At 38.7% G+C, this 63,449-nt stretch overlaps 3 protein-coding genes and 1 long non-coding RNA gene across 4 annotated transcripts; all 4 read right to left on the bottom strand.

Moving 5' to 3' along the window:
* Positions 1 to 11,498: 11,498 nt before the first annotated feature.
* stk40 (serine/threonine kinase 40) lies at positions 11,499 to 30,375 on the bottom strand. Its single transcript, XM_036586748.1, has 11 exons — positions 30,135 to 30,375; positions 26,992 to 27,118; positions 26,581 to 26,666; positions 25,878 to 26,021; positions 24,933 to 25,157; positions 24,679 to 24,731; positions 19,043 to 19,158; positions 17,027 to 17,171; positions 16,699 to 16,818; positions 16,377 to 16,461; positions 11,499 to 15,207 (listed from the first exon to the last, which is right to left on the bottom strand). The coding sequence occupies exons 2-11, from the start codon at positions 27,107 to 27,109 to the stop codon at positions 14,989 to 14,991; spliced, it is 1,311 nt and encodes a 436-aa protein (XP_036442641.1). The 5' UTR covers positions 27,110 to 27,118; positions 30,135 to 30,375; the 3' UTR covers positions 11,499 to 14,988.
* A 6,643-nt stretch (positions 30,376 to 37,018) lies between these two features.
* oscp1b (organic solute carrier partner 1b) lies at positions 37,019 to 47,542 on the bottom strand. The gene is made up of 10 exons (XM_036586735.1): positions 47,303 to 47,542; positions 45,588 to 45,742; positions 41,880 to 42,047; positions 40,883 to 40,963; positions 40,610 to 40,713; positions 39,912 to 40,040; positions 39,647 to 39,716; positions 39,004 to 39,143; positions 38,776 to 38,839; positions 37,019 to 38,529 (listed from the first exon to the last, which is right to left on the bottom strand). Exons 1-10 carry the CDS (start codon positions 47,412 to 47,414, stop codon positions 38,410 to 38,412), a joined length of 1,143 nt encoding a protein of 380 aa, XP_036442628.1. The 5' UTR covers positions 47,415 to 47,542; the 3' UTR covers positions 37,019 to 38,409.
* A 3,890-nt stretch (positions 47,543 to 51,432) lies between these two features.
* Positions 51,433 to 52,317, bottom strand: LOC118819089. Its single transcript, XR_005008131.1, has 2 exons — positions 52,191 to 52,317; positions 51,433 to 51,466 (listed from the first exon to the last, which is right to left on the bottom strand). It is a non-coding gene; the product is annotated as an uncharacterized LOC118819089 (long non-coding RNA).
* Positions 52,318 to 52,656: 339 nt separating this feature from the next.
* Positions 52,657 to 59,268, bottom strand: mrps15 (mitochondrial ribosomal protein S15). Its single transcript, XM_036586715.1, has 8 exons — positions 58,995 to 59,268; positions 57,231 to 57,293; positions 57,033 to 57,108; positions 55,658 to 55,706; positions 55,346 to 55,430; positions 55,178 to 55,236; positions 54,610 to 54,801; positions 52,657 to 52,980 (listed from the first exon to the last, which is right to left on the bottom strand). The coding sequence occupies exons 1-8, from the start codon at positions 59,128 to 59,130 to the stop codon at positions 52,858 to 52,860; spliced, it is 783 nt and encodes a 260-aa protein (XP_036442608.1). The 5' UTR covers positions 59,131 to 59,268; the 3' UTR covers positions 52,657 to 52,857.
* Between the last annotated feature and the right edge of the window lie 4,181 nt (positions 59,269 to 63,449).

Below are 63,449 nucleotides of genomic sequence, written 5' to 3'. Positions count from 1 at the left end.
TCAGCAAACCAGGATTGTACTACTTGAGGTGAGGTGGGAGTTTACCCCTCAATTACAACTGATATACACTTGGATGTGAGGTTAACATTTATAGTTTGTCTGAGCATTCCTGTGCTCAAATGTGTGCGTGTATATATTAGTAACAGGCCCAAGATGCTACCGGCTCAAAATTCTCCTAACCGATTACCAACTGCAGCCACTGATGTCTGCAGTAAGTAACATAAAGGTTTTTTTAGCCTTTCTAGATTAATCACAGGCATTTAAAGCTTGCAAAGCACATTTCATTTTTTTATTTGAAGCTAATAAATGACATATTAACATACATTTTACCTTGCAACAGTTTACAGTGTCTCTTTCAGTAAAGAGTTCTTGTATAGAGCTACTGCCGCTGTTTTCCATTTCTAACATCTGACTGAGAAGCATTAGTCAGCCTACCACTTGTAATCACACTCAGTGGTGTCTCTAGGACTTCCAGAAGACCTAGAGTGATGTTTTTTTGTCATAAAACTGGTCCCACTCATTGTAAATTAAAGCATGATTTGTTGATTCCTCTGTCAGTTTCTAGTTATGTTAGTAGTTGATCTGACATATTAGGTCTTTAGTTTATCTCTTGAAATCCTAAGCAATGGGAAAGCTCACTAAGCTGACTGTACAGTTTTCTGTTTGCCATTTCAAACTTGAATGCTTTTGTTTCCAAACAAATTTCAACTATAAATTAAGAGAATTACTACAATACTATGTTCAGAGTTTAAATAGAAAACGTTGATTATTATATAAAATAAAAAGAAATTAAAATGACCGACATGGATTTTGTTTTATTTCAGGAAGCATCAGGCCTACTCTGAAGAAATAGAAGCCACTGAGGATTCCTGCTATGATGACTTTGTGTTTGTTCAAAAAAATGAAAAGGCATTCACAGAAATCAATGGAAAATATTGTTGCTATAAGAACAAAAAAGGTAATTTTTCTCAGAGATAGTAACTTCTCAGGAGAAGAAAAACTTTTCTTATTTTACTTAATGTTAATGTTAAAATATTTTTTTCCAAGATTTTTTTTTACTTTTTATATTGGTTAATTTGTCATGAAATGGTCACACAAGGTCATCTGTGTTCTCAAATTATGTTCAAAAAAGTGATAATAAAGTAAATACTGATATAAATTAAGTTACAAGGTTTTCATCTGATAGCAACAACATAAAAATCAGAGTCTAAAAAAGCTTAAGGTTAAGGTCTCAGAATTGGACCTTTGCCGGACATTCAAAAACTACCGATGACTGCTGAGGACAACTGCATATAGACGATGTAGGTGTGGGTGAATGGTTACAACATTATTGCATTCCGTTTGAAAGTCACTGTCCATGCTCCATTTGGAAAGAATGCCATTTTCTCACTTTGCCAAAGTGTTACTTTGTTTAGACTCCCACTAGTGAGAGGACTGATCTGAGTGGAGACGCAGTTCTGAGCATTTCCTGCCGTTTTCCCCCACAGAGCTTTCTGTGGAAGCCGAGTGCTGTGTTTCCTCTGGCTCTCTCTTCACACTGCTGCCTGCATAAAGAAGCACAGCTGTTACAGTCGTAATCACTACACACACACACACGCGCGCATTCTGATCCCAGTACTGCTGAGGTTCTCTGATTTTGGCTGCCATGTAACCTTCAGGATTATAGTGAGTTTCTGTGTGAGAGAATGAGTGAAGGAGAGAGTCTATATGTATAAGCATAATAAAAGTTCTGAATAAAAGTCAAATGAATTGTTGTGGTTTTAATAACTTCATTGCTTTATGCTTGTCAGACTTAATCAATCTGAATCTAGTTTCATTCTTTTGTGAATTAATGGAGCTAGCTAAAAAGACAGCTAAAATAGTTTTTAGCATGAAGCTGTCGTGAGTTTTGTTCAATAACTAGTTAATTGTACAATAAGCATATGAAGTTGGACTATAACAGTGACAGAGTGAATGGTACATGTTTTTAATGTCATTTGTTGGTATTCACAGTAACAGATGAAAGCAGTGGCGCAGCCAAAAATGTTAAAAAGAAAGCAGAAGATGAAGGAAAACAGAAATAGCTAGTGTCACATGCAGACCAATTATGACCCATACCATGATTTTAAGTCCTGATCTGTCTAGGCCTCCTACTACTAAATTTGAAGCCAACATCGGATACAAAATTCTAACACATACTAACATAAAAAAACATTTTTTTTTAGCTTTTTTCCCTTTTCCTTCATGGTAAACAGTTAGCAGAACTGTTAGAGAGTCATTGTTCTACACATAGACCAGAGAGAGACAGACAGCACAGAGGAGAAAAAATGTAAGAGTGTGTGAAATTTATGTAATCATATTTTTTTTAAATAAAAGCAACCTACTATTAAAAATTACTATTAGAAAATTATAAAAAATTGGCCCACACCCAGTCTGAATCACAATATTTTATTGGGCCCTGGGCTCAGATAGCTGTGTTAAGCAGCTGAGATCATGCTACCTGGCACTGCTACGTTTCATTAATTACTAGCTTTTTGTGGCCAATCTATGAGAAATACTAAATGGGAGATACAGCTGCTTTTCAGTGTTTTCATGTGGTGTACGTTGTAAATTTTCTGATTGTAAAGCTCCGTTTTTCCATTTCAAATTCAAATGAATACAATTTTAAGGACATGAGAAAGCTCATTGAGTAACAGTAATCATTATTCAATTACAAATATGGACTTCAGATTTAAATGCAATTGCAATTGTGTCTGATTTCTAAAGATGTTTGTTTGAAAATGAACACACGTGCAGACATACTTGCTTTCCAATCTCACACACATGCTGACCCCTCACAGCTCTGCCACCCCTTAGTGCTGACAGTGGAGACCACGGTTCTTATTGAAAGGGTCACTCTGTTCCCCCACACCAGATGTTCACATTTAGCAGCCAGTTTTAGGAAGGCTCCTCTCCTGCTCCGTATTAGCTTTCGCAAATACACAGAGACACTGCATGAGCCAAAGAAAATCTAAAGCCCAGAGGATGTAGGCTTTTATACCTGCAGTGCAGAGCTCCACATGTCTGAAGGAAAATATTCAGGAGATAGACAGCCAGTGCTTTTGGTTAACTGTCTAAATACAATTGGTTAAATACAAACTGCAGATGATCCAGCTCTCAGTAACTGCTCTGCAGCAGTGACAGGGCAGAGTGTTGGCACAGTAAGAGTGGGGTCAGGTGGAAAGTGTTGATAGTGCACAGGCACGCTAAAGTGCTTCAGGCGGAGACTGTAGAAGCTCATTCTAATGCAGGAACACTGGCAATATCTTATCATTAAATTACCCCAGTGAGGACTACTGTGAGTTTGGATTTAAGTATGCATGATATTCAAAATCAGCCAAATACCTCGGAGGTCTGGGGAGAAAATGTTCTTTAACTGAATGTTTTTTTCTTTTATTTATTTATTTATTTATTTATTTATTTTTATCATGATCAACTTGTGTGGGGGTATGCACCTGGAAGTTGCAAACGGAGGTTAAACATCGCGACGACTGTCCGGCGCCAACCTCATCGCTCGGACACAGGGAGATCCAGCTTGTTTAAAGTTCCATATATTGAGGAGCACATTGCATGTTGTTTTGTTCAGATTGCTTCATCCTAGCGAGAGTTATTACAGAATATTCTGAGCCTCTTTCGAGTGAACCTCCCTGTATTACAAAGACAAAATATGTAATATTTTAAATTATAACTTTATTGTGTTTTGAAAATATACACTCATTCCCAAAAAGTTGTGACAGAGGCAAAATAAGACTAGGAACGCAGTGAAATGTTAAAAAAACGTTAACCAAGTGATCCATGCTTGGATATAAAAGGAGCACCCAGGAAAGGCTTACCAAAAATTGCATCAGCAATTGCAAGGACTTTAGGTATTTCACCCTCTATGGTGCACAATATGATCAAAAGATTCAGGAAATCCAGAGAAATCTCTGTGCATGAAGGGCAAAGACAAAAACCACAAATAAAGGCGCATGACTTTTGATCCCTCAAACAGCACTGAATTAAAAAGTGGCATGCTACTGTGATGAATATCACCACATGGGCTTAGAGCACCATTCATCGCTGCATCAACACATGCCAGTTAAGACTGTACTATGCACAGGGGAAGTGATATGTCAGCAATGTCCAGAAAAGCCTCTGACGTCTCTGTACGCAAGCCCATCTGAGGTGGACTGACACAGTGGAAACGTGTATTGTGGTCTGATGAGTCAACCTTTCAGATTATTTATGGAAACAATGGACATTATAAACCACATAAATGGGATGAGTAACTTACACATCACCTTTAAGGCTGAAAGATATTGTAGTGTTGGCAGAAGAAGAAACACAGAGGTAGTCATGATCTTAATGACTGCTTCATGATCAGTTTTACTCTGACAGTGACCCCCCCCTTACACACAAAACTCATACATTAGCCCACTCTCCAACACCAAATAATGCAAAAAACATGTACACATAACTTAAATTAACAGACAGCAACACAGACAACATCAACAGTCCCTTCAGCAGGGCGCGCCATACCATGAGCCTTTGTGTGTGGTCATCTGCATAGCCACACCTCCAGAGTCTCTTGGTGCCAGCGCCAGCCAATAGCAGAAGACTACAATATAAATATATTTTGGAGCAACACATGCTGCCTTCTAGATGATGTCTTTCTCAGGGAAGTCCTGCTTATTTCAACATGACAATACCAAGAAACATTCTGCATGTGTTACAACAGCATGGTAGCATAATCATAGAGTTAGGGGATTAGACTGGACTGCCTGCAGTCCAGAACTGTTTCTCATTGAAAACATATGCCACATCATGTTATAAGTTTATAAGGTAAAACTCAAATGTTGTGCTAACAGTGCTTTCTGTTTTTATTAGTATTTCATATACTGTATCTACATTTTTGGAATTAAGCTTTGTCCATAGGTATACCCACTTAAACACACACAGACACACACACACACACACACACACACACACATGGTATGGTGTAACTCTAGGTCTGATGGTTCGGCTCCAGCTGCCCAGCAGAAGGAGAGATAAATCAGCACATAGAGCTCTGCGGAGAGCAGAGCACAGTCATATTTTACACATAGAAGGTCAATAAAAGAAAAGCCTCACAGGCAGAGACACAGAGGACAACTCAGCATGGACTCCATCAAAGCACGAGGCTTTAATTGACCAAGTCTTGATCTGGGCCTCTGGATAATAGAATCAGTGAGGTCTCAGGGTTGAATGGAGGATAATGCACAGAATGGGATGCTGGAAATAAAAAGGACAACAAAGAGAATCTTTTCTGGAGGAGCACATGAGAGAAATAGTCTTCAGTTAAAGCCTTGACGAGTGTGTCAGTTCAACCAGACATCATTCACAATTACTCGGAGGCAAGTGTCCACGTTTAAACTGGAAAATATTTCTCGGGCTGGAGGCAGTCTGCATGAGTGGCTGAAACTGGAGTGAGACCAAAAATAACAATCTGTTTTTGAAAAAAGGTGACTGGTTGATAAAATAAACCATAAAACACATGGATGACATGAATTATGTAATTGAACTTGGTGTACTGTACATAAACACCCCAGTTAACATAACAGTCATGTAAATAAAAGAATGCAAACACTGCCTGACAGGATAGGCGAGGGAGTGAGCAGTATTTAGAGATCAGACACTCTGGCATCCCTGCATCCTGCCAAAAATTAGATATTTGCTTCAGTTAAAAAATAGAGTGCACAGCACGTCCAAATAGGCTAACATCTCTGTTTCATTACTTAGTGTAGCAGAGGTGGAGGTTAATCTTTGTAACTGTTTCAAGATTGGTTTTACGGTTCCTAATGTGATGGTTAAAGGTAAATGCAGAACAGAAGATGATCCTGGATCAGTTCTCCTGTGGAACATGCAGGAATGTTTGATACTCTGGCATCCAGGAGGCGGAGTCACAGCAGCTGAAACCTATCAGTGCTAAATGTGTTTCAGATAATCAGAGGGGAAAGGTGATTCATAATAATACTAGAGGCCATTCTGTCAAGGCTGGCTTTTCATCCCCTCACATTCTTTCTCACCTTAGTAATTGCTCTGGATAACTTTTTCCAACTTGACAAATCAGAAGCTTAATGCCGCATGACAAGGACTGGGCCAAAGGACAATGATTTGCCTTGATGGTTTGTATGTGGCTGATAGTTGATGTTTTAAAGGACCCATATCTGTCTTTAGTGCATGTGTACAGTCTAATCAGTAATGTTCCTTGAATGATCCAATTATGTCATGAACAGCAACAAATGGAAGAACTAGCAGCACCAGGCTTCATTGCAAAGATTACATTCAACTCTCAACTGTTCATGATTAGAGAGAGACTGAAAGGTTGAGAGTTGAAAACTGATCAGATGTACTGCTTCTGCAGCTATTAGTGGCACTAACACTGGATGAAGATGGTGTAAGATGTGCATGTGAGGTGAAAAAAAAATTGATTTGATCTGATCATTCTTATTACAGATTTAAAAAAAAATGTCTTAGATCTGATTTGAGAAAATTAGATGTTTGAGTTCACACAGCTCTGAAAAGATGAGGAAAATATCAGATGTGTGCTGCTTCAACTTGCTACTGATTCTAGAGTTCTAGAGAAACTTACCGAGTCAGAATTATTCACAATGTTGGTGATAGGAACCAGACGTCTCTAAAGGTTACATCACAGAAAGCTACTACACAAAATGGTTACGAATCTGCTGCATGAAGCCTGATACATTGCTTTACAATAGTTTTGAAGTAAAGTTTTTGCCCTAGAACATGCTTTTAAAACACATTCATGATAGAATGGGTACACTTATGGTGTTCTAATGCAAAATATTTCCAAAGAAACATTTTTTCAGATTCACCATCATTTTACCATCATAAACATTATAAATAAATAAACTTGGAAGATGTAGGTTAACTTCTGGTTTTCAATGATAAAAATAAAATGGCAAAAAGTTGCATTGTAGACATTGTGATCCCTGTTTCCTGTCACCACCATTGAAAAAGAAAAATCCAAGTTGGTAAGTTTCTCTTTCTCTTGAATTATGCAGAAATTTTGAAAAATCGGTGGGATTTCCCTTTAAGACTACTGAAGTTTTCAGAGACCATATGTAAATAATACTGACAGATAACAGTTACAGATACACAGACCTGATATATACATACAGTTCTCATACAGTACTGTGCTTAGTGTTTAGTGTTTTTTAAACAAATAATTGCTACCCACCAGGTAAATGGCTTTACACCATTTTTGCTCAGAAGCCTTAGACTTTTGCACAGTATTGTATATCTTTTCATAAAACTCTTAACTCTCCTGCCCATCTTTAGTAGACTCCATCAACCACAATCCAACCAAGCTTTGTGCCAGGGGACTGGAAAGTCCCATCTGGGCAGCTAACAACAGATCACCCACCCACAACAAAGCACTTCATTACAAATGTCTCCGATTTAACAACAGTGTATCAGATCACTAACAGATTACTGGTCTGTGTCTTTAATGTGGAGGCAACAGTGAGGGGTAGTGGTTTGGGCAATGGGCTTGTATAATTCTGAAGCATGAAATTAGTTTGGGACCTCCAGGAATGGAGCAACATCAACCTCCAGGAGTGGAGCAACATCAGAACATTAACTCTAAACAGGCTGTGGTGGAAACTAACACATTATACATGCTTTAGATACAGTGCAGTTTTCTTAAGAGCTTATAGAGAGCTCATTTGAATGTAATATTCTTTGATCTCCATCTCATCTTCTGACTGTTTCCATTTACAGCTGTATGTCACTGGAAAAATACAGTGTTTTCATCTTCTGACTGTTTATGTCTTCGGACTGTTTCAATTTACAGCTGTATGTCACTGGAAATCTACAGTGTATAAAGCCATCTTGCACAGGCTGAGCATTTCATTCTGGTCTTTCACACGCTGCCATGAGCCTCATACATTCATCCCGAAACTACTGAGTCTTTATTTTGTTTCTCTCAGATCCGGTCTCACATCTCAAGCACAGGAAATGGAAAACAAAGAAGACAATAACAACCACAGCAGCCTTTCAAAATGCTTAATATCTACTTCCAACGTCAGTATGACCAAATGGCCTAAAGCAGGTGAGGGCTGAACTGAAACTCAGGAATAAAATGAAAGTATGATCCATTTTGTACAGTTACTAGTTCAGTTTGAAGAAAATTTCAGCAGATTGCTTTTAGTGGCAATAATCAAATGAAAAACCACATCACTGCTGTCAGAACAAAACCTCATATCTCCAAAATGAGAACTTTACAGGAGAAGGAAAAGCATACTTTACATTTAATGCAAGTTTATGTAACCAGACCTTTGGGCCATTTCTTTTTGGTCCACTCATCATGAAATCTACAAATCTGTTAAGGGCTGTAGGCATTTTCAAATTATGTCAAAAACTACAATACAAGGTTTTGTTATGATAGCAGCAATTTATTAACCATTTCACACTTTTTTGTACAACCTTTTACATTAAAAAGTCAAATTATTATATGTATTAATTTAAATACAGGGCATTAAACAGTGCCATACCATACTCATTTAATTTTTTTTAACAAATAATGTCACCTATGCTGTTTTTCATTGCAAGGGCTGTATTATAGTTTCATTTGGTATGTTTTTACATACTGGATCCCTTATCTAGCATTCTTTACGACAATATGCACACCAACATTATACACCACAGGTAATGTTAGCAAAGTGATTTGTTAACAAAGTAATTGATTTGTTTAAATATTAGCCAAATCATTGAATGTCTGCATTAGTTAACATGAACTGTTCCTCAAATTAATTCTGGGTTCTAAAATTTACATACAATGGCATGTCTTCAGTGGATTATCAACATATTGTTATCACACCTTGTTATGAAGCAGTATTTCAGAATTAATGTATTGGTGTTGATTACTGTAAAGTGAATCTTCACATCCAGCAAGTGTTTAATCACTGCCATTTGTATATTATTGCTGTCCAAAAAAAGAAGAAGAAAAAAGAAAGAAAACTCCCTTACAGGATAGCTTTACAGGAGACGGCAAATGTTTTTAAATTGTAATGTAAGTTGATGTAAAGAGGTTTCATTCGAGGAGATTTTGAAACATTTCTATTGGTCCATTCATCCTTAAATTTTCACACAGGACAGCTGCTGTGTTGAATTATGTTAAATGGTGTAGTAATATTGATGATATGTAATATAGATTGAGCACTGATGTTACCCTTTGTAAAACAGATCATATACTTAACTTTACAATTACTTACCAACTACTACCAAATTCATAAATGTTATCACATAAAAAAGACTATAGAAATTTGGAAATGAGCAATTTAGCCACATTTATGACTTCTTTGAATTAACCGCAAAGTACATATCAATTGTGGTATTACACGTTGATCATTGTGGATTTAATTAATGGAAGAAACATTAGTTACAGGTGCTCATTATTAAGTTAACATTCAACAAACATCAATCAATAAACCAATTAATCACTTAACATAAGTAACAGTACTTATGGTGTCTTACTGCTGAAATTCACGAATCGCAAATGTTAATCAAAGCAGTAAGCAGTTTTAGTTAAGGGAAGCTTAGTGTAAAGCATTACCCTTTATTTCCTTCAGTGAACAGAAATTAGCCAGAAAGAATGTAACACAAAGTGCTTTTAATATTTCAAGCAGCCTACTGAAGTACTTTATTCAAGCATAAGCCCACATTTTACTGTGTAGGCGCTCCTTATATAAAAAAAATGCACTTCAGCATTTTGTGGTTCTTATTTGTTACATTGAACTTGATTTGGTCACCAGCATTGAGCAAAATTGATTTATTTTTTTAGAAATGTGTTTTAGTGTTTGAAAATGCCATAAACTCTCTGAACATGCTGGGGATAAGAACAAAGGACCAAATATTTCAGTCACAAACAATGTGGAGGAATTTGTTTGCGGACCTCAGTTTTGCCATTACAGCACATATGGGTGCCTTGTGTGCATGTAATGTATGTGATCTTAATCAGCTGTTGCTTAGATGTGTTTAATCCCTCAACAATCCAGGTTTATTTCATAGTAAGGCTTATTATTCAGTAAGTACAGGGACTTCAGTGCAAACTAATGGAGCTATTCTTAGGTTATAGAAGTGTGTAATAAAACATTGGGAATTTTAAGGGGTTAAGGCAGTCGTTCCCAATCCCAGTTTTGATAAGGCAAGAAACCAAGTCTTGCCTGGATCTGTCTGAATGTTGTGCGTTTCTGTACTTCATCATTTTCAGCTTTCCTCCTCTCAGAAACACAGGTGAATCTATTGCAGTCAGAATACCAGCTAACAAGTTTGATCTCCACTCATCCGTGTCCGGAAGTCCATGAGAGTATAGTTGGCCTCACGCTGTCTCAGTGGGTACGGAATTCCTCGTCCCCACAAACACAAATTATACATTTATTTTTACATTTTGAAAACTTTGTTTTTTTAGAAAATTATAGGTTTGAGGAAAAACATAAGACTTTTCCTTTGACTCATAAGCATTAACTCTTCTCATTAGCTCTTTTTTCTTTTTTTCTTATTTTTAATAAGTACATCATTATTTTTCACTTTTATTCATATCTTATAACTGTAAATACCATTGCATGTAAAATATAATGCATGCAGTATAATACTGGGAGTTCCCAAAGTCCTAAATACAATAAATGGCCAAAAGAATGTGGACACCCCTCTGAAATATTGAGTTTGGGAGTTTCAGCCACATCCATTGCTAACAGGTGGATAAAATTAAGCATATAGCCTTGCAATCTCCACAGACAACTTCCACTGCCAGTGGAATTTAGTAAATTTTCTGCCCCAGTCAACTATAAGTGCTACTACTGCATTGTATTGTGTTTTCGTATTATTTATTGATTGATTGTTTAAACCAATGTAATAACATTGTCATTATTGTGCCTATACTGATGAAGGCACTGTCATTATTACTCCACTAGAGGGCAGTATTCACTTTAAAATCCACTGCACACAAGCGTGTGATACTTCCCCTTCCCTCACTACTGACCCAAGCAATATACTGCTTACATAGAGAATAAATTAGCAACACAAAGTGAGAAATTCCTTGTTAGATGAAGACCAGTAAAATAAGCTCTGCCATCATTATGTTATGAACACTTCAGCTCTCAATTAGTTTAGCACTGCATGGTTTTAATGTTCATTGGTCATTCAACAGCATGGACACTGACCAGCGCTGAAAAATTCTCAGCCAGGTAACCTAGTTTGAACCTAGTATAGCTCTCTCTCAAATACTTATGTAGAAATCAGAAACATTTGAGCGAGAGAGAGAAAGAGAGAGAGAGAGAAAAATAACAGATAGTTTTACTCCTTTGAATGTTGTCATGGCTACTGTTGTCTTTTAAGAAAAGCTCCTCTCCAGCTCTTTGGAGAATGAAAGCAATGGGAATTACTGAGTAAATGTGCATGAATACCAATGTGCAAACCCAAGTAAATAAAGACATAAACCAGGATTTTCCATATCAAAGTTTATTGCTGACATGCATGTAGAGATTTTATGAAGTACAAAAATATGTCTTTTATACAAATTTGTTTTTATCTCTGTACATTTTCCCAGTTTCTTCTTTAATATCTATCCATCCAAGCAGCTTACAACACCAAACTTTTAGGCTTTGAACTAATTTTACCATCATCTCATTCTACACCAATTTAAGTTTCCAGTTAGTAAAATATGCAAATGCTTATACGACAGGACGAGAAAAATCAAATCTTCCAAACAAAAACTGCTCTGAAACCTCAAAACGAATCCTCCCAATTTATCACTGCTGAGATGAGTCTTCTCTTTTTTAGTGTATTTGCAATTGGAATATGAATTTCACTTTTGAAAACACCCACTACCATCCAAACGATCTGGTATGCTAATTGCAGAGATCTTGTGGCACATCTCGCAAGTCTGAGTCATGCATTAGTTTCTTTTAAATGTATAAACAACATAGCTCAACAACAAACACTTCTCATGCTGCAAGTACAGCTTGGCCATCTGATGCCAAGGGCGCTACAGAAAACTGTCTAGGCGGGGAGCGATTCTGTTCAGACACTTAAATAGGGCGGGCATTCATTTAACAGCAATAATGACCTAAACGTAGCTCCTCTAGATTAGGGTACCAACTATACAAGCACACCATCGACAGTTACATTGTAAACCTACAGATTTACGATGAGAAGATGGCGCTGAGGGATCACTACTTTGCCCTGCTGCTAATGGATGATGGGGCGCTCATGTTTTTTTAATTTGAGAGAAGAGGGATCTGGTGCTTACATTTGCCCCGCAGATAATTCTCGCACACAAACTCCCTCTCTCTCTCTTTCTCTCTCTCTCTCTCTCTCTCTGGCATGCATGCCATCTACAATACTGCTTTATACCCTAAAATATTCACATTGAGGTGGGAGTAGACTAATGCTTTCAATGGTGGCAGGCAAACTCACTTTGACAAGTACTCATCTCGTGTTAAAGCATTGGTGTAACTCTGCAGAATGGCAGCCTACTGTTTTTTTTTTTTTTTTTGGTACTACGGACACAACTCGCCATCAAGATGGTATTTACACACTGGCCAGAGTGCGGTGTTGTATCAAACTTGCAGGATAAACTCTACATCGTTTCTAAATGTCATTCTAATGTGTGCTATAATTTAGTTTGCGTAAAAATAGAGCTATGCAAAGTCAGTCTCGTTATTAGCTTAATAAACCATCAGGATTGTGGCAACAATTACTCAAGATTTTAAAAGAAAAGAAAGAAAAGGGAAATAAAAACCTTTACTGGGGATTACTGGGGAAAAAAGAAAGATCACAGCAACGCTTTAGAGTCAGATTATGCGATGATCTCATGATACTTCACACCTTAAGAGGACAGGGGGAGTTCAAAATAACAGATGAAAGCAAGTTCATTTATACATAGCGAATAAATAAAAATGAACACCCATGGAAAGGAATAAAACAAGAAAAGCCAAGCAGATTCATTCATGCTGCCTGTAGAACTGCTTCAGCCTTGAAAAGCTAAGAACAGAAATAACATAATTAGAACTGTGGTGAGAAGCTCAGAGACCAGTACAGTACTGGATTTGTTTTTCCTTAAAACATATTAGTGGAACCAGCCAGGACCTCACAAACTAAGTCACGTTCACCACCTGTTTACTAAGATATACTGGAGCATCAAGGATACATTTTCACTGCTCACTGCTGAAATGACAATCTCTCAATCTAAGGCAAGATATTCAGTGGCTATGATTTGTAAAAGTAGCTTAATGGGATTGGAAAACAGTCCAAACAAGATTGTAAATACTTATATCCTGCAACATTCTCATCAACAGTGATGGAGAAAATACACACTGAGGAGACCACTGTATTAAGAGGATTATGCTCATTTTTTTATGCATGATACATAAAGAAAATGGCATTAAAAGAATGGAAGGCGAGGATTAGGGTTGGTTATACATTCCTAGCCAATGCTGACTACTTCGGGTTTGCATCCTACGTTTAGTTCTTAGTAGTCGTTCCCCAGTACCCTGGCCTGAAGGGCAGCCATGATCTCTCTGCTTAATAAACACAATAGAACCGTGAACTTGTTGCAGGAGATGCACTTCAAAGAGGTGACGGCTCTTCAAAGCCACAGCAGCCTGTGAGGCTGGCCTTGGTCACTACGGGAGCGGCAGAGAGCTTAAGGGAGGCGCTTACAGGGCTTAATGAAGCTTACACTTCTGCGTGACTGCAGCCTAAGCCTTCCTGCTTCCTGATGGCCTCAGCTCACCTTCAGCTCCCCGATCTCCTCACAGCGCTGACCCAAATGACCCAAACCCTCAGCATGCTGCACTACCAGCACCATAACCTGTTATACTAAGAACAGCACCAGAAGGCATGTATTATTTGATGGTTGGGGGAAAATGTGTATAAAAGAAATGTCCATGTGGGATTAGATGCAAATTACCAAAAAAAATAAAATAAAATTCATGGAGAGCATATCGTACCTCACTGGGCTGCAGGATGTAAAGAGGTGACTTAAGTGACTCTTTCCATCCCATTCTTGGCATCTAGACTTTGAGCTGTACAACACTAGCTGCCTGTGAATGCCCAATCAAGGGAGGAAGGAATACAGAGACCTTGCGTTATAGCACGATTTCATAACTGAGGTTACAGCTGGCAAGACTGAGCAAATTAATCTTCAATGAAAAAAAAACAGAACATTATGTAAAATGCTACTTTTTCTAAGTGGAGAAAAAAAAAGCTTATTCAGATTGTGAGGCAAAACTAATCGCTGGTTTTGACACGCCAAAAGAGTTCCACACCAAAATAATAATGCTCTTAAGCCTGTGCTTGTGGCACTACCCCCATATTTGGATACTTGTTTTCAAAAAAAAAAAAATAATAATAATAATAAAAAAAATAAATCCGAGAGCATAGTTCTGAACGGACTGACAGACAGAAACAGAGAGACCGTAAGAGGTAGATTGGCAGTCGTGGATGCAGATGGGACCAACGCGGATGGGTCTGATTTAAGGGGAAAAGGGAGAGACGGGCAGAAGGAGAGATGGAGGTCCGGTGATCTGAGATGTTCCCATGGAAAGTGCTGAGAGAGTAGAAAAGGAGAATGAGAGATGTATGTATGTGTGTGTCTGTGTGTGCCCATTTGCTACATGATTCAGTTCCGGTATTGCTGATAATGTCCGTCAGAGTGAGAGGGAGCGGGCATATGTTAGGGGTCTAAGCCCCACAGTTTCTGTGTGCTGCTCAAGCCAGAGTCCGGTTCCTCGGCCAGTCAAAGGAACCAAAGGGATTTTAAAAAAAAATAATAATAAAATAATTAAAAAAAATTATATGCTTGACGCACTGTCTTCCCACCCAAACACTCTCAAAAACACACAAACACACACAGCCACACACGAAGCCGGTTCCATGGGGCATCCCGCTCACAGTGACCTGCTCCTGGCCGCAGGCGTTGCCATGGTGCTACTTCCTGAGGAAGCGCTGGGCCAGTATGGCTGCGTCCAGCGGGCTGACGGGCTGAGCGTCGTGGCCCAGGCGCCTCACTGGCGGTACATTGCCAAAGGGCCTCTTGCTCAGGAAGCTCTTGGCCTCGTGGATAGTGTTCTTCTCCTCGGCCAGCAGCAGCTGCTGGCGCATGTAGTTTTCAAACTCGTACTGCGACGACTCCTCCGTCACCTTCACCTGAAAAGCGCAGTGAGAGAGAGAGCTGAATTCACTCATACAGCTACACACACAAAGAAAACATTACTACATTTTCACAGGTAAATCTACTGTTCACCATGGCATTAGGAAGCAGTTGTAATATGCTTTAAATAGTGTTTGAAGTGTTGTACACTAAACAATAAAAGTTTTTTTTTTTTGGTTGCTTTAGTAAATATCTCAAGTCATGAAATGATTAAATATTCGATAATAGTGTAACTATCAATTATCAACAAATTCTTTGCAGGTTATCTGCTTTAAGATTGTATCACTGCTTTTCAATTATGAGGCATTTTGGATATTTATTTTCTGTTAACAACATTTGATAATCTACTGGTTCCTCAATTATTACGGAATCATCTACACCTATGTTTTTCATTCCAGACAGTTTCAGTTTCCTACAGCATTCGGCAATCTTTTCTAATTTTCTATTAAAAAAAAATGTATATATCATTACGCATAATATTATTAACAAAAGTTGAATCTTGAGCTGGCATGCTTTGCTCGGATGAGTATGTCAAATACATAAATAAAATCAATAAACTTTTATTCAAAGGCCTTGATATGATCAGTGTCACAAATGTGCTTAATTTGAATAGCGACCAGAAAACAGTGTAGAATCCTAAATAGTTATTCTTTCTTTTACTTGTCAAAACTCTTTTTTTTTGTCTTATTTATTTGTTTATTTTTAATCTTCAAACTTCTAAAACAGGGGTGCCCAATCCTGGTCCTGGAGATCTACCACCCAGGAGAGTACCTATTAGGCAAATGCTCCTAAAGGCCTATATGATCTGGATCAGGTGTGTTAGATTAGGGTTGGAACTAAACCATCAGGGCAGCAGATCTCCAGGACCAAGACTGAGCACCCCTGTTTTAATACTTTCTGCTGATTATTAAGAAGAAGAAAAACAAGAAGAACAAGAACAAGAACAGGAAGAACAAGAACCACCATATCTGCAACAAGATTGGTCTCATATTATGGATGACTTTGAACTGTGATTTCAAAGAGTGTACAACTATGCTTCACAATCAGCTGATCAGTAAAATATCCACATTTACAAGAATCCGATACAAAAGCAACAGTGATTCATGCTCTGAGCAGAACTTTAATTTTGTAATATTCTAATGTTTAAGAAAAAACAAGTACTGACCTCCTGCAGATGCTCTGGCTGGTTGAGCTGGTCGTCTATGTCTGGCACCACCTGCAGGGGGCCGCTCACTGATGAGACAGATTGCCTATGAAACAGAGGTCAGAGACTGATGACCATATATCTATGAATCACTGTTCATGAGGTCATACAGACAAACTTTCAACAGGTTACTGAATACTGAACTTCCTGAGTTGTATTCTGGGAGGGGGAACTGCTATTGCTCTAAATCCCACTGAAGTTATGCAACCCAGTGAGGTAATACTGAAGGAACAAAACTTCAGTTCAGCAAAGTGCAGGTAGGAAGCACTGAGCTGGGACTCACCAGGAGGCGATGATTCCACTGAGAGACTCCAGAACCTCTGCTGCAGTCAGCCTTTGCTGGGGATCCAGCACTAACAGCTTACGGATCAAACACACTGTGTTCTCAGACACCCGCCCATCCCTGCACGTGAGTGTACACACAGAACATCAGAACACCAGAATAAACATGATCATGCCCACCAAAATGCTTAATTAAAATGACAGAAAACACTGCATGAACACAGTATGCCTTTGCTGCTTCCAACACAAATACAGACATTTTTTTTTTATCTCTTAAAGTTGATTTATGAGAGAAAGGTAACACAAGCAGAAACGTGTGCATCACTCACTCTGGGATAGAGTACTCTGCAGCTTTGATCTTGCGGAAAAGCTCTTGAGGTATGCTGTCGTAGAAGGGGAACTGGCCATAGAGCATGGTGAACAGTACCACACCAAGAGCCCACATATCACTGGGCTTTCCACGGTATGGCCGACCTGCAACAAAGCAATAAACTCTGTAAGCCAGTGAACCTACAAACCCAGTGCCTTCAAATATTATCCCCAGTGGGTAATATTCTCACTGACCAAAACCTTACAATGAGGATAAGAAATGAAGATAAATCTTAGCATAGGGCTGAGCGTCGTATCGAATATTTACATTTTTTTGCAAATTTTTTTGGCGAGACAACATTAGACAACATAATAAATATCACAGAGGGATCTTAATACTCCTCATTATGCACATTCAGTGTACACAATACACACACTGTCTGATGCTCTTCTGCAATAAAAAGTAGAACCGTGTCTTGGAGAAACTATATTACACTGCTCACTCAACACGTCTGTGGTGAGAAGGAATGACAATGACAGTTCCTTAGCACCCTGGCATTCATGTGATCCCTCCCTGTCTCACAAGTATGAGTCTCATCCACATAATTGAAACATCAAACGATAATGCAACAATTAAAGCTGTTGTATAGTACAGTGGATAACACTTCGGGGGGGAGGAATCACTCTTAAGCTATTTCAGAAAGAATGCATAAATATTAAGATATAATTATATACAGAAGTTTAAACACCCTCAGTAGACAGACATGTTTTGGAGATTTTCTAAGTAATGTATCATATCTTCATATCTCTTCATTTATTATCAAAAACTGAAAATACTGAGAGCTATATTTTTAACTACTGCAGTGCAGTCCAACCTTTCACCAAAACTTCCAACTCTCATATTAGTGTCCAATATATCAAACACTGCTCAACATCACAGTCATTCAAATGAAGAAGTAAGGCAATAATGTTCTGTTTGTGGAAACTCAGGTTATAAAATATCTTCCCAGCAGACAAATAACCTTAACGCTCTGTGAATTTCTGCTCATGGCCATAAATAGCTAATTAAAACAAGCTCACAGAAAAGCTCATGAGTCACTGATAATGACAGCTCCAGAACTGACACCTTCTACATGTCCTGTACAGCAGATATGTGACTGTGCTGAAGCTTCACTGTGTCTGCCTGAATTGCATATGCACAAGGCATCTGCACTTCTCTGCTCCATGAATATTAAAAGCAGAAACCAAAATAGAAAGAAAAGAAGAATGGGAAGACAAGAAACATAGAAGAAAGAAAGAAGAATAAAAAGACACAGACAGAAAAGAGAAGAAAAGAAGGAGTGAAAGACAGAGAGAGAAAGAGAGGGAAGGAAGGAGGAGTAGTTTCCCTTGGTGTGACTCATGCTGATGACTCATTCAGGCAGTGCTTCATTGTTCTATTGTCACGTTTCGCTGATCTACGTCCGAGTTCCCTTTGTTTTTATGAGAACGGAGGAGAACAAACAAATACTCAACCAGTCCTCACCAACCACATATACCAAAAAAAATAACTGGCCTCTAAATCTACCTGGAAAAGCAGAACCATGACTGCCATCATGATTAACAGAGATCTAAGGAGGTGGTGTTTGTGCAAAATTCCATGTAAAACACAAGCTAAAACCACGTTAATTCAAAAGCAGGCCTGATTCTATTTAGTCACAGAATGGAAGCACAGGGGCAGAAATGTTACTGTCAGCAAGACGTCTTATTACCAATCACAGTACATTCAGAATTTATTCAATTAGACATACAGAAGACCTGTGGCACACTACACAGGTAATAATCTACCTTAGTAGACCTAACCCTCAGTCATTCCTGCCGTTTGACTGTCTGCTGTCGTGATCAGTGCAGCGTGGGTGGTTGAGTTTATGAGTTTTGATTACAGTGGTGACATGGAAGGTGAGTCATAGCCTCTCTCTCTCGCTCGTTCATGTGCTCTCTCTCTCTCTCTCTCTCTCTTTCACACACAAACACACAATGCATCCATAACATCTCACCGCTCAGGACGTCGGGGCTGATATAGGCTGGGCTGCCTCTCTGGTCCTTCAGTAGATCTTCTTCACTCACCAAATGTTTACCCAGGCAGAAGTTGGTGATCGTGATCCGATGAGTCCTGCAACATAGAAATGCACAGCTTTGCGAACACGCTCAACAACCAGATGAAAAATATGCTAGCACCAAAAGTTTTCTATTTTGGATGGAGTAGACTAAAGCCTAGCTGGGTTGTCATGTTATACTTCATTGTTCCTATACTTTGTCATTTTGCTGATGAAGTATGCCCAGTTTTGGAGCAGCACAGCGTTGCTAAAAAAACAGCGCTGCCTGGGGCTATCGGGAACAGCCAGTCAGTCTTGGGATTTGACCCGCAAACCTCTGGTTGCTGGCTCACTCTCCTACCTCCTGCCATCTCCAACTCCAATATTTTAGTAACTTCCATTCAAAATCTTTGTGTTTGGCTGGATGCTGTGAGTCTAAAGCATTTTCTAAAACTCTATTTACAAGTTAAAAAGCAGAGGACAGAGTGTGAGGGGGGGGGCTGCATGCACCCAACGACTTCCTGAAACTTCCCCACTGTTGTTAGATGAGCTCTGTTGGTATGTGCATGAACATGTCTGATATTTTCATCTGTGTCATCACAACTGTTGTGGGTGGCAGAGAGCCATGGAGTGCAGTAGAAATTGCAATGCCCTGCCTTTACTGAGAACAGAACTAAACATGACAGTACACACAGAGGCTGTACTTTGACAAACAAGTGAGTCAACCTGTGGCTTAGCGCAAGCACACGGATGACTAACCTTTCACAGTAAAGAGGAGTGATCAGAGCTATTTTACATTGCGAGGCACAATAACCGTTGCTCATAAAAGCCAATGTGCATGGAGCAAACTCCTCAGCAGACAGTGTTGCTATGGAAGAGACATCCAATGGGCACAGCTTTGCCAAAAACACAGCTGTAGTGGCTCATCACCGAAGCTTTACTCATGAAACCATTCTCTCAGTCACATCCTCTTTTCCACTGCTTCTCCAAATCTCTCTCACTTTCACACTCTGACAGTGACTCACAAGCATGCAAGGTTACAATTAGGGCTGTTCCACAAGTCCTCTGCTTTCCTGGGAGAGTTTCCTATCAATTTAAATGCAAACTGGCTGTTTATAGAGTGTAAACGGAAGTGTGCGTGTGTGGTGCCAGTCTGTTCTCTTTGGATTTCAATACAACAGAGCCACATGTGTTTAGACCCCACTGCTAAGAGCTGTTTCCCAAAGCAGGATCTCAGTTAGCCAGATAACTTAAGCGCAAAGGGAGGAACATCCATTACAAATGTCTCCTCTTGGAAAGGCTTAACGTCTGGCTTAAGTTACCCAGCTTTAGCTGCAGCTCCCAAGCTGATAAAACTTGCTCTCCTCACAAGTGTCCCTCAGGATGCTAACTCACAGCACTTCATCTCCACTTCCCGTACACACGAGGGAAACCGGAAGAATTCTTGCCTCTCCCTGCAGCTAAAAATATCCCCACTACTGGGAAAAGCTAAAAAATTTAAATGTAAGGGGGAAGTCTTAGGGCTGAAATCCTGACACAGCTGCCTTCATTTGACAGCAACACAGGACTTTCATGCAACATTTCAATAAATGGAGTTCCTCCGTTTAAGCAACACTCACCAAAACAGGAACTAGGTTTAAAGCAATAGAGAACAGAAGCACTTCACTGTCACTCTGGGAAGATGAGGAATGTGTGCATTTATTACAAGACGACTTCTCTCTCTTTGTCACTCACACACCCACAGGTTTTTTTTTTTACACAACGTCAGGATGTGGGTCATACATGGCACACTCACACATACTCATCTATTCAATTCCCAGTTAAAACAGCCATTAAGTACAAGTTAATCTTGTTTTCAGGAGAGATTTCTAAGGAGGTCCACTTGTTAACTAAGGTCATTGTCAAAGGAAAAAGAGGTGGGGAAAACTAAAGTTTTCAAAACTGGAGTTCAAAGAATTATTAAAAGATATGGAGTCCTAATAACTGTGCAACGCCTGGTAGACCACCAAACCTGTCAACATCAACAAACAGTACTTAAAGCTTCATCTTTGCAAGAAAGAAGAAAATCAAGCTCCACTCTTGTATTTGGCATTACTTCATGGATCATGAGAAGCAGAAAATGCAACCAACTTCTAAAACTGGACTTTGACTTCTGATTTTGTATTTGCAGATTTTTTTTTTTTTTTGAAAAAGTGAAAGGCGAGAATGGAAGCTGTGATAAAAGGGTGGAACTACTGAAAAAAACTGATGAAATATTTAGTTGTACAGGCTTCTATGTAATTTTCTGTTAAATATCTGACTTTTGACGATTTAGATTTTTGAAAAATCATCATTTGTACTTAATGGTGGTTCTGACTGGAAATAAAATAAATGAAGGGCAACTTTTACACAGTATTGTATACGGACAAAGTATTTTCTAAGACTAACCCCAAACCTAACCTGAACCTCAGTAACCAAAAAGAATGAAGTTTCAGTTTTAAAAAGTGAAACAGCTTCTGTAGAAAGGACCATTTTGCTGGTCCTGGCATTGTAGGATAGCTCTGTTTTCCTACAAAATCAGGCCATTTTGTCTTGAGAAGTATCAAAACACACAGGCACTTGCATAAGAAGACCTCTCTTGCTCTTTGCTTTGCTACCTGAAGTTCCAGTGAGCGATGAATGCACAGATGCAGACACACTTTGGACTACTGTGGTGCTTTTGTTGTAGTGGCACTAAGGAACCCCAGTGACAGGGAAAGTGTGTGTACTCGGCAGGACGTGAAAGGTGCGAATGGGCGGAGGCAGCTGTTTGAAAGGTGTGAGTGAATCTTCAGTACATCAGGGAGCTGTGCTTCTCACAATACTGACCCCACTCAGCACTTGTTAACCTTTTGTTTAGGTGTTGAACTGACCAGTCCAAGCAAACTCTGGAGCTACAGCTGTATTTATCATTTTTTTTTATTTGACAAAGCATATATTTGATTAGAGTGCTCCTCAAACACAGCATCAGCTGTGCAACACCATCATAGAAACGTGAGATTTTGGGCGAGTGTGAAAACAATAAGGTCAGCTCTATGACAAACACAAAAAGCAAGAAGCTGATGATCTACACCAGTGACCTGCCTCACAAAGCAGGATTTTAGCCAACTTTAAGCTTTATTCAATGTAGTTCTGGATTTATTCAATGTAGCTCTGGATTCACCACAGTGAATCACATTTTACCAGGCTACATCACCATGGCAACTTGCTGCACAGCTTAACTTTGTGATTTCTAACCCCTCCAGTCACTTTTTTTTTCTTCTTGCCATTTAATTGTATAAATCATATGAAGAATATCAGGTATTTAGCAGAGGAAGCAAATCATCCTACACATGTAATAAGAATATAAAGCAGTTATTACTCCACTAAGTATTAATACAGGAGCAGTTGTGACAGCACTGCTGTCTTACCGCTGTAAATGCTTTATTTTCTTCATGTCGATTGGTTGCTGGTCATAAATATCATGCTGTCTTGTGCATGTGCAAAGAGATTAACCATAGCCTGAATATCCAAATTTGCTTTAACAGAGAAACCATTTGTTAGGTTTGGGAAGCTGAAACTTCCTCAGGAACCCCATCTAATTTGAACTTGCTTCATCAGTCTTACCCATTAAGGGCTGTTTAAGTACATTTGACTCCCCATGTTTAATCAGTTGGTCTCAGTCTTCAAACAACTGATGGCTTACACAAGTTGTGCTCCTCCTGGCAGGATGCAAACCTGCAGCCTCACAGACCCTTTGCAGATAAGACTCAAGACCCCTGGTTTACACTATACAGGACTCTCAAACATCAGTTCAGCTGGATATTTATGCTCAAATAACCACTTAACTATTGAACCACCAATCTAATTTCGTCTGATTTTTCGAAAAGTCTCAGGACTAATTTTATGTCATGATTTATTAGCAAAACTAATTTGCTACAAAGTAGCATAACAACTTAGCACCAACGGATCCTTTTGTTAAGCACACCAACCTCTACTCGACTCAGACCAGCTTACCCTATCCAAAATATTCAAACACAGCCATTTCTTTTAGTTCGTTCACACACCGCATTACCAAGATCTCAATCACTCCTCGGTGAAATGTTCTTTAATCTGAATATTGTAGACAATCAGGGAATTACATCATCTGAAAGAATCTGTTATAAAGCTGCCTGCATGTACAGTCATCATCAAGAGCCAGAGATTTATCCAAATGAACCCAAAGTTGTTACATCCTTAGCTCCTTTCCTAGCGCTCAGTAAGCACACTTTCTGGAATCAGCAGAAGGAACAGGTTGAAAAGACGAAAGGGCAAGAGAGGTATGTGGAAAAACTGCAGAGGGAGAGCCCTGCCAGGGTGACGTGTGTGCGTGTGTGACTCAGCTCTGAGCTATGGATCCTTTGGCAGCGCGCTGTATTGTCTCCAGCTGGGACAGAGTGTTCTACTCTCCTGCTCCAATGAGCCAGTCAGACCAGAGCCCTCCTTCTCATCACTATAGGAGACTACATGTAAGCTTCTGTGTGTATGTATTAGAATTAAACATTACCCATATATTTACTAATTTTCATGTGCTGCTTCTAAGTGATTATTTCAGCCTTTGCTGAAAAGCCACCAATCGCAAATGTGTTATTGCATACATGGGCCAAAACTAGCCAAGAATTCTGCAAGAACCGTGCTGCATTTTACATCTATACATTACACAGTTTACTCCACACAAAGACACACCACATCAACAGCAAAGCCTCTAAAACGTGCCCTATGTGTATGGATAGTCCAAATGCTCAAGCCATGAAAGGCTTGCAGTCAACTCTAATTGTTCAGCAAGCTGAGGTAAGTTGGGGTTGCTGGGAGACAGTCGAAACTCATTCAGCTCCACCATGTGAGCATGCTGTCAAGCTCACATGGTGCGGCAGGGTGAGTTCCAAGATTAGACTGATTGAGTATTAGTGTGAGCCTCATGTGGTTCCAACCCAGACACAAGCAACACATGCTTGCAAATGTGAGCAGCTACAACTCAGGATTTTTCATTATTCAGTGTACAGCACATTAATTTAAGCCTTTCCCAGCAACCAGTGTTGCATAAAAATCAAACGGTTCACTGAACTTTCAACTCAAACTGCCATATATAATTAATCTAGTAAAGAGGAATTTAGTAAATAAAACTGCAAGTGAAAAAATAAAACTGTCAGAGTTAAAAAAAAAAAGGGTTGTCTTACATACACAACACACACAGAGTTTGGAATTCTGCAGTAACTATCCAAATCACTGCACTCACTGACCTGAAATACCCCTGCCTCCATGTGCAATCACCCCCCCCCAACTCTCTCCCCCTTCCAGAGAACAAAGCAAGGGCACGTTCCGCACTGACTTATTTTCACTGGAAGAGGCTCCCTCTCCTGCTTCCCAAACTCCAACCACAGGGCTGAATCATATGCTTATTCTCCAGCGCTTGGGGCGGGTCAACAAGGCCAGGCTTTTCTTGGTGAATAAGCACCTGCCTTGGTGCTGCCTGAAGGCCAAATGAATGTCAGACAGCAGCCTTCAGCTCCTCTAGCACAGCAGGTAAAAGAGGAAAAGAAATCAGTGGGGTGAGGTCCTACCTTTTGTTAAGCACCATGTTTCCAAGCTTCAAGTCTCGGTGCACAATGTTCTTCTGTAGAGAGAGAAGCAACATTTTAAAAAGTGTCTGGAGATGTGCACTTTATCTTTAAATTTTTTGTGATTTAACAGATAACACATATGACCAATTCTACCCAAAACTGTTCATTCATTCATTCATTCATTCACTCATTCATTCAAGGTCCATTTAAGGTCATCCATACTTTGTTATGGGCATCTATAAACCACTGCTCACCTTATGTAGTGCCTCCACCACTCGCACTACGTCGTAGAAGATGACAATGGCCTCGCGCTCACTCAGCCTCTTCTCCTTGATGACGTAGTGTTGCAAGTTGATGAGGTCAACTGTTTTGTCACTAAAGTCATGAGCGCATAGGCAATCCAGCACCAGACAGATCCGTTTCTTCATCTTCCTCACCTTATTGGCTTCCATGTCCTCCACAATCTCATAGGAGCGATCCTGAGAACCAGAGAGGGGTTATTAGGGAAAGCACTGGTACAGAGGCACAGATAGGTACAAACCATCTAAATAATGAGACACTACTAATTCTTCCTGGGACTATGGAATATTCATAACAGCATGAAAGATACAGTCTCTCTAGGGTTCAAATATGGCTAGACTCTGGCTGCTAGCATGGTTAGCATGTGGATGGGCTGAGAGACGATTGTGCCTCTGCAGGCTTACAGAAGTGATCCATAGTTTACAGCCCCCTCTGGAGAGGAGCTATAATAACCCAATCAATAGTGCATGCTTGAATGAATGGTGCCCGCAGTTCAGCCATGCAATTGTGAATCCCTGCTCTGCTCTGCTGAGAGAGGAGGAGGAGCGGCAATGGCAGTGAGGCAGATGAGAGAGTGGGAGAAGAATGCCTGGCTCAAACATAAACTAAACTAACTGATGAGTCACTTTGAGCTGTGCAGCAAAATGTTCTTGTAGAAATGTTTACACTAAAAAAAAAAAATTACACAGGAGTTGTCAAAGAAGACTTTGCAGAATGTGCTAAATCTAATCCCAACAGTTGCAAAAAGGAAACTGTAGGGAAAAAATACAAAAAGACAGCTCATGATGAGGCAGGTAAATCCAAGAGATTATCACCTCAGAATGTGGAGCAAGTCCAAGTATATTTTCCTAGTAAGCCCTTTAAAATGTATGTTTTTGTTACATTTGCTTTGCTTCTACCTGAAAGAGGCCATGATGGTGCACCACTCCATCCTGGTTATGGAGCAGAGACAGCAACGAGTACTCGGTGTGCAGCAGCATCTTGCCTTGCCTCTCCTCTTGCGTCTCCCCGGCTGCGTCCACTCGCTCCTCTAGGGTCAGAATCTAAGGAAGAGACTACAGCTCAGAGGGCATGACCCCAACAGATTATGCGTTAAAACATCTTGAGCATCTCAGCTTCCTTATCTTTCCAGGGGTGACAAAGTAGGCCAATTCTTGATCTTGAGACAACACAGATGACCTGATAAAAGCTTCTAGTGAGAAGAAGGCAGATACGCCCACCCTTCATTCAGCACAGACAGATACAGCTGGGACAAAGAACTGACACACATTGAGCTCTCTACAGCAGAAAGGGGGTACAATTTTCAAATCCTTGGTTGGCATCTCTAAATTAAATTCTTGCTCAAACAAAAGTTTCTTAGACTCATTATCCAATAGCCCCTCATAAAGTAAGTGAATTGCTCGCAGTGGTCAGATGTCTCCAGATTAGGCAAATCTCTTGTATAAGGTCGTAAATGAACAATATGGAAGAGGCCTGTTAAGGAAGGTCAAAGGTTCGCAATGAGTAAGAGACACTGGGGCTTTTGTTTTATCTCTGTGCCCTGGAAAGATCACATGCCAATTTAGATTTTTTTTAAGATAGAAAAAAGGTAGGCTAACTTACTTTTAGCTGGTAGAAATCATCTGTTCCATCTCTCCTGGCCAAACACTGCACTATGCTCTGCACGGGAGAGTTCCCCAGTCGGGGCCCTGGTGAACAGAGGAAGATGGAGGAAGTGAACAGCTGTTGTTGGACCAAAAGGTACAGTTTGCGCCCTAGGATGCAATTTCCCTCCAAATGTAAACACACTTATTACAGTGCTCTCCATTAACACAGAGCTATTTCTAACAGCTCTGAGTACAAGGTAAAGTCAATTCAAGTGCAAAGTATCACCTTGCTAAAGTCAGCATTGAGTAACTTAAGTTGTAAAGATCATGAAACATTCTTAGCTGAGTAATAGAATATAATTTTTGTGCACCATTAAACACAGATCAGACAATCAGATTTTGCACCCAATATTCTCAGGTTTCCTACCTAAAACAAAGGGGCCAGCTCTCTTAGCATTGTTGCCAGATATCCCAGGACAAAGGAGCTTGCTGGCCCTGCCGGATGACTCCCCTGCCCCTCTCTCAGAAGCACAGCGCTTAGACATTCTGTAGATCTGTAAAGGAACACCAAAAGCAGATACAATCAAATGCCAAAAGGGGATAGATTTTGCAAGTGTCTGAAGAGTAGCAACTTTACATCAAAAAATAAATAAATAAAATACATGCATTGGGTGGATAAATAATGAAATGAACTTCTAAACACACTCTATAAGCACCTTCACAACACTGCAGCAACTAGATCTCTGACAAACTGGCTCATCACATTCCAAATCTTGAAAGAAAACATCCAGTCCACCACTACTGATGGCTTCCAGTAGACTGGCAGCAAAGAGTGAGTCACAGGGAGGGAGGAAAGACATTTATGTGGGGGATGGGGGTTGGTGTCAGTAAGAGATAACCCCTCCCCACCTCTTTACAGCAATCAGAAGATTTGCCAACAGCACTAGCCCTGAATGAATGGCAGGGCATCACAGGTCCATTTGCATCAATAGGGGACGGTTGCTGGTGTGAATTCTCCTGATGTGATCTCACCAACACAAATGGGAACACATGCATAAGCTATGCATGGACACAGTGGGCATCAGTCCATTCAAAATCAGCAAATGTGCAGACTGCACAGAGTCTGCATGCACAACAGATGGGCCTCCATACACACACACGCACATGCACACCAAAGGAAGATCAAGTCTACAAAAATAGACCATGGCTCCATGGTGAACTCTGCTGTTTTAATTCATCCTTTTCTCCCTCATTTTTAATCCTTCTGCTCTTAATCTTGTAAGTTTATCTGCAAATCTGCATGGCACAAGACAGATGTTTTGTAATATTCACAAACAAAAACCCAGAAAACCCTCAAGCATTTAACATTACAGTAATGCTTAAAATAAATAAATAGAAAATAAAACCAGCATTCAAACTGGTATCTTAGGACTTGCTTAACTGCAGTGTAAACACCTAGAGCCAGTTTTAGCAGGGGAACGTTGCTTGTTTATTTTGCCAGGAAATTGGTTCCTCTAATTTGATGAAACACTCTGGTTCCTGTAAGAAGGAAGTACATGCCCAACACTAACACAGTGTGATTCACAGAGAAGCTCCCAGGTTCTCACTTGCCTTATGATTTGTCAGAAACAAGAAATATCTTGATACCAGAACAAGCATAACAGTCAGCAAGAAATAGTCCTATAATGTGGGAAGTGAGAGTCCATTTGCAGAGCTTTGGCCAGTAAAAATAAAAAAAATCTCCAGTCATTTCTAGATTGGTCTAAACAAGCAAAATCACAATAAGAGCAGTTATCCTATGAAATATGCCCACCTTCTGAGGTATTCTAAAAATAAACACCAGAGAGGCAGGCAAAAAATAGCAATGTAACACCATCCCACATTTCAAATTTAGACCAGTTAACATTCAGATATAGCATAACAAGGTAACTGGGGCATTCAAGGCATTGGGTATTGTCAGGATTCATGTTTTGTACCTCTGAAATCACAAGAATAAGCATAAAAAAAATCATTTGATGCTATTCTGCAGCTGAACACAGCTTGTCTGGAGGGAGTAGGAGTTCATTTGGCTGCGATTGTACATAAATTCTCACTTTCGACAGGGATTCTTTTTCTCCTCAAGCTCCAGACTGTTGACAATGCGACAGACATCAGTGACAGACATGATCACATGGTCATCACCCTTTGAGATGTATTAACAGATTTTTTTTTCTTGATAGCTTTGCACAACGACACCATGCCCATGCATTTATCTAGCAAGGTAGGTCACTCCTAAATGTGACCAGGAATTTACATGAAGTACAAAGAAAAATGAAAGGCTCTCGTTGAAAGCAGGACACAGGCTGCATCATTTCTTGCAGTCCATACCTTATATTCAAAGCTAGGATTCAATATTTCTTTCAATCCACTTTGATGTGACTTTGTGCAGAGTTTAGCATTTGCTCCTGGGTCGGATATTTTCCTTACATATGTCTGGGAAGCGCTAAATTGCTGTTATCAACGTTCATTCATAAGACCTAAAATTCAGGTACAATGTGTTCCGCCTCCCAAGGCTTCCAGCTGTGCGCTCAGTGGGCCAAAACGGGACAAGGGAACGGTTGTACGGACGGACAATGAAATACATGAAATAATTTTAGATTGTTCTTTCTTTTCTTAGGTTTGCTTTTATCATGACGTAAGTTTGCTGCTGTGGTGAAATGATGTAATTTATCTGAGCCCAATGGCTTTGGAACATAATACCCGTCTCAGTACCGAGGGAGCTAAATTCAGATGCACACGTTGTAGCAATGTGGGCAATCGCGGCAAGGCACGTTAACGTACTAATACACGAACGCTAATAATTTGTAAAAGCTTTAAAGATTTCCTGACTAAGCATTGACAGACATGGTCGCTAAATCACCACTAGGTGTACAGTGACAAGTGTATCTAACGTTAAAACCCACCGTCCCCCTGCACAAAGCATCGCTAACGCTATTGGGGTGACAGCTTCTGCTGACTAAGTTAACCTATCTAGGTTAGCTATCTCCTCCAGCTAACTCACTCAGGCACTTAGCTAATGTTACTCATTGTTACTTAATGTTAGCGGTAAGGAAAGCGTTAACGTTGGGTTATCAGTCACAGTCACAGGAAGACTGGGCCACCGCTTAGGCTAGTCCTAAGTTTGATCACAGGAAAAAGCCTCGCTCGGCTAACGTTATACGATTAAGCGCCCTAAATGTTTGCTTATTGTTGGGTGTAAAATGTGACAGGTCAGTGAAATAAACGAAGCTGGGACTCCAAAACAAACTGCGCTGGTGTGTTTTGAGCACTAGGCTAGTTAGTTAGCTAACTAGCCACAGCGTTTTCAGCTGACAGTTTTTTGAGCTAAACTTGTGTTGGTCGATAGAGCTGATAACAGTGTTCACCACGACTAACATTATCAAGGCACGAAGTTCCCCATGCAAAGTGAAGCTTATGGAGGCGGTAGCTGTATGTGTATCTAGTTACGGCTGGGTTTGTCGTTATCGTTAGCTCGTTCAGCTGGCCGCCTCTCTCTCGGTGGACTGACGGGCCATTTAATAACTCACTCACCTCGAGCTAAAACCGCCGGGGGGGAATCCTCCTCTGCCGTCTACAAAACCGCCGACATCTCTGCCCAGCTTTCTTCTCAGGAGTGGCGCATAAACGGCTATTCCCCCGCCACGAAGCGGTGTGTGGGTGAAAAGGCGAGTTTGTTTGGGTGTTGGAAAAGCAAAGCGTCGCCGCGCAGAAGAGCCTCGTCCCGTCGGACTGATCACATCTTTCCATAGCAGCACCACCTGACAACGGAAATGACGCACGAACGGTGAATGGCAGTCCGACGCAGCCAATCAGACACGAATACCCGCCCCCCACGAACGGGAAAGCCAGTGAAAGCGAAGGTCCGTCTTTCTGTGGCGGCTCAGCCAATAAAACACCAAGGCCCGCCTCTGTCTAACTCGTGTTCAGGCCTTTTGTCTTTCATTGGAAATGAGAGAACTCTCCAACTTTTCCCAAAAACAGAAACAATTTGTTCATTTATGTACAAAATCTCAAAAACATGTTGGTAAACAAATGCATTTATTAAGCATAATAGTAATATGTTTGATTTTTCAAAATGAAAAAGGGTTTACGTGAGTTAGAATAGGTTAGAATAAGTTCCAAAATAATATAACTGGACTAAAGGCCAGAACTGATGGCATGTAATGGAAAGTGGTGCCTTATAAGCAGTAGTCCAGGATACACAGTGAGTAATTTAATCTGAATAGATATTATAAATTTCCTACCCACAAGGCCCATATTAGCAAAGAAGTAATGCCCACCTTCTATCATATATACATTTAATTAGTTCAGCGGCATCTTTATATTATAGACTATTTATAACACATTTATTAACTGAACACATATTGTAGTACCAGCAAAGAAGAAGTTGTGTTGCACTTTAATTGAGAATGCTCTTTTATTGAACAGGCAGCAAAAGAGAACCACTGCTCAGCACTAGCTTACATGCCGGGCAGACAGGTCACCTCTAACCATACAGCTGTCCTTCATGGTGGACCCTTAATCCACCTAACTACCTCATAGCCCAGCACAAAATAGCACAACCAACATGTAAACACATGCTAAAGAAGATCCAGCAACCTATACAACGAACATTAAAGTCTCTCCTATCGTGAGTGCAGCGCCTCCCGAGAGCCTTTTCACATGCCCATTTGGCATACAATATATTTATTAATAATACAGTTATAAAAAATGTTATTTGTGCTGTTTTTCTTCTGACAAGGCCTATATCACGAAGAATGGTTTAAAATAATTTCATTAATAACAAAAAATAAAAAGACATAGAAATCTAGAAAGAATATTTTCATTAATGCATAAATGGACTAAAGACACAAACTGATAACAGATAATGATAAGTGGTTCCATATCAGTAAGCATTAGTGCAGGATACACAAGGAATGATTTCATCTTAATTGCAGCACAATTATCGGTGCTGTATAATATTGTGTTTCACTACAATTACACTTCTATAATTAAACAGGCCTACTCCACTGAGTCAAGCATTACTGCAACACTTCTTTAATGCACAACACCCTTGAGACCTCCTATTTTAGTGTCCCACCTCTGAAACCCACCCACGCAAGTCCCAGTTCAGAGCAGTGGGCTAGTGAGGAGAAGCTTGTCAAATACAAGGTATTCTTTTTAAAGGGTCATAACTCTTTCTGCTTTCCTGTCTTGACTCAGCACAGCTTTTGCCTTCAGCCACATGAAACATTTTTATCAGCCTGTGGCTTATGTTTGGCCAACCCACAGTTTTCAGGGTGGAAACTGACTGAATCATACTTTGAGAGTGGGCGACCCATGGGTGATGTAAGGGGAGAGAAAATGTATAAGAAGAATGCATAAGAGGAACACTTTATATTGTTGCATACATTCTGACTATGCATGGATTTCATTATTTGCAAACTTCAAGCAAAGCAAATACACTTTTTTTTTCTTGTTAAAGATGGTAAACGTCACATTAAAAGAATGATAAATGGAATCACAGTTTGAAGACCAGTGTTTCTAATGATACTGAACAGAAAACATTACAACACTGCAAAGAGAAGCACTCAGGGCTGATGGTAAGTATGTCTAGCTCTACCGCCTATTGCCTCAGCATGTTTTGACAGCTTTTTTTTCCCATGGCTATTATGAGAGTGCGTGACTGGAAGCCGTGGTGTGGGGGTCTGAAACGTGCCCGGACTGTTCTCATTTCTCTTTGACGCCATTGCAGGCTGCCCCCATGTCACCTAGTTACAGTCACCATGGTGATTTGAATTGTTGGTCTGTACTCAATTGAAAGTGGACGCAGAGGAGCTGAATGGGAATACTGCATAACTGAGGGTAACAAAAACACAGAACTGCAGAAGCAGCATCATCACTTCATCACTCATGTCATGGTGAGGACTCATAAACACTGAAGTTACATATGGTCCTTTTAACAACAAAAACATTGTCTCTGTGCATTTTAACAGGTCTATTTGCCATATAGGTGCACTTTGTATTTCTACAATTACAGGCTGTAGTCCATCTAGGTGTTTTGTGGGTGATGGGTCATTCTCAGCACTGCAGTGACATTGACATGGTAGTGGTATGTTAATGTGTGTGTGTCCTACACAGAGAAGATCAGACACAGAAACTGACCACTGATGGAGGACTAGAGGATGATCAACACAAACTGTGCAGCAACAGATGCACAGTTTCATCTCTGCTCATCTCTGACTTTACATCAACAAGGTGGACCAACAATGAGGAGTGTCTAATAGAGTGGACAGTGAGTGGACACAGTGTTCAAAAACTCCAGCAGCACTGCTGTGTCTGATCCACTTGTACCAAGTAAACACACACATTAACACGCCACCACCACATCAGTGTCTCTGCAGTTCTGAGAATGATCACCCAACTAACACCTGCTCTGTGGTGGTCCTGACCTTTGAAGAACAGGGTAAAAGGGGGCTAACAAGTATGCAGAGAAGCAGATGGACTACAGTCTGCAATTATAGAACTACAAAGTGCACCTATATGATAAGTAGAGCTGTAAATGTAGATGCAAGGTAGGGGACAGTGGAGCACAAAGTAACGTGGGGATAAAATGCAACATGGATATTTGATGTAGTTAAACAGGTTCAAGTAGAACAGGCTTTTGGCCTTCTCATATTCCTATAGCAACTCATCCATGAAGTTTGGACAGATGTTGCTCCAGATTCAGTTTTTCTACCATAAAAGTAACTTTTCTTTAAGTGTTTTTCAATCACTGAGGTGTATAAATTTGTCACAAAATTCATACCTAATCTCCCTCTTGGTGGCCGATATATAGCACCATTTTGAAGTATAAACAAACTGGAGACTGGAGAAGCTGGAGAAGCTCTCAAGCTAATCAGGCTAAAGTTCAGCTTCTACACAGCGGGGTTAGCTGTGTAAACAATGAAAACTCCATATCTCCCCCTATACACATTTAACACAGTTACTCTTTTAAAGTTCGATAGATTGCACAATAGATGTCAGGTAAAAAAGGTTGTTCTGATACTTGCTGTTCTACACCGAGGACTAAAATAAATTTGCCACATATGACACATATGACGCGCTTTTAGTGGCATTAACAACAAATCATTAAACAAACAGATAAAGTTACTTAGAATGGGATAGATTTTCTATTTGATTTCTTAAACTTGTTTAGGTAAACTTGCTGACAGCCTTTTACAGAAAGAAGAGTCAGCATTGGTGGCTTCAAACAGTTGAAAAACATTGCCAAGCTAGTTTGTATTTAATGTGAGACCAAATATTTTCTGTAGGTTTTAAATCTGGACTCTGACCAGCCAAAACCATCATGACACAGGTTCTGTACAAACAGTCAGTGATGAGTTAGAGCACTTTCCCACTGGGGAATGAATGCAAGACAGATTCATTCATTGATGTGTAGGAGCAGGATACCTCTCCCACAGCTATATAAATGAATAGATGGGTTTTCAGAATTGCTTATTAGAAAAAGTCATCAAAAGCCCAACTGTCTGAGGAGCGTGGGTGAATGAGAGACGGTGGGCAGTAGGGCATGATGACTAGCCTGAGTGGTTAGCCAATGATTTTTGTGCACTGCAACAACAGCAGATTGTGTTGTCTGTTACTCAAACCATGAAATGACAAGATTATGAAGAAGAAATGAAAGATCGCCATAATCCATAATCCTTGCCATAATCCAATCATCAACCCAAACCACTAAGCACTTTAAGTGGAGTTTGCTGCTCAGAATGCTATAATTACAAATACTGTCCTCTGTGGAATCACCTCACTTAAAATACAAACTGAATAAAATAATTTTAAAATGTGTGCAAGCACTAAAAGAGACCTCTCCAAACAAGTCTGTTCCAATTCCTTTATTTACTTAATTTATTTAAAAGCAATAAATTATTAATGTATTTGTGTGTGAGAAATAGATGAACTAAACTTTTTTAAAAAGCTGTGGTTTTGCAATGTATTTCATCTTGTAGGTTAACAGAGTGTTTGTCTGAACCATTTGAGAATTGTTCTATTAGCTGACCATCTTAAAGGTATATTCCACCAACTTTTCAAAATTCCACATAATTAAATCTTTAGGATGTAAAGTCATTTAGAGTGGTTTGATGTGAAGTGAACTATTACATGAAATGGTTACGGATATGCTGCCTGATGTCTGGGACATTGTTTTATGATAATTTTGAGATAAAGTTTTGCCTAAAATGTACTTTTTTTTAATATCCTTTCACGGTGGAGGAGTACATGCAGTTCAGTGTTAAGCAAAATAGCACCCAAAGAAAACCTTTATTATTATTTTTTAAGACTGTCTTACCATTATCAACATTATGTATAAAACTCACATAAACTTACGTGTGTATTTTTAAAACTCACATAAAAATACACATGTAGGTTCACTGGTCATTTTGGATAATAAATAAAACAGCTAAAATGGCATCATCATTGTATAGAAATACAAGCCAGCAAGTTTCTCTACAATTAACCATTTCATATTAAAACACTGTGCATGTCTTCTTTTAGGTCTCAGTTTAAGAATTACACAGAAATTTTGAAAAATTGGTGGACATCTCCTTTGTATGAAGTGCAATTACAAATAGCTTATTTTAAAGTTCACTGGCTTTGGTTTTGGTACCAGTTTTGGACAATATAAAGAAGTACTGCAACATCTCTAATTCATGCTTGAGCAGAGTCTCTTTTATTAAGAGACAGATGTGAAGTTCAATCAGCATAGCTGAGGCACTTGCGCATATGAACACAGTCATCACTTGTTGTCCCAAATAATTATACTGACAAGTCGTTAAGGTTAGTCCTGTTATGCAAGTCCTGAATCAGCTGTGATCTATTCCAGTGATATAATGCAGATCAGCAGGTTCTCTAAAGCAGAATGATTCAATTGTTTCCTTAGATGCTTCAAAGATGTCTCTGAGCTCAGACGCTATCAGAACAGAGAGTCTTTTCAGCATCAGTGTTCAGGCCCAAATCATCCACCACTAAAAGGCAGTCTCAGTGCTTTGTCTGAATGTGGAACTGAATATAATCAAGAAATACTGAGCTGTTGTAAGAGCTTTTTAAAAACAAGGATTTTAATTTTGCTCTATATGTGAAATTGCATACATACTACCATTAACATACTGTAATTCCTCAGTCCCACTGTTCATACATGAACAAACATAAAAAAATGTGTATGCTGTCGCAACTGTAATAAGTGAATTTGGTGGAATTACCATTCCATTGTAAGGCTGCCTTTAAAGCGTTTTAATGCAGTAGCTCCATCTAGTGTTAAGCACAACCTAAACAGCATCTTTGTTTGGTACAAAGTACACACATCATTTTGGTTCCATCTTTTTATTTGCAGTGAAACTATTTAATTTCATATTTCAATGTATTGTGATATAGCAACAAAAGACAACAGAAAAATACAACCAAATCCTTATTATGCAATACTACAGTCTTCAATAAATTAACTTATATGTCTGAAAAAATGTACACATTGTGTTCCACCGAGTATACTGCATTGCCATTTGTAAGGTATGTTTGTAAGAGTTTCTTAATCACTCCCTGCACATCTCACCAACTGTACAGTCTAAGACCCCAACAACTCTTCTGGACGGTAGGAATTTCTTAAAGAGGGTAAACCCTTCATACAAACGGCAGACAAAACAAAACGTGAAATGATCTGTTTTAAACAATCAGGACAAGTGCACTTAGGTTTCTGCCAGGCTCTTAAGCAGCTTTCAGTTTCCCTTTTCTAAATATGTGTTGTCACAATAGCATTCTCACATACCCTGCTCTGTTCACATGCTCTGCTGCACTTCTGTGAATTCTGTGTTCATGGGTTGTCTTCTGATGTATATGGAAGCCCATTCCAACTAGGTAGAGTACAAAAAAAAGCCTACTTTCCTCTGTTTCTGTAAGTAGCATGTCAACATTTTTGACTTATTTCAATATTTTGAAATACCATGTCAAAACAATAATGATTACCGTGTTTCAAAATAATGACAAAATAAAGTCAAAATAATAACATTCAATTAAAAAAATTAATTCAGAAATTTAGAGAAAATAAGTCATTATTTTGCTATACTAAATCAAACATTTGCGAAAATCTGTTATTATATTGACATATTATGTCATTATTCTTTGATACTATGTCAAAGTTCTGACTTACTGCTGCCAGAAACAGAGAAGAAGGAGAAAAAAAAAAATGAGGATTTTTCTCTTCTACACAGCAGGAATGGACTTTCATAGATACATCTGAGACACTGCAGGGGGAAAAAATTAAAGAAATAGAAACCCAATCTGTGATCCAGTCTAAATTGGACAGGTGTGTGCAAAGCATTAACGCCGTAAAAAAACACAGGGATTGTGGAATCTTAGCTGGAATCATAAACATACAAATCCAACCAACTATTACCAAAAAGAAAGCACGATACACATTTATGAATGAGCAACCATGTGCAAAAATGTACACTTTTACTCCATACGTTCTCTGGTTTTGTGAGAACATGAATCTTATGAAACCATATAGACCTGCACTACAGCTAACCTCATTAACTGTGCCTCATTGATCTTCTGGAGCTTTGCTAGCATTTGTAAGTCAACTCCAACCATTTTGCTGTGATGCACACTGATATACTGTGGCAATGGATTACTAAGCTTGACCATTACACCCCCTATTCCACTAGCTTAAGCTAATAAAAGCAAAGACAACCTGCAGGGTACAATCTATCACCATATTGCAGTGACAGTATAATTTGATCAAGGTGAACCCTCAATGTTCAGTGAGACCTGATGTTAAAAGTGCCCAACTACCTAATAAATGTAGTGTACAAATGTATTAATACTCCCAACAAGGAGTGTGTAGAAATACAAATTAGACATAGCTACAGAAAGACAGAATGAAGTGAAAGTGATGCCAATATTTCCGTTACTTTGGGCAGGTAAAATAGCAAACAAGCTACTTACTTTACATCCCAAGACAGTGTTTTTCCCTAGTCATTTTATAATTTTTAGTTAAAGAAGTGTGTGTTTTCCAACCTATTGTTTTCTGCAGCATGCAGTCACTTACCACAGATAATAATTTTACATTTCCCTGTGCTTAGTAAAAGAAAATAATCTGTTGACTCCAAATACACTTCGATGACAGAAGCAACAGGGCAGTTACACCTGATGCTGGGTGTGTGCTTCAATTCAACTGTTTTCTTTACTAATTTCAGGGAAACACATCAAAATAATTGTCCACGGTAACCGATCGTATGATACTGATGTGGCGATAGAGATTCGGTTGAAAAACACTGGCGTATTCCTTTAATAGGCTAACCACAGCAAGTGATGGTCAATGTTACATATGATGAAGCAATTGTTACTTGCTGTATCATGTCTAGTGTTGAAAGTGTCCATTTTAACTTTGTTCTTACATTTCCTTCTTACATTACTGCTTGAGCAACCCTTACCAGTTTCATGTAGGCAGTGTCGAACCTGACATTTAATGGCATTTGTTGCTGAACAATGGAAAGTTTTGTAAAGTGGCTTGAGTACAGACAGTTAGATCTGACATAAAACTATAGAACAGGATTGCACTGTAACTGCTCAGAATGAAAGAATCCAAGACAGTGGGAGGCTCAAAACAAGATGGACAGTGTCTGACTATGATTGACTCTACCGGCACAAACACACATTAGCTTCTGGTTGTTGCTGTTGTGTCACGTGGTAGGTCTCTCAGCTCACTAAGTGAGACACTGCAGAACATCAAGCCAGACCAAGCCTGCTTAACAGCACTCAAATGAATATTTACTCCAAGTCACAGGCCGTCCATCATCGCCAACAGGTCATCACCTTTGCTACTGGAGCTTGGGGAAGGCTCTCCAGCTTCTGTGAACTCTCCCATGATCTTTGCCAACTCTGCATTGGCTTGTTTGTCCTGAAAGGCAGGGCAGAAGGCCAATGACGTAGTGAGAAAATGCAATAGTCATCTTGTTATCTTAAGTGACCTACTGTAAATCCTTCAGAGGGAGTCAAAGACCTATTAGGTGGATCTGTCTGAACATTTGTAATCAGGGATTACTCAGTTCTCTTAGGCTTTTTTTTAAAGTCATGCAATTAGTGGAAACAGAACTGTATATACGAATGTGACAATATGGTGTGGGTAGACAGGCTCTGACCTTACCTTGGTTGCTTGGATATTAATAACTTCATAAGAGAGCTCCTCAGGTCTCGAAATCAAAGCTTCCCTGTGGGTGAAAATGACCTTTCCAGTGAACCAAAGAATCACTGCTATTTCAGTGAGATAAAACCTACAGTGTTGAATCAGTTTGAGTACATGTTTTTACCAGGTTGCACAAATTGTGCTGGTGTAAAGACTTGAAGAAGTTATTAAAATAAAAAAAAAACTTACTCTTCCTCCTCATCGGTAGCAAAGAGGTTGACACGGAAACCAGAGTCAGTATTGCTTGGTTTTTGCACCTCCAAACCACCCATCAGTTTAGCAAGCAGATTCAGCTCTTCCTTTGCCAAGGGGTTTGGTATAGTGTTCACCTTCATAAACACAGGTTTAAGGTACAATAAATGCATACATATGAGTTAAAAAAATAAGCAAACAAAAGTAGCTTAAATAGTCTCAGCCTTAGCATACATGGAACCCCCCAATTCCCAACCCCCCAATACAATGTACTTGTCACAACTGTTAGGTTTTTGTTTTTATCAGCCTCATTCTGATTGGCTGTATAGCTGCACATTGTCAGCAGATGCACCACCTCTTTCCCCGTTGGTCTGCTTTTCTTGTACCATCCTATCAAAACCTTAAAAAGAAAGGTCTGTGATTGTTCTCTAGGCACATCAGCCAAACAGCCCCTTCCTGCCAAAGCAGTCAGTTCTTGGCTATGCTAAGTGACAAAAGGTGCCTGACCTTCTGCCAGACATCTGTCTTGTGAGACAAGTACTCAGATATTTAGATGATTTACAATGAAGTCTCATTATAAATATACAGTTTAAAACATTAGGCCTATTTTTCATCCAAAACATTTACTCTCTTACCTTACCTTGGTATGCTGTGAAGAATTTTTGGAGGTTCCAGACATGTGAGTCTCCACTGGCCGGCTCACGCTATACCTGTTGGGACAAATTTAGAGCTTTTACTCCACTGCAAGACTGCAGGATCAATCTTGCATAGAAACTATTATTTACAGATCAATTACAGATACCTTATTCCTGCAAAAAAAAAAAACTTTGGATGGCATGCAACTACAGTGTTATTATGGGTTAACATGTCAGAACATGCAATCATATAAATAGAGTAACACTCACATATTTGTGCCCAGTTTAATGACTCTGTCACCAAATAACTCAAAAGAACCCTCGCGAAGGGCAGCGGTGTAGTTTCCACCATCGCGGAACTGTGTCCTTTTCATCTCCTCACCATTACAGCTAAACATTCTACAGGGCACAGATAAGAAACAATATTAAATGCTTAACAGCTACAGAAGGAGGCACAGTGACATGAGCAAAATATAGGTATCAGCAGTTACCACGTTACAGTCATATCAGAATCACCTACCATATTGCTATTGGTTTGAAATTTAAGTTTGACTGAAATTTAGCATGAGATTAGATCTTTGTGGCTGTTTCAGCAATGTCATTTTACCACCACTCAATCGTGAACAACTGAAGAGAAAATAAAATGTTTATTTTCAAAGAAAGGTGGTTAAATCTGTTAAGTCTGACTGCTGGCAGTGTTAGTAATACTCAATCCTTTTACAAACCAGGACAGTCTACAAGTGCACCTGGTTAAATTTACAAATTACTAGGCAGTATGTCCAGCAGTTCTTGGCTAACGGAATCATTTCTAAAAATCTTCCTGTCCAATGTAACTGTAGCTCAGATTAATAGAGCAATCAGAGTAAATGCATGTTTGTCATGATTTCGCCAGTGACTGTTTGAGCAGCAGCCTACCTGCTGTCCTACTTACAAAAAAACTTGAATACACAACAGAATCCGTAAAATACCGGATAAGTCCTGGAGTGTGTGTCCCATATGGAACAGGTCCTGATGTAGGGAGTACAAAGCGTCCATTTGAGTTTTGCACTTTGTCTTTCAGAAATATGGACACCTATGAGAAATTGTAATGTTCAAATTGTGTGTAATTATAAGACATTCCTTTAAGCACAAACGCTTGCACATGTTAGAACCGATAACTAATAACGTTCATTATTTGAGCATAATTGAAAAGGCATTTGAATTCTGCATGTATGTTTAATGGGGATGTTAGATGGACTTACTCGTATGTGCATATCTTGAAAGAAGATTAGCAATGTTTGTCTAATTAGTTGAAATTCTCCACCAGACAAAGGAGTATATATCTGAAAGGAACATATAAAAGGACATGATATACACTGACCATGTCTGGCCTGGTGTAATGTTTCAGGTACGTATGGCATTTAAAGATACATTTTTGTGGCCCAAAACTCAGTTCAGCAGAGCCATAATAGTAAAGATTCAGTTTTCACTGTTGTAAACAAAACCTTTATTGTCAAAAATAAACTTTAAAGGAGAAGGAAAATTTTTCCCACATTGTACATTTTGTACAATATATACCAAAGGCTGTCCTGTATTGTGCCTCATTCAAAAAGCACTCAGAGCGAAAACACACCCTAGAGCAGGGGTGTCCAATCTTATCCGCAGAGGGCCAGTGTGGCTGCAGGTTTTCACTTCAACAAAGCAGAAGGTCACCTGATGAAATGTTTGAAGACTAAAACCAACTGATTAAACAGGTAGAATCAGGGGTACTTCAGCTTGTTTGGAGTGAAAGCCTGCAGCCACACCAGCCCTTTGCTTCTACGATTGGACACTCCTGCCTGAGAGCCTCAGCGTGAATTGGCAGAGCTAAACTGTTGAAGGCTGAATAGGTAGATATATATATATAAATGAGTTGGTACTTATGACATCACAAAAACAATGAATTCAAAATGTGCTGTAATTTCCATATATGGGTTATATGGACTGGATAATGGAGGTACAATTTGAAATTCTAACAATGTTTACATATTACTTCAAATTTTGTTCTTTCAAAAAAGTGAGGGAAATTCAAGTTTTTCATGATATGTGCCCTTTAATGTATGTTGGTGTGAAAACACTGTTTTGTAAGTAATTTTGGACCATTTGTATTGGTCCATTCATCATGAAAGTGAAAAAATAATATGTAAAATGTGAAAAAATAAAACCTGAAAAAAGGTTTTGATACCACAGCAACACAATGATAACTGAAAGCTGCTCTACCTCTATGAGTTGTCTGTATGTCTCATCCACTTGGCTGAGAATACTGGGGGTATCCCTTACAAAGTCCTTGATTGCATCCATATGGTTGAAAGTCACAAGGAGAATATCTTTAGGTCGAGGGCATAAAAGAACCTGATACTTGAACGCCATGGTCATCAAGTCATAAAGCTGGGCAGGGGAAAACACAAAGCAAATACGTTAACAACAGAGCTACCTTTAAAAGAGCTTCACAGATATGACCATACACCAGAGGGAGCCACTGAGCAAATAATTATTGAGTACTTTCAATAAACAGGTATGCCATATCACATAAAACCAGAGAGAAACAAGTATGAGTCAGTTCAGAATATTTAAGCATATCACAGTAAGGCTTAATGCTGACATGAGTAGTTCACTCTGAGACCAACAAGATTTATTATACTGACGAGATACTTATTCAGTTTGAACTGATTCCTTTTTCCCCCAAAGTGAATATTTCAAGCCTTCTATAAATCAAATGCACGCAAGCAGTGATGTTCCTCTTCTACAAAACAAAGTTCTGTTCTTGCCCCCTGCACCAATCAGAACAGTCAAGAAAAAGAGAAGCAATTTCTCAATGGGCCAAGTGTAGACGCAAAAGTAATGACTGTCGCTATGACAAATCATGCTCTAATGATGTTGTTTGTCAGTTATTCTTGCTCAATATAGTTGAACACTATTTATTCTGATTGCTTGTTAGTCTGTAACACATTAATTATCCTAAAACAGAGGGGTTCCATTAAGTTCACAGAGCTGAATATTAATTCAAGACAAATTTCCAACTATAAAGTTCATTAAATTTAAAATACATGATTAGTATAAAGTCTCAGAAATTATTTTAGTTAATTATATTTGTTCTTTAAAGTAAGAACCTTCAAGCTATTCATTAGCAATCTGCACCTGTCCTGTTCTCCAGTACTAGAGTGGACATGCCTTGTATTACCAACAGTCTGACAGCAGGTATCAGGTGTGGTGTTGCTGACTGTAATGAGTTTAGGAAACAGGGCTGCCGGCAGGGAAAAAAATAACCTTTTTCATCTCAAGAATTGTCTGATACAAGATGAAAAAATAATTGCAAAGTGCAAATTATCAGTACTGTTTGTTTTAGATTAGATTGCACTAATGTAATACAATGAATAGTAGGTTTGTACAGCCATCAAAATGCATAATAAAAACACATTCTTTTTTCAATTCATTATAACTACGCCCACAATGCATAGGCAGTAATAGTAGCACAGTGATGTAATTTTGCTGTAAGAAAATTAAATGATAGTAGCTGGCTCAGCCAAACGTGCATATAGCCACAAAAAATTTATTTTCAAACATTTATGCCAAGCGAAGTGAGTCATATAAACTGCAAATTTCCCTTGGCCTTGCATTAGAGTTAATTTCACCAACTGTTCCCCACCAAAAGTTGTACATAAATGGTAAGATGTGTTTAGGAATAAATCACTATAATCTATTGCTTTTTTGAAGGAAAACATTGAAGAAGCATGTAACACTATTGATCAAACAGAGAACACCGCAGATGGCAATGTACATAATTACACAATGTGTTCAAACGTTTGTAGATACCTGCTCATCTAATGTTTCTTCTGAAATCAGCAGTATTAGTAGTGAATTTGTCCCCCCTTTTACTGCAGTCTCTACTCTTCTGAGAAAGCTTTACACTAGATGTTGGAACATTGCTGTGAGGATTTGACTGTATTCAGCCAGAAGAGCATTAGTGATGTCAAGTACTGATGTTGGATGATACATTCTTGGTCATAAACATCATACTTATCCCACCTCATGCTGGGTGGCTTTATACTCCTCTAGCCCATGTATACGGCATGGTGAGCTTAGGCTTCAAAAGCATCCCATTCTTTATGAAGATACAAGCTGTGTGTGCACTTAAAGTAGCAGAATTCAGTCATTAAAAAGGGTATCTGTATACTTTCACATATATACTGTATTTCCTTTTGTAGAGAGGAACAGAAGAGACAGTTAATTAAATATTACAAAGAAAATCAGAATTGTACTGTTGTATATTTTCTTTTCTTTCTTTAGCTCTAGTTATTTAGCTATCTGTTCATTCTAGTTCATTCTTATTTTAAATTGCAGAAGTGCCTCAATGACTGATCACATGGCTAGCAGATGTCCACCTCAGTGGGTGTTTCCTGGCTTACAGTAGCTCCCATCATTGGCAAAGAAACAGATGCACAACAATACTGTGTGGTTTCTTATGATCAAGACAGTTTAGAGGAATTTAGCCAGCATTTAGGCCCATCATTCAACTCTGTGTCGCTAGAAAATGAACCAGAACATAATTAGGAACATAAACCCAGTTGTGGTTATTCCATTGTACACACCGGCCAATGTGCAGGCCACAGTAAGTGGCTCTGCTTTAAAATTGGGGAAGTGTACAGAAGTGTAAAAGTACTTACTTTCATAACACAATACCCCATTTTAAGCATAAGACAATGATGACAACTCTGAGATTTTGTTTCCCTTTGCGCTTTTCTGAACATCACCACTGTCTCACTACTGCGTTACACCTTGCATAGATGTTCACATAGTTCAGACTCACTTCCTGCCCTTCATCTGCATTAATTTCTCTCTCCCAGCTAAGTAACACCACTGACAGAAATGTTACTGCCGCAGGAACTGGCATATGCCCTTCTAGCTACTGATGTACATTCTCCACAATCTGTAATTTGACAAGTTCATGAAAATGTTACAAATATATAATAAATATACAGACAGATTACAATGTAAATAACTTATATGTAGGAAACTAGCTCTGAATTAGCAATGAGAATTACACTGAAGCTCAGCTGTGGTCTTTACACTTAAGAAAACACACTGTGACACATTACACCACAATGCAATGTGTGACAATACGCATCATACAAATGTGAGATTTTAAATGTCAGACTGACAGTTAGCTAAGAAATGAAGCCCTATTGAGTTCTTTAAGCGTAAATGATTTGTTTTGTTAATTGAGTACTGAATGATAAGCTAAGCCAACTGCAGTCATCTAAAAGGCCAAAAGCTAGACAGTGTATGTAGTGTAGCAAGCTTTGCAACACTGTCTGTACTAGACATGGCAGATCAGTATCGATGGATATCAGTATGGGGCCGATATCAGCAGAAAACGTTGGATCGCATATAATTCTAGCCTGAAAGAGCACAAGCTGAAATTGTGTGAAGTTAAGTTGTTAGCTGTGTATTTCTTCCTGTGGAGTAGCAGAGTGTTTGAGCATTATAGCCAACATTTAATGTTCATCTTAAGCGAAGTACTAAAATGGAAAATAGCATATTTTACACATAACAGTTTTTTGATTGGTACTGGCCAATACTCAAGGTTTTAATATCAGTATCAGAAAAGAGGAAGTGGTGTCATGCCATCTCTAGTCTGTACAGATACAGTCTTAATATGATGAAAAGAATCAACAGATTCTAAGAACAAGAAATAACAGTAATGAAGCAGCGACTTCAAAGGGCAGCCAAATACCAATGTGAGTAGTAGTCAATAATTTATGATGAAGATGTCTAATAATGTAGCCATATTTCTCTCAAATAGCCAAGAAAAGTCTTTCAATTGGGGCAGGAACACACTCTGAATTCGTCTGCTCTGAGCAAACTGCTGAAATTCACTGAAAGAAAAAGTTGCTGTTATGGAAGATGAAAATGTTGCACTTTTATTACCTTGTCCATACTCGCTTGATTAAGCCTCATAATTGAGGCATGTGCAAGTCGATCAAAGACCGTCCGCAAAGCCTTCTTGGAGTACAGTTCTTGAGGCTTGAACAGCTCCTCCAGGAATTTCTTGTTGAACATAGTGGTAATGATGTCATTCATGACTGTCCCAACACAGAACACAGAAACACAATCTATAACCAGTTTCTGGGTATAACACTGGCACCCAAGCAAGCAAAATGCAATCTAGAAACTACATGGCCAAAAAAGTACATTTTAAGCTGCACTGTCTCAGAGATAATTATACAGTAGTGCTCTAAATGTAGCAAAGGCAGGTTGCACAAGTACATAGTATCAAACAGAGAGAGATTTTGCCTCTCTGAATTAATTCACTAGGTCAGTAAAAAAAAGGCTATTGCTCATCTGATCTCATAAATGTTTTCAATCATGACACAAAATAGTATTTTGCCACAACAAAAGAACCCCGAATCTACCCAGCAAGTGACTGCTCGCTCAGCTTTGCCTCTGGCAGACGCACGCATGCTACCTTGCACTATAGGCAATAGCAAAGCAGGCAGAGTAACAATACCTCTTTTTCTGTCCTCCTCTATCCATCCTGCTACAGTGGCTACAAAGATTGCAAAAGGACATATTGAAGACAGACAAACTAACAGCTATGATAAAGGTGAAAAAGGGGGCCAGCTGGCTTCCAACCTACTTCATATCTGTCACTGCAATTTCACGTTTGTGTCTTCAAACAGGTGAGTTCATATTTCTAGAGTTTGTCATTTAATTGCAGCCTTGTTTATGTAGAAAAATCATGTTTAAAAATTACAGCACATGAAAGAGGAATTCCAATTTTTCAAAATTTTTCACCAATTCATTTCTTGAGATGAACAGAGTCATTCAGAGCGGATGGCGTGAAATGGTTTAACTTAGAGGCTCTGATTTCTTTACAGTGGTGGTGATAGGAACCAAGGGTCACAATGTCTACAACGCAAATGTAGCCATTTTGTTTACTATCCAAAACCACCTCTGAACCTACCCGTGTCTTCTGAGCTTTTATATGTAATGGTGTCAATAGTAAAATAGTAATAAATCTAAAAATAATAATAATTCTTTGGGGACTACTTTGCCTTACAAGGCCCTGCATGTACTCCTCCGCCATGAACGGATTTAAATAGCTGGATTAAAATACATTTTAGTATATTGCATTGCATTTTATTATATCATAAGCAATGTCCCGGACATCAGGCAGCGTATTCATAACCATTTCATGTAGCTAATAACTTTCTGTGAGGGAGATTTTAGAGGTGGACGTGTGGTTCATATCACCATCACCGTGAACAATTCTGACTTGGCCAGTTTCTCTAGAAGGGAGCCTTTCACACCAAATCACTCTAACTGACTTTGTTCCCAGCTAAACCATTTAATTATGCAGAATTGTCTGCAAAAATCGGTGGAGTTCCCCTTTAACGTTAACTACAGGTTATCGTTAGCTGCTGCTGCGTAAGTTACCGTTGGACGTCTATATATAAACAAAATAAATGGAAAGAAACAACGCTTTAAAACTACTCATAGAACACCCGCCAAGTCAACAAGAAATGTATGTTGTACTCAATTTGTCTAGCTATATGTTACGCATTGATAACTAAGTTAAGGTTACACATAGCTGGCCGTGTCTGGCCGCTCGTGTTATGGTGTTATGATGTTACTTAGCTCACCTTTCTTCGCTTTATCGCTCGGGATATTCTGGGCTCGCAGGCGCTGATCCAGGATGTAGAGCATTTCTCCGCCGAGATTGATGAACAGAAGAGGTAGTGTTCTCGTCGACATCTTCCCTGTAGTTTAATGAAAGCAACAAGCACTTCCAGATATTGCAGTTTGACTCCGCAGTTTGAGGATTTATCGCTAATAGAATAAGCCGAGGGAGAACAGACAAGCGTCGGTAAGCTCTCACTCGGTTGCCAGGTCACGACGAACAACGACCAATCAGAACGAGCCATACTGAGGAACGCTGCGCTCATGCGCAGAAGGAGCTCGGGCAGAGATAGAAGCTAAAGCAAAGATTATGTATCTGGCTAAAGATCAAGCGATGTTATGAAATGAACTGTTCCTGATGAAGAAGGAAACAAACAGCACAGACCAGCATGATCTTGCTGGTGACCAGCATTCTTGTGTTTTTAACATTTTTTGGCTGGTGACTGTCACATTGTGGTGGCAGCACATGATGCTATAGATATGTAGAAAACATCAGCCTCTCCATTTGAGGATCACTTCTCAAGATCTAAGGTCTCAATACTTCAGTATCGATGCCATCCTTACATTTTGTTTTATAGCTGCTTTCGTGATTGTGGATTGTGGACTGGACTGTGGTGATATATACGAGTAGGCTATCAGTTTCATTATGAAATGTATCTTAGTCTGGATATGTGTAAAACTTAAAATCCTGACAGTTTTGCTGCTCAAAATGCAAGATACAGAATGAAATGATCCAAACCCAATTCCAAAAAAGTTGGTACAGTAGATAAAATGCAAAAATTGAAACCAGTGATTTGTAAATCCACTCAAACCAGTATTTAAATAGGACAGCAGGTTTAGAATACATTTTAAGAGGTGATGTAATCACACTTGGGTCTAAAAGGAACATTCAGGAATGCAGAGTCCTTTATGAGTAAGGATATGTCAAGGCTTGCCACATCACAAAAAATTACCAGCAAGTAGCAACAGTTTAAAAACATTTCTCAATAAGAATTTGAAAGGGTTTTAGGTATTTCACTCTCTACTATGTATATTTTCAAAACATTAAGGGAGCCCATAGAAATCTTTGTGTGTAAAAAGCATGGCCAGAAACCACAACTGAATGCCCATGACTTTCAATCCCACAGACAGCACTGCATTAACAACCAGCATGCTTCTGTGATGGATATCACCATATGGGCTCAGGAATACTTTGACAAACTGCTGACAATAAACACTGTTTGTCAGTGCATCCACAAGTGCAAGCTATGACTGTACCATGCACAGTGGAAGCCAACAATATCCTGAAACACCACCAATTTCTCTGGGCTTGAGCTCGTCTGAAATGGACTGATGCAAAGTGGAAACGTGTTGTCGTCTAGCGAGTCAGCCTTTTTAAAACATTTGAAATTTTGTTGAATTAATGGACATTATTTTCTTTTTGCCAAAGAAGTACCACCCAGATTGTTACCAGTGTAAAGTTCAAAGTGCAAGGTCTGTTGTAGTATGGAAGTGTATTAATGTATAACCTGCAGTTCAAGCACCACTAATGCTGAAAGATATATACACATTTTGGAGCAACATATGCTGCCTTTTAGATGCCCTCTAATTCAGGGAAGTCCATGACATGGCAACACCAAGAAACATTCTGCATGTATTACAGCAGCGTGGCTGTGTAACCGGAGAGTTCCAGCTTTTTTAGGAAGTGGGTTTGTACAACATGAAATGATTTCTGTCTGGCTGCTGAGACTGGTGATTCAGTCCACTCCAAGTGTCAAATCCCTGCAGTTTACAAAGCAATATGCTTTAAGATTACACCAAAATGGCCTCAGGAACCTTCCATGAAATCGACTGGTCTACTAGAATCTGGCAAAACACTGTAATTAGGTCATTACTTTGCTGTATAAGATGTATTAATACATAGGGTACAAATGCCAAAATGGGTAAAATAAATAATTTACTTCATGTGAAGGTGATCCAGAATTTGCTCAGTGGAGTCAAGAAAAACAAAGTATAGATCATTGTCATTGGCACGGTTAACTTTGAAATAAGATTCTGATCTTCTCTTCTCATACTTGAAATTTATGCCTGGCCTAACTCAAGATAATGAAAATTACACAAATGTAATCTAGGCCTATTGTACAAGCATCATAGTCCAATGTTATTAATGAATTATAAATAAAACATTTATGTAATAACTCATCCTTGATGACAGCGGTCACCACCTTCCTGGTGCACTATTTTCATGTTCAATTCAAGTTCAGCTGAAATCTAATGCAATAGTGTAAGCTTTCAGGAAGAGAGTTAGTCACCATTTCACTTAAGACTGCGATTGCAGGAAGATCTTTCCAAACAGTCTAACTTACTTCGACTAGTTTAAACCTGTTTTAAATCTCAATTTCCCAACCTAATTTTCTTTTTTCCCCCCATGATATACATTGTTGGGAGAGAGCTTTGCGCAAATAAACACCTCTATTAGAGAAAAAATGTTTTCTGATAAAGTGCATTATATGTGAGCTGTTGTTCTTTTCAAACCTCTTTATGTCCAAAATTGTTACAAATGAATATACATTTTGGAATGAAACTCTTCAAACATTTCAATGTGTAATTATTATTTATTATGTTTTACTGCTTGTGTTTTATATAAAGTTAATTATTAATTTCAGCAATTTTATTCTCTGCATTTTTATTTAATCTTATAAATGCACACAAGTTGACTGTTTATAAAAATGAGAAAGTGACTGTGATACTTTGCTACAAAGTAAGGTTACAGTAGTAACACATGATTATGTCTCTCCATTCCTAATACGAATTTCTCTGGCCATTCGACAAGTCTCAAATATTCCACAGCAACAGGTCATCAGGGCATCGTTGCATATTGTACCCTGTAAGAAAGATGAATGATTCAGTCAAACCTACCAACTTGAGAATAAGCTGGTACCACAATAGTGACAAGTTAAAAACAAATTTAATTTATTACTCATTTATGATCCTTCATAATCTCCAGATAGAACATCATGTCATGTTATAGGGTAACTCACTTGAATGCCATAGGTCAGTCTCATGTGCGTCCTCATAGCAGCCATGCCTCCAGGAACACACGCCAGACATGCATTTTCTCCGTACTTGCTAGCTGTGTAGCATCCCAGCGCAATTGGACAGAGAAAACCAAGACCACCTGTATGGTACAGAAGGTGCAAATAGAGTGTGTATAAGCTCACCGATGACACTGCCATGAATAGACAGTCATAATAATGTTAGGAGATGTTGTGAATTTGCCTTTTGGCAATGCATGTTAGACAGCTTAAACAAGGACGAGCTGATCTTTAACTCTCATTTTAACTACCAAATCAAAACATAGGCTAAAAAAAAGTTTGCAACACAAAGGAGAATTTTATCTAAAGCTCTGCATAATTTTATTGTTAACATCTAAACAAAGTCATTCAGAGTGGTGCTCCATTGTAAAGAAACTTATAAAGTCAGAATTGTTCATAGTGATGGTGATAGGAACCAGATGTCCAAAGTCTTTAATGCCCCTTAAAGCTACCAATACTCTGCCTGATGCCAGAGAACCTTTGGTTTAAAAGTTTTAATTTTTTTAAAAAATATATGAATAGTGGAGTGACACATACAGGGCATTGTAAGGCAAAGTAGTACGCAAAGTAAACTTTGTTTTTCCCCAAGATGTAGCACTATTTTACCATTGTAAACATTACACATAAACACTCACGTAAATTCACTGGTCATTTTAAACAATCAATAAAATGGCTACATTGCGACCCCTGCTTCCGATATATAACATTGTAAAGAAATTCAAGTCAGTAAGCTTTTCTATAATGGACCATTTTACATCAAAGCACTCTGAATAACTGTTCACATCTCAGCGATTGAATTATGCAGATAAATGTTGAAATTCTCTTTTAATATCTACTCAGTGAGGAAAATGATAGGCTGAAGATTTGGGCACGTAGACTGTTTTACTGGTTTAGGGAGTCTTTTCATTACTCACAGACGAGCAGATCACTGCAGCAGGAGCAGAGGCCTGTGCTCCACTCTCCCGTCTGCACGTTGGTTCCATATGAGCCTGCTGCTGGCTGATGAGTCACTGGGTTTGACATGACAATCAACTTGGGGTTGTCTACAAGGGCCTAAAATATTCAAATATCAAAAAAATAAAATAAAAGATAGAATAACCATCATTTCCACAGTTTATCATGTGATGGAAGAAGATTTCACAAATCCTTCAATTACAGTAGAAATAACTAGAATGTAATTGAAAAGCAGGTAAAAAGACATAACTATTTTATATCTTCTCACATTTGAGATGCTTAAATAGACTTTAATAGGTCATATTATTTTTTTTGCCTAAAATTACATATTTCTCAAAGGTAAAAGAGCAGCTGAGTTTTCTGTTTTACATGTCGCACGCAGTTTTTAAACTACAGTGTAACAAGGTGTTAAACTACTGCAGTGAGCTCAAGAGTTCAAAGACCCAAAAAAAGTACATTATCAACTACACACCTAAAAAAATGGCATACAAGATCCTTCAAATATAATATGTGGATACAATAATAATAATAACAATAATAATAATAATAATCCACCATCTTCATAAACATAATAAATACACAATATGTCATTTTCTAGAACCATGTGAATGCGTCATTCTCACTGGTTTGGGTCTGGTTTACATGAAACAATGAACACAATGAATTTCTGATTAAGCTGACTTGCAACCTTCTCCTACAAAATATGGCAACTGCCGATTGAGAAGGATGCTCTGACCAAAGTTAAATGTGAACTAAAGATGATACACGACAATGTTTTAAATAAAGAAATGACATCAAATGTAAGCCAACTGAAATCGCTTACCTTGTCTGCTCTTCTGATCCTCTTGATCTGGATGCTTCGCACAAAAGGAAGTTGTGACACACTACCGCACAGTGCAACACGCCTGCAATGTTTCCGACGCACCCCACAACCCCAAGACACATTTGATCACAAGTATTGCTCAATGCAATAAGGCCAGAATTGCTCCATGCAGTAGGACATGTGACTGTGTGAATAATTAAAATACTAAGTACACTGACTTTAGTTAATGTTTTAGCACTTTGGCCTCATATTTGTATGACCATCACGCACAAGTAATAAAACAGACTTGACGGAACTGAGCACAGACAAGCTATATCTTCTAACCACAACCACAAAATGCATCAGGCTACATTTGCCTCTTATCTTTGCCTCAAATCTTCATTCGCTGTCAGTTCAATGTGTAAAAGCGATTGCATTAGAAAAAGAAAAAAGTCTGTGATGTAATAAAGTTCTCTTTGAGAAAAGGTTGAACAGAGCACAAACCATTTATTTAGTAATGTTGACAGATGGACAACATGGACTCATTTTGATGGATAGATGAAAATGTTTTGACACAGGATCTTCAAATAATGAACAAACATCAGGTTTTGTAGAGTGATAAAGGTAACCAATTCTACCTCTATGTATTTAGCTGCAGTTACTTTATATGATTAGCCTGTATGTGTTATTATACTGCAGTCCCTTGGTCATCTGGAGGGCTAGTGCTTGAGGTCTCAGTCTTCTCCTGAGACAGCGACTGTTTGATTTTATTTCTCTGCTCTGCTTTCTGCTTCTGGACCTCTTTGAAGACCTAAGATAGACAGACACAAAGGCATTGATGAAGACAACTAAAATACCAACATACACAACTAATATAAAGCACTAAAGTACGCTGCTGTGAGTTATTGTTTTCAATGTCTGATGAAATACAAAAAGTAGAGAAGTATGAATAATTGAAAAAAAAACATGAATTACATAAATGGCAAACGTGACGAGTAATAGCTCACTAGAGTGTCCTATAAATATTTTTGCTAAGTGCTAACTATGAGCCTTCCAAAAATGCTGGGCCAGTCAATGAAATGCTAATAAAATCAGAAAGTGGTGATTCGTAAAATCTCCTTGACTTGTACTAAACTGAAAACAGTCAAAAACATCTTTGATGTTTTACCTCATGAACTTTCAAAACTTATGAAATTTTTGGAAAACACTCATTGCAACTTTGATGCATGCAACACATTCCGAAAAAAGTTGGGACAGGAGTATGTTTACCACTGTGCTACATCATCTTTCCTTAAATCATTTGGGACTGAAGACACAAACTGATCCAGTTTTAAAAGCAGAATTTTTTTGCAACCATTGGGAGCTTCGTTGTCATATTTTGCACTCAGGCACTACACATCTTCAGGGCTACACTGCAAGCAGGCCAGTCCAGCACCCACACTAGACCGCAACCACTACGCTGTTGTAACAAATGCAGCATGCGGCTTGCTGTTGAAACACTGAAACAAGCATGGACACCCATGAAGAATACATTGTCTGAAAGGCAGCATATGTTGCTCCAAAAAGTGTTTATATCTTTCAGGATTAATGGTGCCTTCACAAATGTGCTTGGGTAAAAAGTTACCCATGCCAAAGGCACGTGTACACCCCCATAGCATGACAGATGATGGCTTTTAAACTTTACGCTGGTAACAATGTGGATGGTCCTTTCCTCTTTTCCATAAACTAAGGTAGACTTGTCAGACCACAGTACACATTTCCACCGTGCAGCAGTCCATTTCAGATTAACAGAGCAGTCAGTGGCACTTCTAGGTGTTGTTGATGTATGGCTCCCAGTATGCACACTACAGTCTTAACTAGCATTTGTGAATGCAGTGATCAACAGTGTTTACTGACAACCCACTGAGTCCATGTGGTGATATCAAACACAGAAGCATGCCGGTTTTTAGGGCACTGTTGTCTGGAGGGTCAAAGGTTATGAGCATTCAGCTGTGGTTTTTAGCCTTGCCCTTTACACACAAAGACTACTCTGGATTCCCTCATCTTTTAATGAGATTATGAAGGACTATGCTTTTGCTAGATGCTCCTTGCATGATTTCATCATCTTTTGAACCTTCATAATTCACAGTCTTAAACTGCCCTTTTAACAACTTTTTTGACATATGTTGCAGGCATGAATTTCAGAATGAACTTATATTTACAAAAAACAACAAAGCTGATAATGCAAAAACCTTCCATATCTGGTCGTTATACTGTTTTAATTTAAAAAAGATCAAACTGAATTTACAAATCACTACTTTCTATTCTTTATTTACAATCCAAATACTGTCCAAACTTTTTTGGAATTGAAGTATAAATATATCAAACCTTCACAGCATTTGTAACTCTTAAAAGCCCCCACTCATGACTTAAAGGAAAAAAGGCCAGTTTTATGTGCTACCTTGATGCATAGGGCCTTCTTAGCCAACCAGCGTCGGGTAGCCCGTCTGTAGTACTCCGGAGGGAACGTATATGAGATGCCAAGTTCTTGACAGACCTTCTCAAATGCATCATAGTGGGTTCTTCTCAGGACTTTTAGCATTTTATTCCTTTGGTCAATGCTCATCAGCATCCACCTTTTGTTAGCTTTGTCCTAAGGCAATATGCAAAATTATACAAGTGAGCCAAGGCATGATAATTATTCATATTAATGTAGCATTTAATGTAGTATGTAGTATTATTAACAATATGGTTGCAGAATCATCTACCATTCATGTTCAGCCTTCTTTATATAATCTACTGTATGAATTCATTTTTTCTTTATATATATATTTGTCTTAATATGACTTGGCATATACCTTCATATCTATGTGGTGAAATATATTTACTCTCTGATCAGAGCACACAGGAAATCCTGTGCCTCTTTGAGGGTGAGAGGGGGATGGACTGTGAAGACTGCTATAACACCTTTAATGACTGCAAAACACACAAATACACAAGAAAGATCACGCTTATCCTCTGACGCATACCTTGGGGTGCTTATGCAAGTGCTCCTGAAAGTTGCGAATTTGTGCTGTCAAAATGGCAACTATAAAGCAAGTTAGAAAAGATCCATTAAACAAAAGCAAGAAAGAGTCACATTCTGTGATTGTGGTTAACGCAATTCTTATCTCAAAGGGCAAAAAACAGGAACCTACTCTTAACCTCTGGTGAGCTGTGGTCATTTTCATCCCTCTGGACCTTTGCAACCAGCTGTTTCCTCTTCAGGTGGAGTTTTTCACTCTGGGCATAGATATTGGTATTGTTCAATTATATGCGACAATAAATGTGAAGACTTTTTTATTCAAAGGACTTTGCGATTAGAACCAGTTGCTCAAAAACCAATGCTAAAGGAGCACATAGTCTAAGCCACAGTCAGCCCAGAGCTATCCTTCATTTAACAGAGTAACAGATGTAAATGCATTCTGAGAAAGACAAAAGAACATGCTGTTCAAATGAAAGAGTCATACATGGCTTGCGAGTTCCAGTGAGAGAAGCTTCTTGACCACATCGTCAACCCTGCAAACATGTGACACAATAGGATTTCATTTAGACATTGAAGTGAAACATTTCAGATTTGCAAAACACATTGAACTCATATCCCCTTTTCAAATGTGGTGGACTTATAGCCTAAGATGATGCATATAAGTTTTGTTTAATTGTGTTCCTTCAGATTCCCACAGGAATTGACACTGAAAACTTTACAATTCATTCATTCATTCTGCCATATCCAAGCCTTCTTCAACCATCTCAGGAGCCATTACAGGCAGCTGTTTTGCAGAAATATCTATTAACTTAAGCATACTGAGAAAGAGCAATATTTGCCCATTCCTCCTTACAATGTTGTATAAAGTCTGCTAGTGGCAAACAACAATGGTCAACAGTTCTGGAGGTCTAGCCACATATAATGAATGGGATTAATGTAAGGAATCTAATTTGGACACTCCAAAACATCTGATTTCTTCTTTTAAGCCACTAGAGGAAACCCTCACTAGTTTAAGTGCTCTGGCTGAGCTTGACTGACATTATCAAACTTTTCAGTAGTCCTACCATAACTGCCTCACCTTCCTACTGAACTGAAAGCTGCTGATAATTTTTAATGCCTCATCATCCTACTGAACTGAAAGCTGCTGATAATTTTTAATGCCTCATCATCCTACTGAACTGAAAGTTGCTGATATTTTTTACATCACATGGCAACATAAGCTTCAGAGATAAATAACTGGGACAAAATACATATTTTACCTACTTCATATTGTGTCTAACTGCAGTCTAGGCCAGCCACAAAACAGGGTTTCCTTGTTTTAACACAATGCTTCAGCACATTGTGTTTCCCTTTTTTAACACTAAATTTAAGGATGTGCCTGTTCAGCCCTAGCCTAATCATTGGGGTGTACTGATGTTTATCTTATACTTCACAACTGTAGGGTGCACAGCAAAATGAATTCTAAATACAAAACTAATCTGGAGATAGAGTTGAGCGATACAGCAAAAAATCTCAACACTTCTAGACATTTTGACAATACACACTATGCATCATGGTATTTCGTTTTTCCAAGATTTAACAAATTGGAAGAGACAAAATAGAACCTGTATTGCCACATATAAACCTACTATAATAATAGTAGTAATAAACTCACAACTACAATGATTTTTTTTTTTTAAGTGCACTGCAAATAAACAGGCCTAATTATGCTCACTTTGTAATGTAGTTAGTCTGTTCTCCTTTAATACAGACGGTATCAACAATATGCTAAGAAAAGTGTATTGTGACATAGTTTATCACAGTAATGCTAAAATATCATCATATTGCCCACCCTTATCTGGAGAATTACATAGACGTACGTGTGAGCAAGGGGAACAGAAGCATATTCAGGTTTCAGCATCGATGGTGACAAGTCTTGTAGTTGACTCCGAAACTCTATTTTGAGAAGAATAAAAAACAGTAAGAAAAGGCCCCCCTTCATTAAAAAATATATATTCACTAACAATATGTGATATGGTATATCATAAACCCAGTCAAGCTCATGCCCTTTTGCTTACCTTGCTTTTTTCGTACTGCTTGGGCATACTGTCTCACTGATTGGCTTGTGAAGTTTTCATGACCTAAAATAAACCACCAAATAGCTTGAATACCATGCATCAGACTTTACAAGTGAACAAAATCTGGTGATGTAATTAAATTTTTTCACATGAGGGCTGTGTTTAAAAAAAGACATTGACTGATGTGCAATGAAATGTCAAGTAAAGTAGGCCAACACTAAAGCAAAGTAAGCTGAAAATCTGAAATTATCTTTAGTAAAACCAAAGCTGACACAACCATCTGAGAAATGATACTGAGGAAAAACAGATCATCAAAAGGGGGGTTGGTGGAAATGACTTGGTAGCCCACATCCTTTCCACACCCCCGCTTTAAGTGTTCACACACTCCCTCCGTCTGGCAACTAAACTTCTGACCTACCAAACTTCTAACCAATCTTCACTGAGGAATATCTCTCTGAGCTACAAATCTTATATGTTCACTGCTTTACACGACTACATAAGTGAATACTAATCTACATTGTTCAGGGCAGTCAGAGTTCCTCTTCCCTGCACAGTTTAGTGTTTTCCCTGCTCTGACACACCTGATTAGCAATTGAACCAAACTTCCTGAGAATGATCTGTGTATGCTGGATGTGTATGCTCCAGATCAGGATACAGAAACACAAGCGAAAGCAAAACTGTAATGAATCACCAATATCACCTAAAACAGATATGAACTCAGCTATGGCTTCTCGTAAGTGGTTGGTTTTATGCAGCAAATTGATATGCAGCAAACCCACACAATGAAAACATTTTTGTAAGCCACTGTGCATTTTTTTTTCTCTTTAGCCACAATCATGTCAGAAATTAATCATAGTGTATTTTAACGCAGCGGTTTCAAACCCAGGGACCCTCAGACAGTCCACATTATCGTTCCAAACCATCTCACAATGTGTAGCAAAATGTGTAGAAAATATGGACCGGTTTGAGAACCACTGTTCTTACAGACAAAGGGTGATAATGTGCACCCAAAGCTATGGGGAGAGGAAGTGCAGACCTACACCATCTGCTGGTTGCGTTTTGAATCACCATTTATTTCTCCACAGGGACATTTTTCATCACTTAAAGCTGGAACTTTTGTGTAATAGTCATTTTTCGACCATACAGGTACGACAGCTACAAATACGACATAACAGAAGAACATTTTACTGAGCAATATATCTGTAAAGATTGAAGTCAAATTGAACTTCAAAACCCATGGCTCAATGCAGGCGGATGCGCATCAGTGACATCATCCACGCGACACTTTTGTAGTCCGTTTTGAGGAAATCTTGTAAAAACTGTATTTCCCTCTTTTACTGTCAATTAATCATTTTGAACAATAACATAATATCAAATATAGCTCAACATGGTGGTGACCGTGCACGTTATGTTGTCCAAGCCTTAATGTGCATCGCCTTCAACCTACTGTGAACGCAAACATCAGGTGGCGATGTTCCCACTTTACTGCCCTTTCCTCCTAAACACTGACACACTGGACCAGTGTGGCTAAATATACGCACTAAATTTGGTTGACCACAGCGGTAAGCTAACATGCAAGCCAGCTCTGACTAAACGCATAAGACAGCAAGGCAAAACAGAAAAACACTCCTAGGTCAGCACTGGTACGACTAGAAAGCACCGCTGCTAACTATTTGCCACAAAACTGAGTGCTGTGTTAGAGAAGTTAAGTGGTCTAATGTCAGTGTGGCTGATCTGAACATGTAACTGAGAGGCTGTTCCTACTCCTGACTGAGTGACTCCGGGTGAGGAGGTGAGTGTGCGGCCGTCCTGCTGTGACACTCCCGTACGGCGAGCCCGAAAAAGCAGTCCATGTTCGTAAAACCGCTGCTGCTGATTTCAGGGTGTTTTTCAAAAGCATTTTTTTCTCTGCAGTAGTCCTCTCTGTGGCCGATTCTCTCACACTGGCAGAAAATAACTAGCGATGCAAATCGTTTACTCCTCAGTACCCGGAGGCAGCCATCTCGCACGGCTTCTTCTTTATTTAGCGACTTGCAAATTTGTGAGAGGACCGCTAACTCCACCTACTGCACTGGAGTGGTAATGCATGAATGCTATTTATACTGTAAGGCAGATTTATACTGAACCTGTTCAAATGAAAGGACAATACATAAATCCACACATAAATATCAGAGTAAAATGAAATTAAAATTTAGATAAATAAAATAAAAAGGTAAATAATTGTAATATTTTAAAAATTATAAAAAATATATAATGAATTTAACATCAATAATAATAAAAACTATGACCAGTACAGACATCATACAGGGATGTGATCTATGTTACTCAGTTATTTAATAATTTCAACTAACACATGAGATGTCTTTTTAGCTTTTTTGCTCAGTTTTATTTGAAATAAGGAGTGTTCAGGTCATTGCAGAGTAGCCTATGACCTGAGGAACCAATGCCATAACTCTATAGTCAGTTCCTCACCTTCAGCCCTGTTTCATCTACACTCTGTTAGCATGCGTTCAAAAGTGTCTGGCATTATAGTGCGAGCACATCCCACATCCCACTCCTGGCTTTCCTCCCTTTTCTGTACACCTAAGTACAGTATCTCCTCCTGTACTGACTTCTGAACAATATGTAGGCATTACTTTCAATTGCTGATATTTCTGGAGTGTTGCTTTCCTTATAGATTTAGTCTTTTTTACCCAATGTGAATTCACCACCGTTCCTCATTTTAGTGCTAATTCTGTCAGATGATTGGCTGCCTCATTAACCCTCACCAACATGTGCTCAATCAAGCAAAATCTCACCTCCATTCCAGTGTGGTTCTTTCTGGAGCTTCACCAGCCTGCCAGAAACCAGCAAAAACAATGAAAAGCTGCACTGATGCAAGCATTCTGCTCTTTCACAGTACAGTAAATCTGTCATCAAATACTGGTTTGAAATATTGATCAACACTTTACGTCTGTCTGATACTAGTACACAGTGATAAAAAAGTCACTTTTGTTAGCTTCCTATTTCAAGTCATTACGTGAATTTGCTAGCAACTTACGGTTTATTTTTCAGCTTATTGATGTAGGCTAAGACAAACACTGCACTGCAATGAATCCATAGGCTAAACCAGGACGAATAACTATTCCTGGAGCATAAATTGTTTTTCTAGAAGCATCTTGATGAAAACCCATCAGAATATACTGATTTATGTCCTAACCTGTCCTTCACACATATCACAGCTTTGTGTCTTTGCTTCACTTCTGGCTGATTAGATCCATGATTCAGAGGGGCTTTGCACTATAAAGCAGGGGTGGCCAAACTTTTTTTTAAAGAGGGCCAGATCATACCATGTCAAAGTACCTGAGAGCTGACATTCACAAATGATTTAAAATATTAAGTTTTCAAAAAATATCAAAAAATCTATACAGTTTTTAGTTTCGTTAGATAATGTTCTTTACGTATCAAATAAATGCAGCAACTGCATTCAGAAATCACTTTATTAAATGAGAAGAGCAGAGTAAACAGCATGAATTGCCAAGTTTTTGTTTGGCCTTAAAGGGTTAATATTTACTGAACTACTGAATCTGCTCTGATAAGACATTGGTGCTCTGAGGCTCTGGTAGCTGCAGTTGCTTTAGTTTCACTCCTGAATATTTATTGTAATGTCCATTATTTGGTTCATATCTATTGATGACGAGTTGATTTTAGTCTTTTGATATTTAAGATACATGTATTCGCTATGACACAATGAAAAAGTACACAAATTTCAATCTTGCCAAAATGGCCAGTTCTCAGTGTTAAGTCTGTGCTATTTGGCTTTTAAGGCAGTAGATTTGTCTAAATGTCATTCAGTAAATGAAGTTGCAGGTCTAGTCAGAGAAAAAAGGGCTCTTAAACTTGCTACCTTTGTTACCACAGTGCAGTTCCTTACACTGTAGTTTTACAGTGCTGCAGCCACCATCAGATGAAAGGAAAAACTACCATATACTCTATTTTAAGATAACACTATCTTAAACAGAAGCCATGGGTCAGTTAAAATCTACCCGTGGTCCACATTTGGCCCTGGGGCCAGACTTTGGACACCGCTGCTATAAAGTAACTTTAGGGCAAAATGCACTATGTAAGGGAGTAAGTACAAACTCAATCTGGTGCAATCTCTAAAATGTTATGATTTTATTTCTCTTAACCTTTATTAACACATACACTCTTAAAACAGATGTGTTAAAAAACAACACCTGTCTCTAACTAGACACATCAGTGGGTTCAGTTGCAGACAACACATTTTATGTTACGTTTTACACAAAATGTGATGAAATATTTCTGTGCCTAGTAATGGATAACATATGTGTTATTTTTAACAAAGAATGTGTTAAATCAGAGAACAATATGACACAAAAAGTATACAAACATGTAACACAAGTGTGTTGTTGTTTAACACATTATGTTTTAGAGCGTAGAAGAATTATAGAGACAGTGTTCTTGTATTTGTAGAATGCAGTATTAAAAGTAGAAACAGATCCATCAGCAGACATAAATACATACATACAGTCAGTGAAGCTCTGTGATTCTCTAATTAGGACAAAATCATTCATACAAAAACAAAACAAACAACACACAAATGAAACAACACATACAATGTCATCCACAAAAACTCAGGCCCGCAGTGGCATAACTATTGGAGGATGGTGACTGCACTGGGGCCTAAGGGGCATCCTGCAGAGACTTGGCCCCTTAAACTCTTTATGGGGCTCCTCATATAGATACTGACACAACTGTACACTCATGACTTACAGAGAGATCCAGTTTCTTAATGAAAATACCTCACCAGTTAGCTACACAGACAGAACTGACATCTGTTTATCTAGTATGATGTCTGTTCATATCTATTCATGTCGTAACAGATTCTTCACTTGTAATATACACATTTTAGTTAACTATAGAGCTGGTGGGTGTTGGTTGAGACATAACAATAGCAAGTAAACCAGCAAATTATATGGTTGTTTTATATCAAAAGTAATTTTCATATGATTGGGCCCATTCATTTTTTGCACTGGGGCACACAAGATCCTAGTTATGCCACTGCAGGCTCAAATATAAGTCACTTAAATCTACTTGTAAAGCATGGGTAAAAGTCAATTTAAAATGTATTAACATTAACAAGCAAAATGCCCCAAAAATAATAAACAGGAATAATTAGGGGTGCGTGATAATATTGGAATCGTATCAGCATCAGCAGATAATTCCTCAAAACATTACCAGCCTTGAACAGATGTTTGGATTTGACCGATATTCCAAATCGAGATTTGAGGACTTATTTATTGTAGTGCTGAAGTGCAGAATGATTAGGAGATGCTGGGCTTCTACAGAATTATCTACATTTTATTAGTTTGATTGCATTTCTAACCTACACTTTGTTGTGTATGTTACATTTCTCTTAATGCTAATCCAAATAGATTTAGTCCAAATGTCTACATTGGAATATTTATGTATTCTACGTTTATGAATGTTTATGCATCGACAAATTTGTTCAGGAAAAAAATAGGACGTTCGAAGAAAAATATAGGATCGGCATCAGCTCACAATTCCTATATCAGTGCATCCCTAGAAATAATATAAAATTATTTAATTATTATTACAATCTGGCAGTAAGAGCTAGAATATAGAACTACATTGCGTCTCTCAGTCATGTGGGTTGATTAACACCAGCTAAGTTAAATTATGGCTTCAGTGCACAGCTTGTCATGGAGGGCAGACTAGCTTCACTCAAAATGAGTTTGATTGTTGGAGCATTACATTCTATTCTGTAGGTCAATGAATATACTGAATGTATTCATTACCATAGGACCTGGACAGCTACAGCTTGCTCCCTTGTAATGAACATTAGAAAGGAAACTAGTGGCAATCACTGAGGGATGTTAATGCAATCAGAGAACTGCATGTCCTTTGGAGGGATTTCAACTGGAGAAAGTGAGGTAAAAAAAAAGGCGAATATTTGAATCTGACAAACCAAAAGTTATTTTAAGCATTTCAGTGTGAACTGTTATTTCCTCTTGCTAGCATAAGTAGTGAATGTCCTAATATTCTAATCTAAACATGAAGCTATTCTAGGCAACTCAGCCTGTACTAACATCAGTGACTATGAGAACACTTCAACCAGAGAGCTAGTCTACAGCTGCAGTCTCAGCTTTCTGTCCAATCAAAAATACTTAGCACTTTACTCATTACTATTTGAAAAAT

Source organism: Colossoma macropomum, unplaced genomic scaffold, assembly GCF_904425465.1.
Source record: "Colossoma macropomum unplaced genomic scaffold, Colossoma_macropomum, whole genome shotgun sequence".
Lineage (NCBI taxonomy): Eukaryota > Metazoa > Chordata > Actinopteri > Characiformes > Serrasalmidae > Colossoma > Colossoma macropomum.
This window is presented reverse-complemented; position numbering and strand designations above follow the sequence as displayed.

Coding starts and splice junctions, on each gene's coding strand:
- stk40 (XM_036586748.1), bottom strand. CDS start 27,109: ATGTCTAAGCGCTGTGCTTCTGAGAGAGGGGCAGGGGAGTCATCCGGC. Junction 17,172..19,042: donor CAGCCCCGACGTCCTGAGCG/GTGAGATGTTAT, acceptor GCTTTGTTGCAG/GTCGGCCATACCGTGGAAAG. Junction 16,462..16,698: donor AGTGGAATCATCGCCTCCTG/GTGAGTCCCAGC, acceptor TCTGTTTCATAG/GCAATCTGTCTCATCAGTGA.
- oscp1b (XM_036586735.1), bottom strand. CDS start 47,414: ATGTCGACGAGAACACTACCTCTTCTGTTCATCAATCTCGGCGGAGAA. Junction 42,048..45,587: donor ATCAAGCGAGTATGGACAAG/GTAATAAAAGTG, acceptor TCCCCTGCCCAG/CTTTATGACTTGATGACCAT. Junction 38,840..39,003: donor GCTACCGATGAGGAGGAAGA/GTAAGTTTTTTT, acceptor TTTCACCCACAG/GGAAGCTTTGATTTCGAGAC.
- mrps15 (XM_036586715.1), bottom strand. CDS start 59,130: ATGCTTTTGAAAAACACCCTGAAATCAGCAGCAGCGGTTTTACGAACA. Junction 55,707..57,032: donor TCTGTTCCCCTTGCTCACAC/GTACGTCTATGT, acceptor ACATGTTTGCAG/GGTTGACGATGTGGTCAAGA. Junction 55,237..55,345: donor CAGCTCACCAGAGGTTAAGA/GTAGGTTCCTGT, acceptor CTTGCTTTATAG/TTGCCATTTTGACAGCACAA.